Source organism: Staurois parvus, unplaced genomic scaffold (genome assembly GCF_062004578.1).
Source record: "Staurois parvus isolate SC_StPar_1 unplaced genomic scaffold, SC_StPar_1.0 ptg000261l, whole genome shotgun sequence".
Classification (NCBI taxonomy): Eukaryota; Metazoa; Chordata; class Amphibia; order Anura; family Ranidae; genus Staurois; species Staurois parvus.
Genome location: NW_028318057.1, coordinates 13,478 through 85,566, shown reverse-complemented (window position 1 = coordinate 85,566; position 72,089 = coordinate 13,478). Strand labels below are relative to the sequence as shown.

Genomic DNA, 72,089 nt, shown 5'->3' with positions numbered 1-72,089 from the left:
TCGAGAAAGGATATGACGGGAAGGTTTTGAATGATACTATGGAATCAATAACCAACATGGATAGGCATGATTTACTAAATACCCAGACGAAACCACCGAAAAAAAAAAAAAATTTGGTATGCCCATTTATTACAACATTCTCTGCCCAATATAGATCCATTAAACATATAGTTACTAAGAACTGGGGGATTTTGAGGGCTGATACCACCCTTGCTAAGATACTTCCGGAGAAACCCGAGGTTATCTTTCGTAAATCGTCCACTTTGCGGGATAAAATAGCCCCTAATGTTGTTACCATGCCTAAATCACCTCCCATTCTGTTTAACTATACGGGTTTCCACCCATGCAACAATTGCATCGCCTGTAAATGTAATGGTATGAGGAAAAGAAAGATAAACACCTATACCTCCAACCAAACCAAGAGATCGTATAACATCGATAAATTTATCTGCTGTAATAGCAGATTTGTGGTGTATTTACTGGAATGCCCCTGTCTCAAGCAATACATTGGCAGGACTACTAGGCGCCTTAGGGACCGCCTCCGAGAACATGTTAACAACATCAAGAAGGGATTTAAGGAACACTCATTGTCCCTCCACTATAGGAAACATCACCACAGAGACCCTACCAGCTTGAGATTTGTGGGCATTGACATTGTGACTCCACATTGGAGAGGTACTTGTAAAACTAGGGCCGTCTCACAATTAGAGACTAAACACATCTTTGAATTAGATACTTTGTATCCTGCAGGTTTGAATATCGAACTGGATGTCAATTGTTTCATTGACAACAGTTAATTTTACGGTGCTTGACCAACAGCTTGTGGATTTGTCCATCACCTTTGGTATTAGACATATTACTATCCATTTTCCATTACCAACTCACATATTCAGGTCAATTAAGTGGACCAGTTTATACCATGTTTTAGGCCCTTATTGCGTATTGATATAGGATCATTCATTAATTCTGTCATCCTTTACATGCGCTTGTACAATTTGCATTCTGACCCTTACCAGTTCTTTCTATTGTGCTGGTGCCAACTGCATTTTGTTTTTTATTTTATTTAATTCTTTCTATTTTTTATTTATCTTTATTCCATAATTTTGGAATTTTACCTTGCACGTTTTATATATGTTATGATGCCATGTATGGGTCTTGATCGAATCTCTGTTGACCAATTCCCATGCGTTATTCTACTACTATTTTGCCATTCCACCGTGGTGTCCCTAATTTTATCCATAGGTAATTCTCCCTACGGTGGGGGCATGACATTATGATTGATTTACAATCGGTTTTATATTTACCATTAACCCCGCTTCATTTGTTTGGGGCATATGGAGTTAATGGCCTTTTATTATAGCAGCACCGTTACCAGCTCTCTGTTTATTTTGATCTGGTTTTTATATTATTCTTCTTTTATATGCATCATTCTGTATGGGATGCCCCTGATAAAGGGCCTTCTCAAACTGACATTGGTTTCATGTAACTGTCAGTGGAAGAACACATTTATTATTGCTCTGTGTTCTGCTGCCATTTACCATCAGAGACTCATTTTTCTCTGCGCCAGGGGGACTGCACTGTGTATACACGGGATGTTGGCATTCGCGCATGCGCTGTGAGCCTATCTCGGACAGCCGAGCTCCGCTTATATGGAGCCGCTCTTCAGTGATTCCCGTTCTCTCCTGGCCCACGGTGAAATGGCACCCGCGCATGCGCACTTGAGTATCGCGGACGCACGGACTTCGGCAAGATGGCGCCGCATCAGTGCGCATGCGCGGAATACGGCATTACGGTATTTAAGTACGATCGAACGGTCACGGCAGCCCTATGTTCCACCTCTGAGGAAGTGCGTGCGCACGAAACGCGTCAGTGGGGACCCTAGGACGCCGTTGACATTAAGCCGCCGGTGCCACGAGGAGGCCCGGCGGCCATTTTGACATCTAATAGGGTCAGTGTGTTTGCCCATACTTGGCTATTCTCCTGTATTCTGCACCTGTGCTGCTTTCAAATAAAGTTTTAAATTACTACACTATGAGTGCTCCCCTGTGTCTCCTGTGAGGAGCTTTTCCATCCTTGTAGCCCTTGGGATTCCTGTGCCAGTTCCTGTGGAGGTTCATCTGGATCGTCATAGCTTTGACCTGCTGGATTATTTCCCACCACATGAGGGCGTAGGATCTCCATTCTTCCAAGCCATATACCTGACCAGCCTTAAGTGGAGAAAAGGATCTTCAGGATTTACACATATATGCGCATTACCCATGCGCGTTCTGGTTAGTGCAAAATTCTACCATTTACACTTGGAAACAAGGAGCACTGCTGTTTTACTGGACTGTGTCTACTAATTCCAATATTAATTTTAGAGCGCTGCATTCCTTTTGTATATGGGGAGTCAGCAGTGCCCTGCACCGGTGGAGCTCTGTCATGTGATGCAATAGGGTGGCTGCCCTTATGACTGCTCCTGGAGGACATCCTGCCTTGTTGGAGTTGTGCCTCCTCCTCACTTTCCTCCTCTGTTCTCTCAGGCACCCAAGTACAGTCAGTGACCTCATCATCCCCTCCCTCTTCATCACTGCAGCCAACTTGGCAGTATGCTGTGGCTGGGGGAACATGACTGCCAATTTCTTGTCTGTCATTGGGACTCCTCTCTCTAGGCTTATGTAATTCCCTTCCTCAACCTGGGAACCAACATCAGAGCGTTGAAATTTCTGCGCATCCTCCAGCAGCATGGGACTGACACTATGTTTGAATAATTCAGCTGACTCTTCCGTGCATGATGGTGGGGAAGGAGTAGCTGTGGACAAGGAGCCTGTGGAATAGGTCACTTTGGCAGCTGCAGTAAAGGCGAACTAATATGAGCCTGGGTGACAGAGAATGAGGATGACTTAGTTATTCGCTCCACCACCTCTTCTGCATATTGTGACTCAATAACATGACCAGCTCCGGAAAAATAGGACAAGCGTGACCTGCCTGCAGAGGATGCACCCCTTCTCACTGTGGACACAGAGGCTGCTTGCCTGTTTAGCTGCCTATGAGAGTCTGCCTCTCCTTGTTGGCCTTTTGGACATGATGGGGATTGTTTGGGGGGATTTTTATAAATTTTTATTTCAGAGTGTGGGATGGGAATTTGGTGCTTGGGTACAATACGTTTGTGCTTGGTACACAATAAACCGTTTTATTGTTGTTTTTTTTTTTTTTAAAGAAAATAGGGGGTACAACAATTATGGAGATTTTTTTTGTTACTGCTGCAAAAAAAACAAAAAGCAAAATAAAATAAATGTAAAAAAGTAAAGTAAAAAAAACTCCACTGCTGATGCAGAAGGAAGAACAGCAATTATGGAGAAAATTGTTTTGGTGCTGCTGGAAAAAAAAATTCAGAAAGCCAAAAAAAAGAAAAGAAAAGGGAACCACTTCTGAAGCAGAACAAAGAACAGCAATTATGCCCTAAACATTTTTATTGCTACGGCAAATAAATAAATAAAGGAAACCACTGCTGACACAGAAGGAGGAACACCTGTGACTCAGAAAGGGGAACACTAACGATGAAGCAACAGAACCTGATGGTGCAAAATAAATAAAAATATGTAACAAAGAAAAAAAAAAATGGGAACAGCGGTGACGCAGAAGTGCTGTAAAATACAGTTCATTGATACCACTACACTGCTCTTCACAACACCGCACTGCACTACACTCCAGCAACACACTACACAAGGCTGCTGTGTAAGCTTAGCCATGAACTATGATTGGCCAAAGTCACCGTGACTTTGGCCAATCATGGCTCTCACAGTGCATTGTGCTGTGATTGGCCAAAGCATTGCACCTGACCACAGGTCAGGTGCATTGATTTGGCCAATCATGGCTCTCAAAATGTACTGTGAGAGAGCAGTGCATTGTGGGGCTCTTGGTGAACACCCGAACAGCTGATGTTTTAGTTGAGCTTATGTTTGAATCGAACATCGAGCCCAACACTAACGAGAAGGAGTCACTCGGATTGCCCTAGGACTGTGAGGATTGTGTACTATCCTGTATGATTTGACTTCTATGGAACCACCTCTGCACTCGCCACATACACTACTGTGGAAAAGCTTTAGGGTCCTTTCACACAGGCGTTCCATTTTTTTTCTTCAGTTCAGTCACGTTTTTTCAAAGTAAAAATGAATGAGTTTACATCTGTTATTTCATCCATTTACATCCGTTTTCCATCTATTTACATCTGTTTTTCATCCGTTTACATCCATTTTTCACCTGTTTACATCAGTCTTCATCCCTTTACATCCGTTTTTGGTCCGTTTACATCCATTGACATCTGTTTTTCGTCTGTTCCGAGGTTTTTTGCGAAAGAAAAATAGGGTTTTCTTCCATCAAAAAAACAGATGTTAACAGATGTGGACATTAACGGATGTAAAAAGATGTTCATCCATTTACATCCGCAAGTACATAGAAATACATGGGGAGCTGTTTTTCATCCGTAAACAGACAGATGAAAAACGGACATACGGAATGCCTGTGTGAAAGGGGCCTTAGGTAGATGTGTAAAAATGCTGTAAAATAGGAATGCTTTCATAAACAGAAGTGTTAATATTTATCAATTAACAAAATGGAAAGTAAATGAACAAAAGATAAATCCAAATCAAATTGATATTTGGTGCGACCACCCTTTGCCTTCAAAACATCATCAGTTTTTCTAAGAAGACTTGCAGTTTTTGAAAGAACTTTGCAGGTAGGTTGTTTCAAACATCTTGAAGAACTAATCACAAATTGTCTGCGGTAGTAGATTTCCTCAGATCCTTCTATCTCTTCTTGTAATCCCAGACAGACTCGATGACGTTGAGATCAGGGCTCTGTGGGGGTCACACCATCACTTCCAGGACTTCTTGTTCTAATTTACGCTGAAGATAGTTCTTAATGACATTGGCTGTATGTTTGGGGTCATTATCCTGCTGATGCTGGATAAGTATCTGCCTGTATTGCTTAGCATTGAGAAAACCATTGATCTTGACTAAATCTCCAACTCCAGTTGCAGAAATAATGCCCCAAACTTGCAAGGAACTTCCACCATGCTTCGCTGTTGGCTGCAGACACTTATTATTGTATCGCTTTCCAGCCTTTTTAGTCAACAAAGCCTTTCTTCTGCTGTGCCTATGGCCCAAGGATCCATGCATGGAATAGGTATGCAATTAATTTACTAAACAGCTACTTAACTTGGGTTTTCCTGGTGATGGAGTCTTCTTACTGCTCCTTCCTTCTCAGATTCCCAGCACAACTGTTCTTTTGTCTTCATCACATGTCTTGTTAAAGTCCTCTTTCCTGTAGCACCATTTCCTGTCTTGAGCTCATCAACCAGTGCAACAGGTTCACTAGCATATGAATAGGGGAATCTTAGCTTCTAAACAATACATGGTCTTAAAAAGTTATTCCATATACAGTTAGGTCCATATATACAGTTGTGTTCAAAATAATAGCAGTGTGTTGAAAAAAGTGAATAAAGCTCAAAATCCTTCTAATAGCTTTTATTTCCATACACACAAATGCATTGGGAACATGACACATTCTATTCCAAATCAAAACATGAAGAAAAATATCAAAAATTTGTGTTGTTCCTCTAAAAACATTGAAGAAAAGTGAATATTAGACTGTTCAAAAAATAGCAGTGTTTGTATTCTTCTTTACAAACTCAAACATTCACTATATAAACTGAAAAATGTTTGAAGATTTTGCTTTCCTTTGAATCACTTAATTAATATTTAGTTGTATAAGCACTGTTTCTGAGAACTGCTGTACATCTGTGTTGCATGGAGTCAACCAACTTCTGGCACCTGTGAACAGGTATTCCAGCCCAGGATGATTGGACTGCATTCCACAGTTCTTCTCTATTTCTTGGTTTTGCCTCAGAAACTGCATTTTTGATGTCACCCCACAAGTTTTCTATTGGATTAAGATTCTTGGATTGGGCTGGCCCCTCCATAATGTCAATCTTGTTGGTCTGGAACCAAGATGTTGCAAGTTTACTGGTGTGTTTGGGGTCGTTGTCTTGTTGGAACACCCATTTCAAGGGCATTTCCTCGTCAGCATAAGGCAGCATGACCTCTTCAGGTATTCTGATGTATTCAAACTGATCCATGATCCCTGGTATGCGATAAATAGGCCCAACACCGTAGTATGAGAAACATCCCCATATCATGATGCTTGCACAACCATGTTTCACTGTCTTCACAGAGTACTGTGGCTTGAATTCAGTGTTTGGGGGTCGTCTGACAAACTGTCTCCGGCCACTAGACCCAAAAGGAACAATCTTACTTTCATCAGTCCACAAAATGTTGTGCCATTTCTCTTTAGGCCAGTCAATGTGCTCTTTGGCAAATTGTAACCTCTTCAGCACGTCTTTTTTTCAACAGTGGGACTTTGCGGGGGCTTCTTGCAGATAGCTTGGCTTCACATAGGTGTCTTCTAATTGTAACAGTACTCACAGGTAACTTTAGACCTTCTTTGATCTTCCTGGAGCTGATTGTTGGCTGAGTCCTTGCCATTTTGGCTATTCTTCTATCTATTTGAATGGTAGTTTTTCGCTTTCTTCCACGTCTTTCAGGTTTTGGTTGCCATTTTAAAGCATTTGCGATCATTTTAGCTGAGCAGCCTATCATTTTCTGCACTTCTTTATATGTTTTCCCCTCTCCAATCAACTTTTTAATCAAGGTACAGTGTTCTTCTGAACAATGTCTGGAACGACCCATTTTCCAAAGAATTTCAGAGAGAAATGCACTGTAACCAGCATGTACAACATTTGCTGCCTTCTTTTCTTAAATAAGGGCAATAATTGCCACCTGTTTTTCAAAGAATGAATGACCTCACTAATAGAACTCCACACTGCTATTATTTTGAACATGCCCCTTTCAATTAGTGATTCAATTACACAGAATCAGCAGCATGCATGTCATGACTGTTGGATTTCTATTACTCTACTACACCTGCTAGTGAATTATTTCCCATGTAGAAATATCATTTCTACCAAAAACAGTGATTGATCAGGTTAGTGATGTCTGACTGCTATTATTTTGAACACAACTGTATTTGGAAACAGGCACAATTTTCATACTTATAGCTCTGTATGCCACTAGAATAAATTAAAATTAAACTATCCAAATGAATTTGAAGTGCAAACGTTTAGCTTTCATTCAAGGGTTTGAATATAAATATCAAGTACAAACTTTAGGAACTGCAACCATTTTTAGACACAGTCCCTCCATTTGCAGGAGCTCAACTGTAATTAGACAAATGAATAAAATAAAAAATAAAATGCTAATTTTTTATATTTTGTTGAGAATCCTTTGTTGGCAATGGCTTCAGCAAGTGAAATGCATGCTCAATTGGGTTGAGATCAGATGATTGACAGATGATTGATCTCCTGGGTTGCTTTTGCAGTGTGTTTTGGATCATTGTCTATCTGTACTGTGAAGCGCCATCCAATCAACTTTGCTGCATTTGGCTGAATCTGGGCTGACAGTATATCTGTAAACACTGCAGAATTCATCCGGCGGCTTCTGTCTTCTGGCACATCATCAATAAACACCAATGACTCAGTGCCACTGAAAGCCATGTATGCTCTTTCCATCACACTGCCTCCACCATGTTTTACAGATGACGTTGTGTGCTTTGGATCATGAGCTGTTCTAAGGCTTCTCCACACTTTTTTCTTCCCGTCATTCTGGTACAGATTAATCTTAGTTTCAGTCGTCCAAAGAATGCTTTTCCAGAACTGGTCTGGCTTTTTTTTTTAGATGTTTTTGGCAAAATCTAATCTGGCTTTTCTATTCTTCAGGCTTATAAAACAGTTTTCACCTTGTGGTGAACCCTCTGTATTTGCTCTTGTGAAGTCTTCTCGATTGTAGACTTTGATAATGATACGCCCACCTCCTGGAGAGTGTGCTTCACTTGTCTGAATGTTGTGAATGGGTTTTTCTTTACCACAGAGAGGATCCTCTGATCATCCATCACTGTTGTTTTCCGTGGACGTCCATGCCTCTTTATGTTGCTGAGCTCACCAGTGCGTTCTTCTTTCCTCAGAATGTACCAAACTGTTGATTTGGCCACTTCTAATGTTGCTTCTATCTCTCTGATGGATTTATTTAATTTCTGAAGCCTTACACTGACCTGTTTTACTTGCATGGACAGCTCCTTTGAACGCATGATGTAGTTCACAGCAATAGATTCCAAATGCAAATACCACACTTAGAATCAACTCCAGACCTTTTACCTGCTTAATTGATGAAGAAATAATTTAGGAGTAGCCCACACATGGCCATGAAACAGCTATTGATTCAATTGTCCAATTACTTTTGGTCCCTTGCAAAAGGGGGATGGCAACTTTTAAGAGCTGTAATTCCTAAACCCTTCCTCCAATTTAGATGTACATACCCTCAAATTAACTTCTTCCCTACTACGCTATAGCCGAAAGATAGCTACAGCATGGTTGTCTAGTTCTGGGATGACGTCCATGGACGTCATTCCGGAACACGCCCTCAGCGCCGCTAGTGATCGCTGTGTCCTACAGACACAGCTGATCACGTAATACGGTAAATGGACAATCACAACGGCCTTTTACCACGTGATCAGCTGTGTCCAATGACACAGCAGATCACCGGGTAAATACAGTTGCTGGTTATCAGCTGCACTTTCCTCACGTTGTCACAGCGTGAGGAAAGTACTGCCGATAGCCGGCAATTGTCAGAGAACTGATCGGCACTGATCATCAGGGCACTGATGATCAGTGCCCATTAGTGCTACCCACCTGTGCCCATCAGCACCACCCACCTGTGCCCTGCAGTTCCACCCACTTGTGCCCATCAGTGATGCCTATCAGTGCAGCCTATCAATGCCTCTTATCAGTGCAGCCTCATTAACGCACATCAGTGATGGAGAAAAACTACCTGTTTGCATAACTTTCTAATAGAAACTAAGAAAAACTTTATTTTTTTCAAATTTTTTGCTTTTTTTGTTTATAGCACGAAAAATAAAACACCCAGTGGCAATTAAATACCACCAAAAGAAAGCTCTATTTGTGTGAAATTTTTTTTATAAAAATGTCATATGGGTACAGTGTTGCATGACCGCGCAATTGTCATTCAAAGTGTGATAGTGCTGAAAGCTGAAAATTGGCCATTGCAGGAAGGGGGTATAAGTGCCCTGTAGGCAAGTGGTTAAATCCGAGAGTGTGCACTTTCAGCCCATTTCCATTATATAACTAACTATAGCTTGAATACGTTTTGGTAAATACCTGAAAAAAAACTAAAATTGTGCCCGTGTCCAATATATATACGGGCTTAACTGTATATGCCATAAACATCACTAAAATAGCCATAGCAACACAGTTTGTCATAGTTGCAACAGAAGATCACATGGCAGCGCATGCAATGGAGCTTTAGAATAAGCTTTCAAATGTTTACCCATGAACACTGGTATATCTTCAACAGGGACAGTTAAAGTCTTGTTGAGGCAGGAAATGGCTTGGTCCACAGAAGGGACAGCCCACTTTATTCTGCAATTCTGCCACAACTGTTTTGCAGCAATCAAATAGTTAAAAATGGAGCTAAGCTTGGTAAGAGAAGATATTTACTGATAAATGCTGACAAGCAGCATGCTTAGTGATAAAAAGAATGCTTGCGGGGCTGCTGTGTGAAATCCGGCTTCAAGCACTGTGTGCATTCCAACGAGCCCCGCTGGTTCCAGGTTAGATGTATTCCAATGAGGTTATGTATGTGTACAAAGTGTAAATTAGGATTTGTAGCGTAGACCTGCAAAATGCCTGAACACGCTGTGGTCTAGAAAACCTTTTTAAGGCCAACACAGAAGAAATATAGAAAAAGGCTTTCTAGAGATAAGCTTTTCTCATTCCTATACAGCAAATCAGCTGAGAACCCTAAAGTAACTCCTATAGGACACTTTCCAAATTCTCAAACCTTTGACAGATTTAGGAGCGTGTGAATCAATTTGATTTTTACTCTCAAAACATTATACTCAAATGGATTAATGTGTTGTCAAAGTCATTACCTCCCATCTACGATAATTTTACTTGCGTCTTCACGAGACTCAAACTGTCACACCACCATTGCCTCATAAGCATTATCCATGTAATTCTTACTCAAAAACACAGACTCTTGTACCCCTATCTCCTCTCTTATTGCCAGTATGCTATAAAGTGCCTAGCAATATGCTTTCCCATGTGGATGGATATGCTTGCATATCTATGGAGGTTTATCATGACTGCTTTTACCACAGCTGCATACTTAAAATAATTGTAAGTTTTACCTTTTCAATTTCTAACCTCCTTTTATGTAAATTCAAAGTTTTCACAAGCTGCATCAAGGTGAGGCAAAATATGGCGTTCAAGTACGGAATGAGATGCTTCCATTCCAACATAGAAAAATGCTATGTACATTATGAATAGGGATGTGATGAGTGATCCATTTACCAAACTGCTACAAATACATTGCAGGGTAAGAGTTAAATGCTGCCTGTTATCCTCACTGAAGGTATCAGGGGGCCCAAAAGACATGTCCCAAGGGATCACTTGTGCAGGTGCGCATGGTTGGGAAAGCAGGCAGGAGATCTTGAGGCAGGTCTGAGTCTCCAAATAGCATGTGCATGCACAGTTAGACCAACTTAGAAAGAGGCTGCACAGGCTCAGTGCACAGCCTGGGCCAAAGTCCAGGAACAAATGAAAAAAAAAAAGGCATTCCTTTCCAGCAGCTCACCTGTGGCAAAAAAAATGCTGCAGATAATGCTCAGTTGACCAGTGCAGCATACTTGATCTCCCACCTAAAGAGTAACAGCCTTTACTCATTGCAGGCATATTCAAGTTTTCAAATCCCCGAAGGCAGATAAACATGGACTAAGGGACTATGCAGCATTCTTTGCCCATCTAGCAGGCATACCCATTAGGGGTTTTCAGGGATTTGGTTCTTCCAGTCAGCAGGTCCTTGGCCCTGGAAAGAGCACCATGTGGCTAACAATGTGTTATACCATGTGCCTAGGTGAGCACCAAATAGTATCAGAATGCCTGAAGGGTGACATTACAGGCCAGTCCAGTATCTACTTCCTTGACGAGTCTGGGTGTGATTGCCCAGGCCAAAGCTAAGAAGGAATTGATCCGGAAACTGCAAACAGGAGCCCCAGTGACTGCAGCATTGGAAGAATCTTGGTGAAAGAAAAAACTTAAAAAAATGTTTTGCTTCTCTCAGAGAGAAGATATCCATTCTCCTAAGGACACTAGAAAAATAGAAAAAGAAAATCATGGTTCTGGGAGCAAAAGGAGTTATACTATATTATCGTTACAGCTTTTCCTGATAGTGTCCAATTGGTAGTGTAAACCAAAAGTTCCAGAATACTTCATCTTCTGTTGTGTACGTATGAACAAGATAAGTATTTATCCCCTTGGAAGTTTGCATCTTTTGGAACATTTAGTCATAGGGGGTGATTTATTTAAACTGGTACACTCCTCAGTGTAATATATATATGTACAGTATATACTGTATTCAACCATTTCACGGAATTGCTTGGAGTGTTCATCTACATTCCTGCTGTAGGTTATGTCACGATACTGACTTACCAGAAGTTGAACCTTCCAGGTATATGTGTACATGTTATATTACAGGGGTGGATATGCATCTGTGATCTATGTTTCATCTGAATCACTTTGCAGATATCGGTTTTCACTTTTACAATAAAGGGTGTATTTCTGTTGATTAATATATAACAAAATAAATAAATTCACTGTGGTTTTTTTGTTGTATTACATTAAAATATGAAAACCTCTAAAAGGGTGAATTTATTTAAGATATAATAAGTCATCAGTAAATGACATTGCCAAAATGCAAATCATAAAGTCAGATGGACAAACTCAAAACTGTGCATACAAACTTGCAAAAACCACACAAACGTTTGAAAAAGAAACAACACGATATAAACAAATACAAGGCAGTTTTATTTCCCCACCTCAGAGGGACAGACAGAAATCCATGGGATCAAAAATCTAAAACCAAAAGTGCCAGAATCCTTTCTTTCTTTAATGAAGATTACAGAAGGCTGGTTTTTCACATCTGATTCTTCAATATCATACAATCTTGATTTCTTTTACTGGCTAAGTTCAAGAAAGGGAGTCATACGGATATTCCACTTGTATAAAAGGCAGGAAATGTCCAACATACTGTGAACTGGTGTCAAAGGAAAACTGAATGAATGTTTCATTCTGGAACATCAAGACGGGAGATATGGTTTCAATGTATCCAATATACCTTCTGAAAAATTCACACAACAGCTTCATATATTAAAATGTCTGTTAAAACACAAGGTTTCTATTGTTCCTTGCTCTAGCACATGACTCATTTACGAGAATATCCCGTTTATTGTCACTGGAATGGATCAGTCCAAGTTTAATGGAAACTTCAGGATGACAAATTATTGTAGATTTTTAAGAATCAGGATAAAACTCATAGGAGCTCAGAAATGGCACCACCTCCTGAAAAGAAACACAGATAAAAAGTTAAAAATAGAAAAAAAACACAAGAAAAAAAAGAAAAAAAAGCAGCAGCAAGAGGGATAAAGCAGCAAAGCAATACGGCAACCACTAGTTAGTTGCACACAACTAACGTGAAGAAGATAGGTGAATATGTGGTGAATGTAAAAATAAATCTTAGTTGCTTTACTATAAAAATGTTATGCTTCAGCTGAATTTGTTATAATACACCACTGAAGAGATTTTCATATTACATTCAATAAAAGCATTTGGAAAGCACATTCTTTGTAATGGACCCACAGAAGAAAAGTTGCCCTAGGATTTATTTTCTTGTTTTTAATAGCAACACGTGCATTTCAGCTGGGTAAGATCTAGTCAAACTGTTCAGAACCCAAACAAGAGACTTACACCATCAATTAATACTTGGCCTGCTTAATAAAGAACAAGCATGTCTGCAAATCCTACCTTATAAACTTCTACACTCTTATCTGTGCACTAAGATCTGAATAGTTTTCATTATACTATAGTCATGGCAATCAATTGGAAAATACTTGCTCAAAAGGTAACTGGGCTAGTTAGAAAAGCTACTAAGCTAAGTAAGCATGGCCATTTGCCTGTCAAGAATCAGAATGGGTATGGCGCTCAAATACACATAACTGTTAAAGAAATTACAAAAAAACAACAAAATGTTTTGTTTTCTGCACATTTCAGAATTCGGGATAAACTGCCAAAAACCCCTGATTTTGACACCCAGGTGGGCAACACGAGAAAACTGGCAGATAATGCCCCTAAGAGATTAAAAAAACTGCCTAATTTTTCATGGTTTTTTTTTTTTTTTTTTGTAGAAGCACATGTTCACTGGCACATTAAAACTCCTCAGACTGCTTTGCTCCTCAGTCCTACCTTAGTAAGCTATCCCTTGCACATTTGACTGTATATTTTGACTGCCAATCTCCTAAAGATCAGGCTACTTGAGTTCAACCTTAGTGGCCGGTGGCCCAACCATTCAGGACAGTCATAGCTTTGTTTGGCTATGCTATGGGCATTCAAATAATTTACATATATGTATAAAAACAAATTTGCCTGCAAACATAATACAAATGTGGAGGACCTTAACATTTTGCAATAGAGATGATACCACCCCATTTTTCAGACAGCGAAGGATTGTGCAGTCAGGAAACCTTTCAGATTTACACATTAGATACTCTGGCATCCAAAGACTTAAATGAAGATATATATATATATATATATATATATATATATATATATATATATATATATATCCTCACACCATCTTGTAAAACTAATATGCACCTTGCTATTATTCCTTAATTTCATGTTCAACAGCGTATCAAGAAATGTTTTTTTACATTTGAGTGGTCTAAAACTATAGTTTATGATTGTGGAAAAAATAACTGATGTAGTCTTTAGATATTTATGCTTAACCTGTTCCCACTGTCTGTATGCATATATATGGCTGCTGGGTGGGTGGTCTTAGCGCCTAGCGGCTGCATCTATGCATCCATGGGGAATGGCTTTTCTGTGCCGACATCGCTATCATTGCGCATTCCCAGCACAGCACCTAAGATGTCTTGATGCATACGATCTGAAAGCCCGCTCCCACCACCCAGCATTTAGAGCCTATTAAAGGACCAGGTTGTATTTCATATTATATTATTATTTGTGTCTATATTTTTATAATATATGCTTATATATTTATGTGCGTATATTATATCAATCAGTCTGTCAGGTTTTCTACTTGAAGTGCACAGAGGACTCTGAAAATGAAATATCCTTTGCTTATTTGTCTGCACTATGGGGGCTACATTTTCTAAAAAGGTGCGAGAACCTTTTCCCTGTGTTTTTAGTGGATACAGCAGCCCATTAAAATGAATGGGCTAATGTGCATGAGTAAATGCAACCACATGGAAACCGCATATATGTGAACCAAGCCTAAAGAGGTTTTTAGGAGTGCAGATTATATAGTGTATTTGACAATTCCAGTGGTGGAAAATAGTATTAGAAATCTCCTATTTTATTTTAATCAGTTGAAATGTGGCCCAAAATAGTAAAAAAAAATATATTTTTTAAATGCAACTGTATAATTTCTTGCCATTACCATAACCCACCACCAAAGAACAACCCAAAACAAATTCCTCTACTCCTGATTAATTGCGATAACACATCCTACCTAAAATACAACAACACTAAATTAACATTTTTTTAGTTGGCTTGTTTTTATCTTACCTACAACCCCAATTGCAAAAAAAAAAAAAAAAAACTTGGGATGCTGTGTAAAATCCACATAAAAACAGAATCCAATGATTTGCAAAACCTCATAAACCCATATTTTATTCACAATAGAAACAGAAAACATCATATGTTTAAACTCAGAAAATGTACCGTTAATTGTAACACATTTTTAAAGCTGGGACAGGTCAACTTTGCAAAGCTGCCAAAGTAAGTGGTATTAACAAGGAAGAGTTGGAAAAACATTTTGCTACCAATTACATTAATTGGCAATAGGAAAGTAACATGATTGGGTAAAAAAAAGTTTCTCAGAAGATGGGCAGTTCACTAATCTGGGAAATGTTGCATCTAAAAATTGTCGAACAATTTCAGAATAATTTTCCCCAAGGTAAAATTGCAACGTTTTTAAACATTACCATCTACAATACATAATATCAGAAGATTCAGAGAATCTTCAGAAATGTGAGTGCAAGGGACAAGGCTGACTGCAACATTGGATGTCTGTGAATTGTGAGCCCTCAGACAGCAGTGCATTGAAAATAGGCCTGATTCTGTGATGGACATCACTGCATGAGCTCAGGAATACAAAAATCACGGCCTGTGAACACAGTTCACCTTGTTATCTAAAAATGCAAGTTAAAGCTCTGTTATGCAATGAAGAAGCCATACCTGAACATCAAAAGAGGCCTGAACATACACCTGGTAATACTAAGAAAACATAGGGAACAGAAGACCAGATGGTAGCCTTGCAAATCTGGGAAACAGATACCTGATGCAGAAAAGCCCGACAATCATTCACAGGTCTAGCAGAGTGTTCCTTGAAAGGGAAGGGTAAATGGGTTATAAGGACAGAAAATCTGGTTGATTTGGAAGAGCCCACAGAGCATCAGCAAGGAGTCTGCTCAGGTTGGAGTACCATATGCCATATTCTATGGATTCTCTCTATATAAATTTTTTTTTTTTTTTTTACCAGCGATTCTTATGCCAGTTTAACAATTAAGCTCTCAATCTATTCCATCATTCATTTCCATCCATTTTTTCCATGTGTGTGTGTGTGTATCTATATATATATGTGTGTGTGTATGTATGTATGTATGTATGTATGTATGTATGTATGTATGTATATATATATATATATATATATGTGTGTGTAGATGTGTGTGTATATATGTATATATATATAGTTTGTTTTTTGTTTTTTTAACATTTTTTTATATATACCTTTTCTGTATGAGATTTTTGACATCATTATTATTATTACTATACGTATTGCCATTTCTATGAGTATTTTCATGTGTATTGCTATGCTCATCTACAGTATCACCACCTGTTATACCATCATGATTCATGTAAATAGTTTGAGGGGAATTTGTATTTGTATATGTATTTGTTTGTTTTTTTTGATCAGCTCTGATGAAGAAGGGAGCACCCTTCGAAACGCGTTAGCCTTCATCCCCCCCCACCCTTTTGGATTTACCTGTAACCCTGTTTGGATTATGGTTACTTATGCCTGTTATACCATCACTTTGTGAGTATATTTCCTTAATAATAAAATTAGTCACTATTTCTTGAGGTAATGCGCAATGTTTGTGCGCTCTTTCTTTCATCTTCTTCTGGAGTACCATATGCACCTGGACCATTCAGAAACTATGAAGATTGCCAGAATGCCCACCATTTCGATCACGTGAAGCAGGCAAGAAAGGTGTTTAGTGAAAGCCAAAGATTTGAGCTAACAGGGCATCTGCTGCTTCCACCTGCTGGTATTTGATCACCTCCGTGTTTTTTATTTTTTGCGCTTTAAACAAAAAGACTGAGAATTTTGAAAAAAAAAACACAATATTTTTGACTTTTTTCTATAAAACATATCCACCAAAAAATAAAAGTTCTTCATAAAGTTAGATAAAAATTTATTCTGCTACGTCTTTGCTAAAAAATCCCAATAACTGTATATTAATTGGTTTACGTGAAAGTTATACTGTCTACAAATTTTTTTTATTTTTTATTATTTTTTTTATACTAGTAATGGCGGTGATCAGCGACTTATTAGCGGGACTGTGGTGGGCATTTTGACACCGGGTGGGAACTGCCACTGACATCTCCAGTGACACTAATACAGTGATCAGTGCTAATAGAAAGAACTGACATTGTTCTAATGACACTGGGCAGGTAGGGGTTAACATCTGGGGTGATCAAAGAGCTAAATGTGTTAGGGAGTAATTAGTCTGTGTACTGTGTTGTGTTTACTAAGAAGGCCCCAATAGCTGAAAGTACCATGCTTCTTTGATCCCCAAAGTCAAACAGAGAAAAAAAATAGTTTATATATATATATATATATATATATATATATATATAAATGAGAGAGAGAAAGAGAGAGAGAGATAAATAGATTGATAAATAGATTGAAAAATAGAGATATAAACGATTTGTAATTATAAATAAGTAATATACTGCATAAACATGTAAATAAAATAAAAAAAAAACATTGTAAGCATCAATTCACCTTCTGCTTACTGACACTATAATGCATGTAAGCATGTGTTCAAAGAACGAACATCTGTGCTCTTGCTTAAATAGCATTAATTCACCAAATTTTTTTGTCAAAAAAAAAAAATTAACAAGAGGGGTCTTGCAATTTACACAGAGAAATGATCACTGCGGTAAGGAAAACAAAGATGGTACTAGTCTTAAACCAAACATTGTGGGCAATAAGTCACCATCTGCTTACTGACACTAAAATGCATGTAAGCATGTTTGAAAAGAACAGACATTGCTGCTCTTGCTTAAATGACATTAATATTTATTCTACAGCATTTATGTGGTATTTACATGAAGGAAATATGCATCCTTCCATTTAATTAAACTAGTACGTTTCCCAAAATAATACTGGAATAATTGTCTTTTTCTTGTGATCTTCTAACTTGGTACACAGGTGCCCACCTGCGTTGAATGGTTTAAGAGCAGTTTGCGAGGGTAGGACATCTGCGTGAAGCCAGGGGCACAGGAAGCAGAAGTGATATCTGCACCAATTAGTACTGCCCTTACCTGTCAGTACTTGTGGCAGCTCATTCTGAGCTTTGCCTTTCATTGCAGCATCCAGAGACATGCCCCTGTCACCCTTGCAGGTTTTCGGATTAAATTGAGAGTCTTTCTCTTTACCTTTAGCTCCTTTAGGCCGTCCTGACTGCTTCTTCTTGGATTTACTGTCCCCCTTCACGCCCAGTAGAGGATGAACTTCTGCCAGTGAGCAAAGTAAACAAAATAGAAAGATCATTTAAATAGAAAAAAAGATTGGATAAATTAACATTTTATATTATGATACAATAATATTAGTTAATAAATATTAACATGTAATAATACTGGATAAAGTAACATGCTCATGTCAGCATTCATGTGGACTATAACAGGATGTAATAGCACTTGTAGACATGTATAAACTGTTCTCAATAATTTTGTTTTTATACATTTCAATACACCAAAGATGCGCTTCGGTTACAAAATAAAACCGAGTAAAGAACCAACCTTAAACAGCAAGATCAGGCTCATAAAAGCTTTTACACTTCACTTTGATCTTTAAATCTGAACTAACAAAGTCAAGCCCATTTGCTGAATAGCAGGAACATAATTTTTCACTTTGTTTTGACATAGCACTGTGGGAATACAGTAATATGTCAGAAAATGGCACAGTCAGAACACAACTTGGTCATTCAGTGGTGTGGAGCATCAATTTTTTTTTTTAGAGTTGGGGCAATTGAGCCCCCAATTGTTACCCTACATGGAAGGAATCATGAGGTCTTTATTCTGTTGTAGGAAATTTGGTTACAATTAAGTTGTATTAAATATTTATTTCATATGAAGCAAAAAGGAAAAATGACAAATTCCTTTTTCTTTGGGTTAATGAAAGGATTTACTGTGTGTAAAACTGTGTCATGCATCTGTAAAGATACACATCAGGGCTACATAAGAAAAGGGGTTTTGTTGTTGAACATAAAACTTTGTTTGTTAAAAAAAACTGGCTCCTAGATTCAAAGGAAAAATTTGTCAAGCCCTGACACAGGGCCAATAAACACAAGCAGAGTTCCACCCAAAAGTGAAAGCTTGGCTTGTTTGCCTCCTCCCCAACTCCACTGCCATATTTTGCATTTTTTGGGGGGGTGGGGGCAGATACCTGGTTTTGACAGGTACCCGCTCCCCCTACCGGCTCAGTTCGCCTCGGCAAAGTGAGACGGAAGTTTGGCCCCTCCTCCCGCAGTCTTCTGGGACACTTCACAGGTCCCAGAAGATTGCCGAACCAATCAGCCGCAAGCTGTCACAGCCTGGTGCCCACAGTTGAGATGCTGAGGAGAGAAGAGGGAGAGAAAAGGTTGCACAGGTGGGTACATCGCTGGACCCTGGGACAGGTGAATGTGTTTAATAAAAGTCAGCAGCTACAGTTTTTCTGGCTGCTGACTTTTAATAAACACAAAAGTAACTGGAACTCTGCTTTAATGTTTTCATGTTAAGTACAAAAATCCTATCCTACCAGTGTTAGATGTCTAACAATTCACATCTAGACGGGGTTTGAAGAAGCACCACTAAGGGTGCAAACCCATGCAAGGAAAAAAGTCTCCCATGCGGTGAGGAGTGTGGAACCATTACTGAGAAAAGGCTCCCACCAGAGTAGGAAGAGGAGTTCCAGGGTACAGGGAATGCAAACAAAACAGGGAAGATGCAGAAGGAAGTTCATTACTACTAGAAGGGTGAAGAGCTGAAACTCTAGAACTGAAAGAGGTGACTGACTCAAGGGTCTAAGCTGGCAGCTACGGGGGAGACAAGGGTACATCCAGCAGGATGAACAAACAACTACCCACTTTTAGAAGTGGGGGAACACCTTCATGCAGAAAGGATGCTCGTCACAGGCTATCACAGCTTAAAACACAGAGCTCCATAAATTTGCTGAAACGAGGCTTAACCCTAGCGATGGAAAGGTCCTTGTCAAAGAAGAAAAGCTCTGTCAGTTTCTCTGGAGGAGACCAGGATCCCACAGGGTGATTCCGGTCCTGTCCTTATAAGAGAAATGACTTAAACAATAGGTATAATGGAAAGGTCTTTGCAGCAATGGGAGCTCTAAAAGACTCAATGTCTGAAACAGCATGCTGATTCTGTGACTGTAGTATAGTATGTATCGCATCAATCCGGTTAGAAACAACCCCTCAAGTCATCTGCAGGTGACTCAAAAACAGCCTCTCCAGGAGTAGACTCTAAGGACTCTGCATCTGAATCAGAGATGTTAACAGGATCCTCACAAGCATATGCCTTCAGCTGGAAGCCCAGAAGGGTCAGATCTAAGGCTCTGCCAGGGATGGCACCAAAGCTTAGTAAATGGGCACAAACAAAAAGCCCAAAGTGGACACCAATCAACCAACCTCTGTGGACATGGGGGGAAGCTTTGGCCTCACCTGTCAAAGGTAAAGGATCCTCCGAGTAAGATAACTCTATAATAAAAGGAGTTCCGTGTTCTGAAATACAGGACTGAAAGTTCAAGTCGCATGGTGGCAAAGAGGAACACAAAGGGGACATCACATGGTGGACCCCTTGGATGAAGGTGTGCATGGCCAAGGGTCATTGAAAGAAGATCGCCAGGGCAGAAACCTGGCCTTTAATGGTACTCAAGGCAAGCTTTTGTTCAGTGCCCTGTTGGAGAAAAGCCAAAACTCGAATCACTAAGAAGGAGCGTGGATGGGCACCAAGAGACTTGCACCTGGAAGGTGCTATAAGCCTTCCAGGTGCAATGATAAATCTTCCAAAAGGTAGACTTGCATGCCTTCAATACTGTAGGAATTACCGAGCCCAACAACTCTTTATCTCTCAGATCCTGGCTTTCAATAGCCACGCCATCAAAGCAGGGTGGCAAACCCGGTTATTGAGGCAGGAGGTCCTTCGGAAGGGGCAGCTGCCAGGGAGCGTCCATGATCAGTCCTACCTCTTTGGTGCACCAAGGACGACAAGGCCAGTCCAGAGACACCAGGACAAAACAACTCAAGGACCGCTTACAGTGCTTCCAATGGAATAGAAGACCCTAAGGAGCCAGTCACCTTCATGAGGGTATCGGGAAGGGGGATTAGAGGCGCAAGCCGAAGACTTTATAGAAGAGAGCTTAGCAAAAGTAAATACACCCCAGAAGGACCCACCTTCACCCAAACATCATGATGAGATCTGTCCACACTGTCCAGAAGAGGCCGTATGTAAAAGCACACTTGCAGGTCTTGAGGCCAAGAGATGACCCCCAAAACACAGGAGAGAAACATCAGGCATGAAGTAAAATAGATGCTGTCATGTGATCCCCTGTTTAGCTCCCAGGCCGCCCATGTGCTCATTCAGGTCCACAGAATAGAACCAATCAAAAATGTCCACCCCACCAGTCCTTCAGAAAAAATGGTGACTGTGACACAGGGAAGATGGCTGATGGCCAATCTTACCGAAATGGCCATTGCAGCTCTGGGAAAATAGCTGAGCCAGAGCCACATGGTGGCTGTAGTGGCCACAGTACAGAACCACCAACTTCCACAGGAACAAACCCTCACTAGAGCCCAGGAAGACCCCCATCCGCACACACAGGGCCGCACACACTACAGGGCATAGACAGCAGACTGGATCACTGTAAAGGGAAGGTCTGGAGAAGAAAAAAGGAGAGAGGGAGGTGGGAAGAAAACTCTGTCCAGGAGGAATTGGCAGGGTAGACCCAAATCCTGAATGTGGGATGAAGGGACCCCTGCAGGGCTGACCACCTGCAACCCACACCACTTGTGGGAAGGGGAGGGGGTGTCATCTACCTACCAATCCAGTAGAGCTTGCAGGTGATGCTCTTGAAACAGATTCTCCTCTCCACAAAAGTAGGGGGCTGTTGGCCAGGGTAATACTGTGACACGGACAGCAGGCACCTGGTCTCGTGTTCCCACAAGATGTTTAATTCGCTAGACTTCCCAATCCTGATGTGGCTGTTGCCGCCGATGCAGCACGTAGATAAAAATCTGCGTGCACTTGGTGGCCAGACCTGGGTAGCTACTAGATCTAAATTATCCAGCCTGTCGCCCAGCCCAGATGTTGATTGAAGATCTCCGCTGGAAAAATTTCCAGAGAAAGAAATAGCAAGAAATTCCCAGAAAAGGAAAAAGGAAAAAAGGCTTTGGAACCACTGATCAGGAAACTTAGTGCTTTCTCCTTAACAGTAGACAGAAATAACTGGCTAGCCTATAGCACAGAAAGTTTTATACTAGCTAGGACTGCCCGTAGGCGGTGTTGTGTTCTTTTCTGCCTAGTATCCTACTCCTGTAGGTGGTGCTATAAAAACCTATGGTCAAGGATAGAAGAACTGTGTCCGTCAAAGAACACAAGAGAAAAATCTTTTTGGGAGAAAACTTTATTATGTAGCCCGTAGTCACTAGTCAGGGATGTCACCACACCCTGTGAAATAAAAATTCAGCAACCCATTGATTGCAGCCAGGTTATGGGTAGATCGCATCCCTGCCTTGACAACCCTTCACTGCTTCTGTACTTGAAGAGCAGCACAGGGAAGCAACATGCTTAGTGTACTACACTGATCTCCGCTAAACCCCTCTCCTGTTCATCCCAGGCACTTTGTGTGACACATGGAATGGACGATCAGCGTGCCAGAAAAAGCAAACAGCAGTGATGCTTCTCTGCTATGCATATGAGGAAAATCTCTTCCCCACTGACCTAAATACTGCCCTGCTTTCTTCATGCTGTCCTTATTTTTTCATTCAGGTAGAACTCTACCTCTAAAAGGTTGCCTACCTCTGCTGTATATAAACAAGCTTCTAACAGCTGCAGTGTGGAGAAAGCCACACTTCAAGGCAGGATTTTTGTTTTCCCCGTAGGAAAAAAAAGGGAAAAGGTAGCTTGTCATCACATTCACAAACAGCAAGACTCAAACTTACCATCATTAGGCACTCCTTGCAATTCAACAACTGTAGTTTTTGGCTTCTTTTTTGGTGGCTGACCTCCATCTGAGGAAGCCTGACGCTTCTTTTCTGTTCCTGCTCCATCTTCACTCAGTGACATTTGAACAGTGTCTGGGGGAGGCCCATAAGGGTTTTCCTCAGGGTCCTCTACCTCGGGTGCAATAGGAAGATACAGCAGTGCCTTAGCATCTTCCAGTTCCTCGTCACTGCAAGGATGAAAATACACATTTTTTTGCAGTATTTCAACTCATGGATCAGAAATTGTAAAAAACAGATAGTTATATGTATCAATTTGGTGAAACTACATAATGAAAAAGAAAATAACTATATATGCATACGAAACAACTGCAGCAAAAATACAAGTTACTATATCAAAACGATTGTTGTACTCACCGTAAAATCTTTTTCTAAGAGTGCAAGGAGAGATACAGGATTGTAGAACAGTCTGATATATGGGGTATATTACTGCCTTCAGGAGGTTTGGACACTAGCAAAACTAAAACCATTAAGTCAGCCCATGTATAATCCCACCTCCAACCATCAATCCTCAATTTAGGTAAGTAACAGGTTTGTAGTTTAAAAACATCCAATGTTTACAATCACTGTAAGGGCTCTGTGCATGGAATATCTCATGTTGTCCATTCACGTATTGATTTTCAGTCAAGAATATTCGTACGAAAAGTCTTTGTACATTCGATGAGTGGTTGAATGTCGTTTGAAAATTTAATTTTCTTTTAACATTCAATTTTAAAATGAATGTAGTTTCTGAATGAAAACCACATACAATGTCCGAAATGTTATTTGATCGAGAAAAGTTTTCTATTCTGCCCCTTCGAATTTTCCCATCACTGTGGTTGAAAAATGTGTTTGTGTATGGCCAGCATAAGTGAGCAGCAGCAGCAGGACAAGGGAGTCTGTCATGCATAATAATATATCATAGTCCTGTCTGAAAATCTGCAAAACAGCCTTTTAGGTCTTTTAACCACTTGCCCTCCTGAAGATTTACCCCCCCCCCCCTTCTGACCAAGCCATTTTTTGCATTAAGGCGCTGCGTTACTTTAACTGACAATTGCATGGTCATGCAACGCTGCACCCAAAGGAAATTTTTTTTTCCTGCGAATTGAGCTTTCTTTCGGTGGTATTTGATCGCCTGTGCAGTTTTTATTTTTTTGCACTATAAAAATGTTGATAGAAAAAAAAAACAATATTTTTGACTTTGTTATTAAACATGTCCAGTAAAAAAAAAAAAAATGTAAAAATCTAATTTCGTCATAAATTTAGGCCAAAATGTATTCTGCTACGTCTTTGCGAAAATAAAAAAAAAAATCCCAATACATGTAAATTAATTGGTTTACGTGAAATTTACAGAAATTATGGCGATCAGCGACTTATAGCGGGACTGCAGGGCTGCGGCGGGCATCTGACTTGGTGTCACTGACATCCCCAGTGACACCAATACAGTGATCACTGCTAACGAAAAGCATTGACACTGTACTAATGGCACTGGGCAGGAAGGGGGTAACATGAGGGGCGGTGAAAGGGTTAACTGTGTGTTGGGAGTGTTTTACTCGGGGGCGGTGTGTTGGTGCTTCATTGGAAGCACACTGCTCTGGATGGCTGTGCTGTGCACAGCCATCCCGAGCAGTCTTCCCTAGCCAACAGGGAGGAGGACTGTTAGTAAACAAAGCAGCCCTGCTCCCCATCGGAGATCTTCGGTAATGACCGGCGCGGGTAGGGCACTGACGTGCGTCCCCTGCCAGGGAATACAAAATTATATATATTATATGCAATTTTGCGCACCCCTGCTGCCCTATAGCAGTATATCTGCTATAGGACGGTCGGGAAGTGGTTAAAATGCTTTTTTTCTTTAACCCCTTCAGCTTTGGAGGGTTCTCTCCCCTTCCTGACTAGGCCATTTTATGCATTCTGGCATGGCTGTATTTCAGCTGGTAATTGCGTGGTCATTCAATGCTGTACCCAAAAGAAATGTACAGTGCTCAGCATAAATGAGAACACCCCTTTTGGAACAGGAAGATTTTAATTAATATCTCAATGAACACAAGAACAATTTCCAAATTTTTTACAAAACTGTAGGACAGTACCAAGTCTTCTAGGCATGGAATGAACAAGTTGGCGACATGTTGCTACCTCTATCTTTTTTCATTCTTCCGGAACGACCTCTTTTAGAGCCTGGATGCAGGATGGAGAGTGATGCTCAACTTGTCTCTTCAGAATTCCCCATAGGTGTTCGATTGGGTTCAGATCAGAAGACATACTTGGACACTGAATCACTTTCACCCTGTTCTTCCTCAGAAATGCAACAGTGGCCTTAGATGTGTATTTTGGATCATTGTCATTTTGAAAAACTGCACGACGACCAAGGGCAATGAGTAATGGTAGCATCTTCTCTTTCAATATAGAACAGTACATCTGTAAATTCATAATATCATCAATGAAATGCAGCTCTACGACACGAGCAGCACTTCTGCAGTCCCACAGAAGTACATTGCCACCACCATGTTTCACTATAGGCATCATGCATTTTTTTTGTACTCATCTTTGTGATGCCACACAGTTTTGAAGCAATAAGTTCCAAAACATTTATCTTGGTATCATCACTCCAGAGTACAAAGTCCCAGTAGTCATCATCTTTTCAGCATGAGTCCTGGCAGATTCTAGGTGGGCTTTTTTGTGCATGGGCTTTAGGAGAGGCTTCCTTCATGGAGGATACCCATGCATGCCATTCCTCTGCAGTGTACGCCGTATTGTGTCACAGGAAACAATTACCCCAATTTGGTTTTCTACTTCTTTAGCTAACTGCAGTGAACTGGTATGGCGATTCAACGCTTCTCATCAGAAAACGCTCCTGTCAAGGTGTTAACTTCTGTGGACAGCCTGGATGTCTCTGAGATGATTGCAGTTCCATCTTTGTTAAATTTTTTGTATCACTTTTGCTACAGTATTCTGACTGATGAGTAAAGTTTTGCTGATTTTCTTGTAGCCTTCACCTTTCTTGTGTAAAGAAATTATTTTCTCTCAGGCTTTGTGACATTTCTCTTGCATGTGGTGCCATTGCTGAAAGTATGAAATGAGAAGGGGTTTTCTTTGTTAAGTAACTCCCTTTTATAATCAACTGTCTGCTGGACACCTGTTTAATGAATAATTAGACTCACTTGTAATCAAATCTTGTTTGCTATCAATGGCCCGCATTTTTGGGAGTATTTTGTAGTATAGTGCCCCATAGAAAATGTTGATTCTGGAAGGAAAGTAAAGGTTTTTGGACAAATTTGTTGGGATGTACTCATTTATGTTGAGAACTGTATGTTCTTTTTTCCTCACATAAATAGAGCTTTTTTTTGGTGGTATTTGATCACCACTAGGTTTTTCATTTTTTGTGATATAAACGAAAAAAGACCAAAAATTGGGGAAAAAAACAGATATGTTCTACTTTCTACTATAAAAATCCAATAAACTCAAATGTAGTCATAAATTTAGTCTTTGGTTAAAAAAAAATCCAATACATGTATAATAATTGGTTTGTGTGGAAGTTATAGTGTCTACAAACTATGGTATATATATTAGAGTTTATGCAGCTTATATTTTCTGACGGCCTATCACATTTCTTAAGGTGGTAAAATGCCAGGGCAGTACAAAAAAAAAAAAAAAAAAACCCAAATGACCCCTTTGTAGACTCCCCAAGGAATTTGCGGAGAGGCATGCTGAGTCCATGGAAGATTTTATTTTTTGCCACAAATTTTTGAAAGAAAGACAAAAAAAAAAAAGTTCACTTGATGATATATTGCTCACACATGCCATGGGAATATGTGGAATAACACCCCAAAACACATTCTGCTACTTCTCTCGAGTATGGGGGTACCCATGTGATAGACTTTTTGGCAGCCTAACCACATATGAACACCTTTAGGCTTTCAAAGGGCACATTCCCTTATGTCACTTCTTCACTCTCTATCACGGTTTTGGAGGCCCTGAAATGCTAGGATAGTACAAACACCCCCCACCCCTTTTTGGAAAGCAGACACCCCAAGGAATTAGCTAAGAAGCATGGTATTTTGCAGATATCATTTAAGTCACAGGGTTTTGAAAAGAAAAAATTTAAAAGACAAAATGCGTTTTTCGGGTTCTTTCTTAATGTTCCAAAAACGTGTAGCAACAAATGAGATCTGAAAAATACTCATGCCCATTAGCAAATACCTTGGAGTGTCTACTTTCTAAAAAAAGGGTCATTTGGTCAAAATGTACATAGCTTGTAACCATTGTGTGGGTGTGCACAATGCTAAAGCATGTCATGACTGGTATCTATTTACTCGGTACAACATCATCTTTTATATCGTATCAAACAATTGGGCAATATATTGTGTTTCAGTGCATTAAAGTTAAAAAAAGTGTATTTTTTCCAAAATATTTGCTTTTGAAAAATCGCTGCACAAATACTGTGTGATATATCAATTTTGAGCAGCCACGGTTTTATTCTTTAGGGCCTTTGCTTTAAACAAATTTCAATGGGCTGCTCTATACACTAGAAATTCAGAAATAAAGTCCCTTTTGCAGAGCTGCCTATTCGGTTATATAGATGATGATAGTTTCCTAAAATTCACTAAACTTGCATTTAGTACTTTTCTAAGCCAAGAAATTGATAGCAATGCATTGGAAATCGCATATCCCTCGTACATTAACTGGTTGACTTTATCTAGTCAATCAGGCAATCCCCTTGTATAAGAAAATGGTACAAAATATAGTAAGCGCTCTCAGTAATTTAGCAGCTGAACATTCAAGGAAAACGCATAAAAAGTCCCAAAATTATAATGTATACAAAATGCAGCGCTGTTAGTAAATCATGAATGATATTAATAAAACACAGTCCAATAAAAGGTGCTCCTTGATTCCCAGTGCAAATGATAGGAACGCGCACTAACCAGAAAGCGTATAAGTAATACGCATGTGAATATATATCCTGAAGATTCCCCTCTCCTTTCTGGTCATGGAAATAGCTGGGAAAGATGGAGATCAGGCGCCCTCATGTGGTAAATGAGTGGTCCAGCAGGTCAAAGAAGAATCAATCAAGATAAACCTCCCCCTCTCAGGAGCTGACACAGGGATCACTCGGGGCTGTGGAGGTTGAAGAAGCTCCTTGTGTTTTGCCTAAGATGATAGGCAAAAACCACTTGTTGTCCTCATAGGACTGATGTAACCATATTCCTCCTTTTGTAAAATTCCTCCAGATATAAAATGGACCATTGTAATAATGTATTATTCCACCTGGGGTCTCTCCAATCTATCAGTATACTGTATAGAGGAAATAGATGGATGGATCTCTCCCTTTTTCCTCCAGGGGTCTCCATCCATCCATCTATTTCCTCTATACAGTATAACCCAGTTCAAGCAAAAAAAAGAAAAGTTATAATCCTATACCCACAATTGATCCAGAGGAAGGCAAAAAAACTCAGGAAAGCATGATCCAATTTGCTCCTGCAGGGATAAAATTCCTCCCTGATCCCTCAAGAGGATATTCCCCTTAACCAACTTTACCTATAAATGTTAGTATCCAGTTATATTCTGTGCATCTAGGAGAGATAAAGCAATCCACTGAGCTGTCCAGAACAAACTCTTGAGGGAGTCTATTCCACATTTTCACAGCTCTTACTGTGAAGAAACCTTTCAGTATTTGGAGATTAAATCTCTTTTTCTTCAGATGTAAAGAGTGCCCCCTTGTCCTCTGTGATGACCTGAGGGTGAATAACTCTACACCAAGTTCACTATATGAACCACTGATGTATTTATACATGTTGATCATATCCCCCCTTAATCTCTTCTCCTCAAGAGAGAATAAATTCAGTTCCTCTAATCTTTCCTCATAGCTAAGCTCCTCCATGTCTCTTATCAGTTTGGTTGCCCTTCTCTGCACTTTCTCCAGTTCCCCAATGTTCTTTTTATGAATTGGTGCCCAAAACTGAACTGCATATTCCAGATGAGGTGTTACTAACTTTACTTTTAAGGGCCCTAGGAGGATTCTGAGGTAAAGTGTGTGACCTGTGGTGTGATGTAACACCTGGTCATCTACCTGAGATTAAGCTCTGAGGGGTTGAATTTTAGTTCCAAGTTTGAAAAGTTTACACTGCGAGGTGCATATATTTAACTGCTTCCCAACCGCGCTATAGCCGAAAGACGGCTACAGCACAGTTGTCCAGTTCTCGGAGGGCGTTCATGGACGTCTTCCCAGCACGAGCCCCCAGCACGCCCCCTAGCAGCGCGCACCTGGCGCTTACAGTGATCGCTGTGTCCTACGGACACAGCTGATAATGTGATGAGGTAAAAGGTCAATCACAGTGGCCTTTTACCACGTGATCAGCTGTGTCCAATGACACAGCAGATCACAAAGTAGATACAGTTGCCGGTTATTGGCAGCTATCACAGCGTGAGGAAAGTACTGCCGATAACCGGAAAATGTGACAAGGGAGATCTGCACTGATAATCGAAGCACTGATTATCAGTGCCCCGATTACACTGTTCAACAGGTAAAAGGTTTTGGGCATAAAATTAGCTAATCTTACATAATTTTGGGGTGCGGAAAACGAAAATGACCCTAAAAAATGTTGATTGGCTCTAGTTTCCATGATATATTCACCCATCTAATGACGTAAGCCATTCAAAATTATGATGCAACTTCAGCTGCATATTGCGCAATTGATACTGGTGACCAATAGAAAATTGCATGTATACTGAGATGATGCAATATTAGCCTTTAATTGCATCACTTCACTGCATAAAAGCTGCAGTATCTGTAGCTGATTGTAGTTCGACAGCGTCTTTACATTTCCTTTTATGCTTATATAGGCTACTCAGTAATGCCTCGAACTTGTGTGAATAAAGCAGATAATTTCTGCTATATCTGCGGTGAAATAACTTTTATCTCACAAAAAAGGAGGATAACAGGAATGATTAAGAAAGCCTACAACTTGTATTTTGGCTACAAGATAGGAGACCAGGACAAGAGCTGGGCACCACATATATGCTGCAATTCTTCTGGGACGGCACTGGAGCAATGGTTGAATGGAAAAAAGGCATCTATGCCTTTCGCTGTGCCAATGATTTGGAGAGAGCCAACAGATCATGTTAGTAATTGTTACTTTTGTATGGTGCCTCCAATTGTAAAAGGGCTAAATAAGAAGAAAAAGTTATCTGTGCACTATCCAAATATTCCATCGGCAATACGTCCAGTTCCTCATGGAGAGGGGCTACCAATTCCTAAAGCACCAGAGATAGCCCTTTCCTCGAATACAAGAGAAAAGCCAAGAGAAGCAAAACCGACACAAACTGAAGACAAAACTAGTGAGAATCCTAAGTATTAAAATGATTCAACTTAGCTTATGGCTATAATTTTTCTTGGTAATCCTATGCAATATATTATGCCATTTAGGCTTTGTTATGTTGTCAATATCACTTGCTTTATATTTGTGGAAAGACATCTATCTATATAATTATTGTGCATTATGTAGTCATTACGCCTATAGTAGAAAACTTTCCGTTTACAGAAAAACTAGAACCAATTGACAAATTTCATTGTTATATTTGAACTCAGAATGTGAAATTCATTAAGAAATGGATCCTTTTGTTTCCAAAACTGGCAAAAAATAAAAATTTGTTGAACAGTGTTATCAGTGTCACCCAGCAGTGCCCAGCAGTGTCGCCGGTCAGTGCTTGCAGTCAGTGCCGCCTATCAGTGCCCATCAGTACCCATCATTGCTGCATATCAGTGCAGCATCATCAGTGCCTCATCAGTGCTGCCTCATCAGTGCCCATCAGTCCTCCCTATCAGTGCTGCCTCTCAGTACAGCTTCATCAATGCACATCAGTGAAGGAGAAAAATTACCTATTTGCAAAATTTTATAATAGAAACCTTTTTTTTTTTTTTTTGCTCTTTTATTGTTTATAGTGCAAAAAATAAAAATCCCAGTGACGATTAAATACCACCAAAAGAAAACGCTATTTGTGTGAAAAAAATTATAAAAATTTCATATGGGTAGAGTGTTGCATGACCGCTCAATTGTCATTCAAAGTGCAAAATTGGCCTGGGCAGGAAGGGGGTGGAAGTGCCCAGTAGGTAAGTGGTTAAACATAGCTCCGTTTTTGCAGTAACGGTCAAAGCTACAGGGTAGCCCTGTGTTACCTGTCCACGATGCTTGACTGTATAAAAAGTCAAGGCTTCTCCTGTCAAGGTCGGCATACCCCTGAAGGAGTCTTCAGGGACTGGGTTCCACAGTGAGTCAGCTACCTGTGGCTGACTCAACATGTTGTACCAAGTGCCAAGGTCTGCACCTATTCAGGAATCCTGAAGCAATATTACAGGCTGTCCCCCATGGTGTGGGTTCCAGATATGGTTCCCAGGTTTTACTGAGGTTGCGCCCATCCGGATACATTACTTCTATGTTGGCATTAGAAGACAGTGAGGGCTTGGTGGAGAAATTCAAATATAAAATAATGAAGAAAAATAATAAACTAGGTGTAAGCCAAGGATGATTTTCTCTGTGAATTAGAAAAGGTCCATCACCTTCAGACACTAGCACAAAACTGAGGACCCATGGGAGTGGGGTAGGGTTATTGAGGAGGCGCCCATGGGGCATGTCCTTTAAAACTTTGCCGGTGTCTAATCACCTGAAGGTATGCGTCTATAACCCATGGTGTATGAATACTCTGCCCGTCCTGTACTTTATGCTTAAGATATAGGGAAGCGTGTAGGCGCCCTTAGTATTTCTTAAATCAAGTTACTGTAGAAAGGTATTTGCTTTGCAATAGATAAAAGAATGTGTGGAATATTACCAATGACATACCTGCTGCAAAAAGCAGCAATTCGGTCAACGCTGGTCACATCTACCTCCTCATCCTCAGCAGCATCTCCTCCTAAGCATTAGGAAAATGACTGTTACAACAACTTACAATGCACAAGAAAGTTTTCTAAACATACTGTACATTAAATGAATTAAAATATGTAATGATAAAAAGTACAACCAAAACACATAAAAGAGACACATATTCTGGAGGATTTTGTATTCCACCCTGTCTTTCTGCGATAAGCCACTTACATAACCATTCCAAATGAAACTGGACACCGGGCATTACACAGGGCCAATGCAACAAATTAACAAAAGGATTGCACACCGCTCTAAAGAGCAGTAATTTTATTATGAACACTCTGGTACAGACTTAGACCTGAAGACACAGAAATGGTTTCAAAAGTGAGCTGAATTCAACTCAAAGAATATGTGTCCATATTGGAAGATTTCCCTGCAATTCTTGCTCTAGTGGCCACTCAAAATTTTACAGTTTCCTTCACTGTAACATGGGTCACCAGGGTGAAAAAGAAAAAGAGCAAACCTCCCTAACACGGACACAGACAGACAGACCAATAAAAACCTATAGAACGGAGAACAATGGGAAGCTTAACTCAAAATGAAAACATTGTGCAGAAAAATCTATAAAGAACTATGACCTTTTATTAAATATCAAAAAATGATATAGCTTACAAGACATAAGTAAACTTTCTAAATAACCCCCTTACTTACCTCAGGTCTTTTAAAGTTGTTGTAAAGGCTCAAGGTTTTTTACCTTCATGCATTCTAACCATGAAGGTAAAAAAAAATTCTGTGTGCACCAGCTCCCCCCCAGTACTCACCTGAACCAAATCTTGTTCCAGTGATGTGCACGAGACCCAAGGCTCACAGGGGACTCTTCCTCCTCATTGGTTGAGACAGCAGTGGGAACCTGTGGCTCCCGCTGCTGTCAAACACAGCCAGTGAGCCAATGAGGAAAGGAAGAGGGCACGGCCGAGCTGCAATTGTGTGTGTGAATCGACATGCAGAGCAGTGACTCGGGAGCGAGCCTGCTTGGGTGCCCCCACAGAAAGCTGCTTGCTCTGGGGGCACACGGCAGAAAGGAGAGTATCAGGAGCACTGACAGGGGACTCGAGAAGAGAAGGAAAGGGGCTGCTCTGTGCAAAAGCATTGCACAGGGCAGGTAAGTATAACATGTTTGTTATTTTTTTTTTTTAATTGCCTGTATTATTACTTGAACTTATGATGGATTTTTTTTTTAAATATTGAATACTATACATAAAATTATCTATATATAGGGATACATTACACATTTATAGCTATTATTCATGACATTCATCTATTATCTATTTGTTGTAACCATGTTATATGGTGGAAAGCAGTAGTATATTCTAGCCACTTGAAGTATTGGCATAGTCACTAATACTTTTGGATAATGAAAGTTCTTTGAATCTTTATTTAACAATTTAGCTGCTATACATTTCAATTGATTTGTTGATAATATTTTTCTTTTCAGGCAGGTCCCTGCTGTAGCAGATTTTCATTTTTCAACTTTTTTTTTTGGTGCTGGTGGTGGGGAGAGGATGTTTGCAGGTTATGTATTTTTTACATGCTAGAACATGTTTTGATATTAAAAGTCATAGTTCTTTATATATTTAGGTATAATTTTTTTATAACCAGTTTGATCAAATTACTTTTCCAATTGTTCCCTGTTCTATTTACTGTATACAGGCTAGATTATACAGTGTATAAATATTTAGTGCAATGGAATGATATTTAATCTATTTTGGGGAGGTGCAAAAGAATATTCTACCTTGTATGAAGCAATAAAAACATTGCAGAGATACTAATACTTCTAAACTACATTCAAAGCTAAAAAAAGAAAAAAAAGGGATAATTGCCTTAAGCTACACTTTACAGTTACAGTTTATTGTCTGAGCAGGTCTCAGTTTCTGCTACAGTCAACTGTTGGTATGAAGTGCGTTTTAGCGCATCACACAGTTCCCTCTTCAATAAGTTACTTTATCTGAAATGCACAAAGTGACACTTCATTTAGGTCATTGAACAGCAGCATGGTGTGTTGCAATGCTGTGCAGTGCCATGCAATTCCTTCCTGTGCACTGCAATAAAATGGAGCATGCCTGCAATTTATCGCTGTTCACTGCATGAACCTCCGGGACGTACTACAGTGTGAACAGGACACCTAGAAAACAAATGTTTTCTGTGTGTCCTATCGGTGACCTGTGTTCACCCAGTGTGATAAAACGAAGGTCACCATAGTGCGAACAAGATCTAAGTTTTATTTAAGGAATATTAATTTCCTGTAACTCTGTGTAAACCATGTTACCATACTGCTTCTAATCTTTCAATTGCAGCAGTATTATACTAATTTTCTTGGTTTAATGTATAACAATCACCATTTATGCACATGTCACAAGATGTGTAGCATTACTAACAGCAAGTCCACTTGAAGTTTAGAGGTTAATATATCTTTTTTTTTTTTTTTACCTGTTTGCTCAGGTTCACTCTTATCTTCATCTTCTATATCAAACTCTGATTCACGTTCCTCATACTCCACATTCTCATCTAGCTCTTTGAAGTCAGGAGCAAATGCACTCCAGTTTTCCTATAGAAAGAAACAACCGAAGAGTAAATGTTACATACCAGGAAAAACGTTATCTGTTTTCTTCTCAAAAAGGGTAACTACAAAACTTACATGTGAAACTATTTGTCATAGCAATCAGAAAATATATTTCTTGCTATCAACGGTTTCCAAAGATAAACCAAAAATAAACTATACATTGTAGCTGTACTTGGGTGACACAGCTGTATTTGTAATTACTACAGTGTAAAATTCCCATGATTGGTGTCCTAGTGACCTGACTGATTTGAAAGATTTCCACACGTTTTGTAAGGACACACTTCTACCACCTTATCAGGCAAATCACAGGTACTTCCCAAATAGAAGGGCATCCAAGGATAGGTGCATCCAACAAGGATGGTGAGAAAATCTAACAATTTCTCACAAAAAAACTGAACGAAAGCAAGGTAAATTTATATATGTGCAATAGCAAATTTAACTTACAGTTTTTAGAAATGAATTCACGTTTCAGAAAACTCTAACACACGTAGTACTGTATGTTTCCCTCCATTACAAGTAAGGGGAGTACACAAACAATAGACAATAGTTTGGGCTTCATATCTTCATTGCTTTGAAAATATTTTTATAAATGGAAAATCCTATTAAAACTTGTATGCATGCAGAGTACATCAGAAGCTCTAAATGCTAATTACTTACCTCAACTGGCCCTGCACACCTGGAAAAAAAAAAAAAAAAGAAATCGAGCCAACAGAGCGGATCTCAGGCTGGTAGATCTAGAGAGTGTCAAAGCCACCTCTGCCGGTGAGACATACAACACCACAACAAACTTACTAAATCTCCTACAAAGAGACTACCAGAGCACTCAAACGTAGTTCGTCAGTTTCCTTCTCTGTAGAAGAAGGATTTGGAAAAAAGACATGCCACTATGACCTAAGCCCTCAAACACCCAACAACTCCTTGTACAGCCAACGCTGCAAAAGGATATATAAAATACAATAGCTCCTTATGCCTGGGACGCTCCAGCTGAAAAACTGCCTTTTCAAGATAACAGAAAAACTATTTCTTGAACAGATTATAAAAAACCTATACCCCCTAAATAGGGCTTTTCCTCCGAACTCCCTAAAGTCTACAACCTTACTACAACACTGGCCAATTTATCAAACATATATAGTCATGGACAAAAATATTGGCAACCCTGCATTTCTGTCAGATAATGCACCAATTGTTGCAATTACAAATGTTTAGGCATGGTTATGTCTTTTGTTTGTATTGGTATGACACAAAAAAGTGGAGAAACAAAAAGCCAAATCTGACACACTCAAAGCAAAACCCCAAAAATGGACTGGACAAAATTACACTATCACAACAATCTGGAAAAAAATAACTGAAATCAATCACTTCCTGTAACCACCAGTGAATTTCTTACACCTCTCTAGCGGAATTTTGGAGCACTCTTCTTTCGCCAACTGCTCCAGGTCTCTCAGATTGGAAGGGTTCCTTTTCCCAACTGCTGTTTTGAAATCTCTCCACAGGTTCTCTACGGGATTGAGATCTGGACTCATTGCTAGCCAGTTCAGTGCTCTCCAGTGCTTTGTCTGAAACCATTTCTAGCTGCTTTTTGATGTGTGCTTTGGGTCATTGTCCTGCTGTAAGACCCATGACCTCTGACATAGACCCAACTTTGACACTGGGCCCTACACTGCACCCCTGAATTCTTTGGTAGTCTTTCAGATTGTATAATGCCATGTACACGGTCAAGACATCCAGTGCCTTAAGCAACCCCAAAACATCAGTGAACCTCCACCATGTTTGACTGTAGGGACTGTATTCTTTTCATTAAAGGCCTCATTGCTTTTCTGAAAACAGTAGAATGATGGGCTTTACCAGAAAAGCTATAGATTTTGTTTCATCTGTCCACAGCACATTCTCCCAAAAGGATTTTGCTTCCGCAGATAAGTTTTGGCAAACTCCAACGTGGCTTTTTTAGGTTTTTGTGTCAGCAGTGGGTTCCTCCTGGGCCTCCTACCAGAGTGTTTTTGCAAGGGAGAGTGGGCAAATTATGCCAAGTCAAGATGTGCCATGCTGATGGACTCATACCCAAAAAAACTGAGCGCTGTAAAAAATTCAAAAGGTGCTTCAACAAAGTACTAGTTTAAGGATGTGCACACTTATGCAACCATATTATTTTAGTTTTGTATTTTTACTTCCCTCCACCTAAAAGATTTCAGTTTGTTGTTCAACTGAGTTGTACAGTTTATACCTTACATTAAAGGTAGAATAAGCTCTGAAATTATTTATCTTTGTCTCGTTTTATTACAATCACTGAAACCTGACATTTTAACAGGGATGTGTAAACTTTTTACAACCACTGTACATTATGGACTGTTCAGTGTGAGCAGTAACTGGACCACCAATATCATATGGAATCTCCACAGCAGAGAGCTTTACAAAATGACCTAGATGTTCCTATCTCGCTGAGAGAAGCAGTGATAAGTTCCTGTCCAATTTTTAGTGAGAAAGCACAAATTTGGTTGGAGCTGCAACTAATCAAGTTACAAGTAGATTTTTAGAAAATTATGTTGGAGTTGTGTGGAATGACAACACATTTTTATTATGTCAAAACCTTTTTTTTTGAAGGGACACTTATTTTTTAACAATGGAATGGCTTGATGACTAGCTCCTGAAACTCCTCCTCTCAGCAACCCTGTCATTCAGACAGCAGGCTCTGTTATATATGATGTGCCACATCACTGCATATTCACAGGGCATAGCCAATGCTTCTCACCACATTCAAGGAACTAAATGTGTGGGTCTCTTCACAAAGTAAATTTTCAAACTTAAAGATTGTTTAGACAAACAGTAGGCAAGAAATAATTGAAATTCAATGTTTAAATTAAAGTGGTTCTAAAGCCTTAAGGTTTTTTTTTACTTTAATGCACTCTATGCGGGAGCAGCTGTCAATCAAATTCTGTGACGAGGGAATAGGGGACAGGGCCGATCCGTGCTGTCTCTGTTTTTAGACTGATATCTAGATTTAGAACACAAAAATGTCCCCAGAGAAGGTGGCTTTCTATAGGGGCACTTGCCAAAGAGGAGAAGCTAAGAGCAGGACCCCAAAAAGTAGAGGATCAGGGCTGCTCTATGCAAAACCACTGCATGAAACAGCATGTCATGTTTAGTATTTTAATTGTAAAAAAATATATAAGATTTTAAATTTGACCTTAGATACTTAAAAAAATGAACCTACAATTAAGTAAATAGCAGCTTTCTGCACATAAGCAAACTTACACAATAACAGGAATATAAGCAATAAACCTACATAATACCTTCTGTAAAAGGTAAACTAAAGAGAATTTGAAGATTCACAAAACAACACTTACTACTTGATTTTGAGCCCATATAGAAACCACTCCACTGGAGATGGATGCAATTATTGGTCGAACAGGATGCCACTTATAATAGAAAAAAAAAAGAAAAAATGTTTAGAAATAGTAGCTGCCAGATGTAATATAGAATGGTGGATTCTGCATCCCCATGTTCGCAGCGGTCAAAAGGCTTTTGCCTATTCACAGCCACATAACCAGTTAGCACTAACACACTGTATACCCAACCACCACTATGAGAATAACCAGACTTCTCTATTCTAGTGATTCGGTGACTCATCACCTCTCAAAAATGTAGAAGGCATTACTTAAAGTGCCTTCCTCTCTTTCCTACACAATACCTATAGTTACACCTTTCACTAATATTTATGCTCCAAATTATTATTGTACAGGATTTATATCGCGCCAACAATTTGCGCAGCGCTTTACAATGTGAGGGCAAACAGTACAGTTACAATACAACTGAATACAGGAGGAATCAGAGGGCAGTGATCGTTAGAGCTTACAATTTAAAAGGCGAGGGCCAAGTGATACAAAAGGTAATAACTGTGGGGGATGAGCAGATGGAGAAAATACATGTACACTTGTTAGGTGGAGGCAGGATAGGCTTCTCTGAAGAGAAAAGTTTTCAGGTATCGCCTAAAAGTGGACAGAGTAGGAGATGTTGGACATATTGGGGTAGGGAATTCCATAGGATGAGAGAGGCTCAGGAGAAGTCATGCAGGCGAGCATGGGAGGAGGTGACAAGGGAATTAGAGAGAAGGAAGTCTTGGGAGGAATGAGGAGTGTGATTTATTTATTTCAGGTACTTAAATAGTGCCGTCAATTTACGCGGCGCTTTACATATATATTGTACATTCACATCAGTCCCTAACCCTCAAGATTTGGTTGGTATTTTGAGACTAGGTTAGTGATGTAGCTGGGGGCTGGTTTGTGGATTACTTTGTAAGTTGTTGTTAGTATTTTGAATTTAATTTGTTGGGCGAGTAGCAGCCAATGGAGGGAATGGCAGAGAGGGGTAGCAGACACTGATTGGTTGGTAAGGTGAGTGAATCTGGCAACAGCATTCATGATGGACTGGAGGGGGGATAGCCTATGTAAAAGGTAAGCCATTGATGAGGGAGTTTCAGTAGCCGAGGCGAGAAATAACCTGGGAGTGAATTAGGAGCTTTGTGGTGTCAGTGGTTAGGAAGGGGCATATTTTGGAGATGCTGTGGAGGCTGAGACGGCAAACTTTGGAAAGTGATTAGATGTGGGGCCGAAAGGAGAGTTCAGAGTCCAAGATTACACCTAGCACCCTGGCATGTGGGGACAGGTTGATGGTTGTGCCATTGATCTTGATGGAGGCACGTGGGGGAGGAAATATTAGGAGTTCTGTTTTGGATAGATTGAGTTTGAGGAAGTGGTGTGACATCCAGGATGATATGTTGGTCAGTAAGTTAATCACACATGAGGAGACTGTTGTTGTGCGCTGAGGGGTAGATTTGGGCGTCGTAGAAATTATATTGAAAGTCATGGGAGACTATTAGCTGCCTTAGGGAGGAGGTGTATATTGAGAATAGGAGAGGTCCAAGAAAAGACTCTTGGGGGACCCCAACGAAAAAAGGAAGAGGAGAGGAGGAAGAATTGTAAGTGACACTAAAAGGGTGGTGGGATAGGTAGGATGAGAACCAACGAACAGCACAGTCACGGATACCATAGGAGTAAAGTTTTTTTTTTTTTTTTTTTGAGTAGGGGGTGATCAACTGCATCAAAGGAAGCTGAGGGGTCCAGAAGTAGGAGTACAGAATAGTGTCCATTGGTTTTTGCTGTTAGTAAGCTGTTTGTGAGTTTTAGGATAGCAGTTTCTGTGGAGTGTTGAGGGTGAAATCCAGACTGAAGGGGATCAAGAAGGTTATTCTTGATGAGGTGGTCGCTGTATTGGTTATAGACCAGGCATTCTTGTTTGGAGGAAAAGGGGAGCAAGGAAATGGGGAATAGGTTAAGATTGGTGGGGTCCAAGGAAGGCTTTTTAAGTATGGGGGTGACTAGGTGCATGTTTTAGAGTGTTGGGAAAGGTGCCAGAAGAGTAGGAGAGCCTCAAGATGTGAGTTAGAGTGTAGGATAGAGCCAGAGGGTGACCGTAGTATTTGAGAGGGAATAGGGTCAAGTGGACAGGTGGTTAGGTAGGCGTTAGAAAGATATATAATATAGTAATAAATGTGAGCGCTCTAAGATAAGCAGCTGGACACTCAAGGAAACCAAATAAAAACCTTGTCATAAACATAAACTAAAAAAGTGCAGCGCCAAACAAAAATTAATATTGATAAATAATGTCACCGATAATCAAGGCATATATCAGTGACAGTCTATATCGTAAGGCAATGTGATATAATGATCCAATCCAGTGGCGGTGCTCCCAGTGATAAGGTAAGAATTTATCTGTGAAGGAAATCCGTGTTGATTTACACATTGTGTATTTGAATTACGCTTCTGGTGACTGCGTGATTCTTACCTTATCACTGGGAGCACCGTCACTGGATTGGATCATTAGATCACATTGCCTTACTATATAGACTGTCACTGATATATGCCTTGATTATCGGGGACATTATTTATCAATATTAATTTTTATTGTTTAGAGTTGGGCGTTAGAAAGAAGTTTAGCAAACTCATCTATAGTAGCAGGGTAGAATAATGGTAGTGTTGAGTGTACCTGTGGACATGGGGTGATACTAATGCATGAACCTGCAAGTGAATTACCCTTGAAAAGATAGTAGAAACTATCCTAAACGCCACAGTCCCAAAATAACCTGAATAACTCAAATTTATGATCTTACTGCTCAAATACTGTCTCTCTTCCAGCCCCATTCCAGCTCTCTCCCCCCTCCAAACTCTGTCTCCAACTCCCCCTCAGCTTTCACACACACACACACACACAGAAATGTTTTTTACAATAGTTCCATTTCCAGAAACTTGTATAGGTGTACTACATACAGCAACATCTAGAAGTAGTTCACCACGAGTTCCATGCAGGATTTTCACCAGATTTCCAATGCTCTTTTCCCAAATGTAGAGAGCATGCTGCCGAGCAGAGCCTGCTACGATATACTCTCCATCTCCAGAGAAGCAGCACTTCTTCCAAGGAGTTCTGTGAATGGAGAAAGTTTTACTTATTTTTGCTGATAACTACTTTGGCTTAAAAGCAAACTGTTCAACTGGCCCTAAAGCTATATTTGGCAAAAAAAAAAAGTTCAGTGACCATAAATATGAACCTAAAAAGGAGAACTGCCACAAAAATTCAATTATATGATGGCAATTGGAACTTTTTTGAAAAATGTTGGTGGACACCCTCCTTGCATTTAAAATGGAATTCTGGGCAAAACCAAATGACATATGACATAGCCTGTTACTAGCATTAATGCAGCCATTTTTGAGTTTCCCTGTAGCAGTTTTATCACCCGTTTTCTTACCAGACAATCTATTTTTCCACCTTCAACAGGGTAATAACGCAGTAATGCTACAATAAAATCATGCGTTGTCACCCTGGAACAGAAATTTTTAGATCAACAGGTTTAAATGGGCTTTAAAAGCATTGTACACTTTCAAATGTTTTGTTTTTTAACTAGACATTAGTGTAGTTATATTCCATATGTAGTCTGTTTACGTTACCACCTGTTGTGGTTGCAGTTTCTAGTGTTATGGCCAATCAATTCCCCATGTCCATGCATTAACACACCAAATTTGTCCCTATTCTGTAAATCGACAAGCAACTTCTTGTTGCAGGTCAGAATCCATGCCTCACTATTTCCACTGTGTTGCAAATATGGGAGTACTAATGTGATGAAATGAACGATGAGCTCAAGTACTGATGTGATGAAATGAACGATGAGCTCACCATTGTTTTGCTTTCCTTGCTTTGTGTGAACTAATAATTAGCTCTCACCTGAAGAGCACTAGACCTAGAGACCCAGAAATTGGTGGATATGTAGTTTCTTCACAGGAAGTGTCAGTTTTTACACTACAGACATAGGTCATGCATTAACCTTTGTAGTGCCATGCCACATACCTCATGTATTAGCACAAACAGAGACCTCTGAAAGTAGAATGTGTCGATCTACTCTACTATAATCTGTATAGGCCAACAAATAGCACCAGGAAATAACTTTATCAACACACATCTTACACTGGTGAAAAACACAAAGTGCAGGTAGAAAGGTTTATAATGCCTTTAAACAAAAATCTATGAAAAATTAAGTCCAACATCAGCTAACACTTTTTAACCACTTGTCCAACAGCACTATTTATAAATGGTTTAAACACACATTACAGCCAACTGCTGACTTTGTAGTGAAAGCGATTAGGGTGGTTGTTCCTTTTGGAAAGAATTCTAAATTATATGAATAAAATTCCTCCTGTAAGCGGCTGTTAAAGGCCAATTGTCTCTGATTTACTTTTGATTATGTGCCCCTTAATCATTTACAGAGAAAGCAAACTGTTGAAATCACTACTATCAGTGTTACAGTTGCAAGAAAATGTATGCGAACCCCTTTTGATTACGTAGAGTTTTGCATGAATTGGGCATAAAATGTGCTCTGAACGTCATCTAAGTCACAACAATAGAAGAACACAGTCTGCTGAACATAATACTACACAAACATTAGATGTTGCCATGGTTTAACCACATGCCGCCCAGCCACCGCATATAAACGGTGGCAGGGCGGCGCTCGTAGGCAAAAGCACGTTTTAAAACGTGTGCCTACAAAACAGGCAGGGGGCGCGCGCGAGGCACGCGCCTGCCCTACCTGTCCCGCGGGTGTCAGCAGCGGGTCCCCGCCGCCGGGTCACGGCCGGTTTTTACCGGCCGTTTTCCCGCGATGAGCGGTGAACACTGAAACAGAGCAGGGCTGCATTGTTTACACACAGCCTGCTCTGTGACAGTTCGCCGCCAAGCTGCAGAGGGAGAATACAGTTTCTCTCCCTCGATCAGCTCCCCCCTCCCTCCCCCCGTTCAGTACACACCCCCGCCCCTTAGTAAAACACTCCCCTCACACAGTGAACACTAAAAATGTTAACCCCTTCCTCCCCAGTGACATTAGTACAGTTTCAGTGGTTTTTTTTTCACTGATCACTGTATTGGTGTCACTGGGGATGTCAGTGACCCCAAGTCAGCTCCCCCCCAGTGTCAAAATGTCCGCCTCAGTCCCGCCATAAGTCGCTGGTCGCCGTCATATGTCGCTGATTGCCGCTATATGTCGCTGATCGGCGCCATTATTAGTATAAATAAAAATTAAAAATCCCAGTATCTTTCCCGCCATTTGTAAACGCTATAACTTGCACGTAAACCAATTAATTTACACGTATTGGGTTTTTTTTTACCAAAGACATGTCGCAGAATGCATTTTGGCAGAAATTTATGACTAAATTTGATTTTTGCATTTTTTTTTACAGGACATGTTTTATAGCAAAAAGTCCAAAATATTGTTTTTTTTTCCCTCAAAATTGTCAGCCTTTTTTTTTTATAGCGCAAAAAATAAAAACCGCACAGGCGATCAAATACCACCGAAAGAAAGCTCAATTTGTGGGGAAAAAAAGGATTTAAATTTCATTTATGTACCGTATTGCATGACCGCGCAATTGTCCGTTAAACTAGCGCAGCGCTGTATAGCAGAAAAATGGCGTAAATTGCAGTATTTATACCATAGTTTGTAGACGCTATAACTTCCACACAAAGCAATCAATATACACTTATTGGGATTTTTTTTTACCAAAAACATGTAGCAGAATACATTTTGGCCTAAATTTATAACCAACTTTGAGTTTACTAAATATTTTTTATAGCTGAAAGTAAAAAATATTGTTTTTCTTCAAAATTTTTGGCCTTTTTTTGTTTATAGCGTGAAAAATAAAAAGCGCACAGGTGATCAAATACCACCGAAAGAAAGCTCTATTTGTGTGAAAAAAAGGACGTAAATTTCGTTTGGGTGCAGCATTGCATGACTGCGCAATTATCAGTTCAATTAGTGCAGCGCCGAGTAGCAAAAAGAGGCCTGGTCATTAAGGGGGGTAAATCCTCTGGAGCTCAAGTGGTTAATTGCACATAACATGTAAACATTCACAGTGCAGGGAGGAAAAAGTATGTGAGGCCTTAGCTTAATGACTTCTCCCAGAGCTAATTGGAGCTAGGAGTAAGCCAACCATGACTCCAATCAGTGTGATGATATTGGATGTGTTGCTGAGAGCTGTTCTGCCCTTAAAAAACACACACCTGTTTTGGGTTTACTGGTTTCAAGAAGCACTGTCTGATGTGAACCATGCCTCGCAGAAAAGAGCTCTCAGAAGACCTACGATCAAGAATTGCTGACTTGCATGAAGCTGGAAAGGGTTACAAAAGTATCTCCAAAAGCCTTGATGTTCATGTGTCCACGGTAAGACAGACTGTCTACAAATGGAGAAAGTTTAGCACTGTTGCTACTCTCCCTAGGCGTGGTCGTCCTGTAAAAATGACTGCAAGAGCACAGCGCAGAATGCTGCATGAGGTAAAGAAGAATCCCAGAGTGTCAGCTAAAGACCTACAGAAATCTCTGGCACATGCTAACATTTTTGTTGACACATCTACAATACGGAAAACATGAAACAAGAATGGAGTACATGGGAGGACAGCATGGAGGAAGCCATTGCTGTCCAAAAAGAATATTGCAGCACGTTTGAAGTTTGCAAAAGAGCACCTGGATGTTCCACAGCACTACTGGCAAAATATACTGTGGACAGATGAAACCAAGATTGAGTTGTTTGGGAAGAACACACAACACTATGTGTGGAGAAAAAAAGGCACAGCACACCAACATCAAAACCTCATCCCCACTGTAAAACATGGCGGAGGGAGCATCATGATTTGGGGCTGCTTTGCTGCCTCAGGGCCTGGACGGATTGTTGTCATTGATGGGAAAATTAATTCCAGAGTTTATCAAGACATTTTGCAGGAAAATGTACGACCATCTGTCCGCCAACTGAAGCTCCGCAGAGGATGGGTGATGCAACAGGACAATGACCCAAAGCATACAAGTAATTCAACAAAACAATGGCTGCAACAGCACAGAATACGCCTTCTGGAGTGGCCCAGTCAGAGTCCTGACCTCAACCCCATTGAAATGCTGTGGCATGACCTTAAAAGAGCGATTCACACCAGACATCCCAAGAATATTGCTACACTGAAACAGTTTTGTGAAGAGGAGCGTTCCAAAATTACTCCAGATCGTTGTGCAAGTCTAATCTGCAACTACAGGAAACGTTTGGTTGAGGTTATTGCTGCCAAAGGAGGGTCAACCAGTTATTAAGTCCAAAGGTTCACATACTTTTTCCTCCCTGCACTGTGAATATTTACATGTTATGTGCAATTAAACCATGGCAACATCTAATGTTTGTGTAGTATTATGTTCAGCAGACTGTGTTCTTCTATTGTTGTGACTTAGATGACGTTCAGAGCACATTTTATGCCCAATTCATGCAAAACTCCATGTAACCCCAAGGGGTTCACATACTTTTTCTTGCAACTGTATATGGTTGTCCCAACCCCCTTCTAACTTTTACAGGACAGCTTGACCTGATTAGAGAACAGAAAAAAAAGTTCCACTTGTCTACCAGGACAAATTTTTAATTTGTTGTACACCTATTAAAATCTGCATTTTGTGCTACAAATTACTTTAAATTCCCAAACAATTATATTTTTTTTTTTCAAAAGCAGAGACCCTAGAGAGTAAAATAGCAGCAGTTGCAATTTTCTACTTCACAGTGAAACAGCTATTTATCAAACGCATATTTTCAGGAAAAATACACTAAAATGCAAGTACAAACTAAAATGTTATACCCATTATTTTGGTAATATATAAAAGATGGGGATGTGCTGAGTAAACAGATACCAAACATGTAAAGCCTTAAAACTGTGTGCACCAGTGAAATTGAGAAACAATATAGTACCCAAAATTTTCCATAGGCAACACTTTAAAAACTTTTACACATTAGTTTAGAATTAGCTGTGATTTCTAGCCCTACAATTATATCTCATGCTCTGATTCATGGTGATACCATGCACATTTATATCTACTTACATGTGCATGCTCTGCACTGCAAGTTGTGTACACTACTGGGATGTGTACAGATGTGCTTTTAAATATTTGTTACTCTTTAAAACTTTTTTTTTTAATTTAACTTTACTGCTATCACAAAGACGAGAGTCTCACACATCAAGGCTAAATGCCCAGTGTGCATGAGGCCTAAAACATCAATAAAAAAACATTAAAAACTTACAAAAAGACATCAACAAACAGTTTGGAAAATGTGGATTTTGTTTTTAAACCCCAAAAGGCTTGTCTTATAGAGCTTGACAAGAGAGCTTTAAATTAATTAGTCAGTCAATCTGTACCTGTTCACTAAATCTTGAAGTTTTTGCATAGGCTCTGGCTCCCCATCTCTTCCACAGGTAAGTATTTCCCTTCCGTCATACACTCGAATTATTCTGTCTGCTGTATTTATCAAAAAACAGCTACACAAAAGATAAACAATATTTACTGAACTAAGTAGTAGACATACTTCATCAGAAATGTGAACTTTCAAAGCTCACTGTTAACGCTTGAACAGTAATATATGAACTTTAACTGCTCCATTTTATTCCAAACAGTTCAGCTAATGAGCAGGCAGTAGAATGGAAAAAGTTGCCAAGAACTCAGTACACAAAAAAAAAATGCTGAAAAGGAAGGCCTTTATTTCTATACTGCTTTAACCAATGTTTTTTCACATAGGAGAGAAATATATGAAACACTGATTCTTATATAATGAAGAAATTACAAAACAATATCTGACTTCCATAATACACCAATGATAATCTGAATATAGTCAGTATGTGATACCATGATATCAACAATGCAAACCCCATCAGGAAGATTTCTACCAGGTTTTCAAACGTTTTAAAGAGACTGCAGAGCATCATATTCAGGAGTAGAGATTAGATGGCAACTGCTTTAACAACAGCATAATTCACGCTAAGTATACAGTGGAGTTGATTTACTAAAACTGGAGAGTGCAAAATCTGGTGCAGCTGTTCATGGTAGCCAATCAGTTTTGAACTTCAGTTTGTTCAATTAAGCTTTGACAAAAAAACAAGAAGCTGATTGGTTTCTATGCAGAGCTGCACCAGATTTTAAACTCTCCAGTTTTAGTAAATCAACCCCATTCTGTCTTCCTGGAAGACTAAAATATGAAAACGAAATTCTTTCGACCAGGAGCGGACACTCATAATCGAAATTGGAATGGTCGCCACTGAATCGTTCAAATTTCGATCCATCTATGACAAGCTTGAAGTTACGCCTGGATGGCACAATTAAGCCCCGAGAGGTTGGCTGTGTCCTCTATATGAATTTTAAAGTTCATGTTCAACCTTGTCTTCGATGTGCCTTTTATGCTGGGGTATCCATAAGATTATTTCAGCGACAAGACAACTTTAGACATACCTGTTTCTAGTGGTTGGAATACATTTGCTCTATGGCATGCAGGGCGAACCTTGAGCAAGAAGTTTAGCTTGTTATACACCCTTCTGTTGGACTTTTAATCTTTCCACTTTCCTAAATAGACAGATTCCTCGCCTAGCCAATCCTCTTATCACCCCCTCTATTTTTTCGCTCTCCTTTCCTTGCCCCTTCCTTCTTCTATTATACATCCCTCTCCTATTTTCTTCTCCCACGACTCTTGAATACCGTTATAGTCTCGGCTTGAATTTCTGTTGTATTTCAGTGGGCTGGAAAGCCAGTTGATCTTTCGTTCAACAGCTGGATTCAGAATGTATGCATACTGTACTGAAGATCTAATTATTTGCTGTACTTCATACTTTGGGCCTTTTCCAGTGTCTTGTTGTGGAAAAAATTAAAATACATAAAGAAAAAAAGATGTTTGCAGCAGGTGAAAAAACAAAAAAACATACATAATGTCTCTGGCTCCCAGTCAAGCCCTGAAAGATGGAGCCACCTATCAACCAACCAGCCAGCCACTGGATGCCAACAATTTTGTCTGGCACCTTCCTTAACTTGGAGCAGCTCTGCACAGTCAGTGCAGAGTATGCAAAAGCCAGCTATCAGCTGACTCTGCGTCACAGGAGAACATTAATACATTTTTTTTTTAATTTAAATATTTATTGATTTTTCATAGCAATAACAAAACACTTTCATCTCATTCATAATAAATATACATTATTATTTCTTATTACTTTTATTTTTCCTTCTTAAAACATTACCCCCTCCCCACCCAGGCCCCCCACTCTGAATTCTTCACAAACTCTTATCTAAAGCAAGAATATCCTACCCATCCACCCACTCTATGTCATCCTACATTTCACTTTTTCACGTTTACTGCAGAGTTTTCCCTTTTTTCCCATTTCGCGTAATATACCTCCATCTTATCTTCCTGCATATAATATAGCTTCTCCATCTTACTAATCCAGTTCACTCTTTCTATCCATTCCTCCTCTTTCGGTACGTCTGTTTTCCTCCAATACTTAGGGATCAGACTTTTTGCAGCGTTCATATAATACCCTAAACCTAATTTCTTGTATTTACTAACTGATAGCTCTGAACTATGCAGCAAACACATCCCTGGGTCTAACCCAATATTCATCTCAGTTATGATCTCAATTAAATGTACTATTGTTTTCCTGAATATTTGAATTTTTGGACATTCCCACCAAATATGATACACTGTCCCCACTTCCCCACACACTCGCCAACACCACAGTGATTTCTCCCCACTTATCTTATATTCTATACTCGGTGTAATGTGCCATCTTATCAGACATTTATAATTTATTTCTACATCCCTCAAACTTACATTTTCGTAAACTAATCTATTTATTTTTTTCTGTTTTTCTTCATCTAATACCACCCCCATATCTCTTTCCCATTTCACTATGTGCATTGGTTTAGTGTTTGTGTCTAATTCTGTGAGAATTCTATATATTTTAGCTGTTCCGTGTTTCCCATCCCCCCGTGTATCCAACAACCTTTCAAACAAATTCCAGTCCTTTTTCATTCTCAGAGGTTTTGGGAGGTTTCCCCAAAAACAATTTAATTGGTGAGAACGCCACTCATCTAACCTAGTGAAAATCTTTCCCTTTGCCAAATCTTTAAAGGACTTCAGTTTCCCCTCCCCCATTATATCTCTTAGTTGAACATCTTTCTTTTTAAACCATCTACCTGTTATCTCCTCTCTACCTGGGGGAAAAAATTCTGTATTTCTTAGTGGCATTAATATAGAGTTAAATTCCCACTTCATATATTTGTGTATTTTATCCCATTCCCTTAAAACATTTACAGTGTACAAACTTAAATCCTCCTTCAATCCTCTATATTGTGCCGGTAACCATATAATTCTATTCAAATTAGTTCCACTGAGTGTATTTTCAATTTTTCCCAACTTTTCCCCTCAAAATTGAACGTCCAATCGAAAATTCTCCCTAATATTACTGCTTTGTAATATCTCTTAATATCTGGAACTCCCAGACCAGCCTTCCCTTTGTCTCTACTTAATATTTCATAGGACACTCTCGGTTTTTATTACTTTGAAAAAGGCTTCTGGGAGTTTAATTGGGATCATTTGAAATCTATATAAGATTTTCGGTACAATTATCATTTTTACCAGGTTTGTACGTCCTATCCATGATGGAATTCCTCTAAGGTTTTTAATTCCCCCTTCACTTCATTTAATAATGAAATATAGTTTAGTTTATACAGATTCTTATACGCCGCAGTAAGCCTTACTCCTAAATATTTTATATCTCTTTACTCCAAATGAAGGGGAATTCCCTTTGTATTTTCTCTTTTTCACTTTTTGGGATATTTATATTTAGGATCTCAGTTTTTGTTGGATTCATTTTTAAATTTGATAATTCCCCATATTCCTTCAACGATTTCATTAAGTTTGGGAGTGTTATCCTGGGATTCCCCACATAAAAAAGCAGATCGTCCGCAAAGGCCACCACTCTATGCTCTACATCTCCTATCTGAATTCCCCTTATATCTCCATTCTTCCTTATTGTGGACAACAAGGGCTCCAATGACATAACATATAATAAGGGGGACAAAGGACAACCCTGTCTTGTTCCATTTGACATCCCAATGGGCTCTGTTTTTTTCTCATTTACTATTACCACTGCGGAGGGCTCCCTGTACAACTTTTTAATCCATTCCCTCATTCTAACTCCGATTCCCAGAGCCTCCAAGGTATCCATCATGAAGCCCCAGTCTACTCTATCAAAGGCCTTTTCGGCGTCAATCGAAAAAACCACCGCCGGTACCTCCCCTTTTCTACTTTTTTGAATAAGCATCAGGGATCTCAACCCATTGTCCCTGCCCTCCCTTCCTGGGACAAAGCCCACCTGGTCTCCATGTATCCATTCAGGCATAAGCTCTTTCAGCCTATTCGCTAAGACCTTTGCATATAGCTTGGTGTCTGAGTTCAACAATGAAATTGGCCTATAGCTAGAACACTGTGAAGCGTCTTTTCCTTCCTTATGTAACAGTACCACGTGAGCCTGTATAGATTCTCTCCTCATGTCCATCTCTCCTCCCAGGGCATTCATATATTTCTCCAGTTTGGGAATCAATAGTTCACTAAATTTTTTATAATACCTCGCCGTGTAGCCATCCGGTCCTGGGCTTTTCCCCGTCTCCGTGCTTTTTAGTGCCACTTTTATTTCTTCTTGTGTAATTTCTGCTTCTAGGTGGTTTAATTGATCTTCTTTTAGTTTCGGTAGACCCGCATTTTTTAAATATATCTTTCTTTTTTTCCTATTTTCAATTTCCATATTATTTACTGCGTCATAGGGGTTGATGTTATACAACTTTCTATAATAATCCATAAACACCTTTGCAATCTCCTTATTTGAATGAACCAGTTCTTCCTTAGGGATTTTTATTTTATCAATATAATTCCTATTTTTCTTTTTCCTTATGGCTCTCATTAGGTATTTTCCTGGCCTATCTCCCCTTTTATACCTCTCACTTAACACTTTGTTATAGACTCTCCTTCTCTCCTCCTCCATCAAAGTCTCTAACTCCTCTTTCTTTTTTATTATCTTCTGCTTGATTTCTTTTGCTATACTATTTTTGTGTGTCTGTTCCAGGTCAGATATATCTTTTAAGAGCCCACTAATTTTCTCTCTCCTTTCTCTTTTCTTTCTTGCCCCAATAGCAATCAGGATACCTCTTATATATGCCTTATGAGACTTGCATACTGTAGCTATCGACACATCCTCTGTCTCATTCTCTCTAAAAAAACTCTCAATTTCTTTCCCAATCTTCTGGACGGTATCCTTATCCAGGAGAAGTGCTTCATTCAACCTCCATCCTACCCCATCTGTTTTCCTCCTTCCCCATCCCATCCTCAATACAACAGGGGCGTGATCTGAAAGAGTCATTGCTCCTATGTCTACTTTAACCATTGACTCAATAAATCGATGTTCTATCAATATATAATCCAACCTTGAATAAGTCTCATGTGCATTTGAGTAAAATGTATAGTCTCTATCCTTCATATGCATAATTCTCCATGTGTCTACCAATTGAAACTCATAGATCACCTTCTTTAGTAATCTCAGAGATCTACTCCCTTCACGCTGCACAGAAGAGGTTGTATCTTTTTGTGGGTCCATACAGAAATTAAAATCCCTGGCCAATATCAAACAACCCTTTTTAAAATCCATCAGTTTTTTTAACACACCTTTCAAATACATCTCCGGCTTCTTATTTGGACAATATATATTAGCTACTGTACACTCCACCTCTTGTATTTTACCCTTCAAAAACAAATATCTCCCCTCTGGGTCCACTTTTCTATCCTCCAATTCAAATCTTATATTTTTTCTGAATCCTATTGCCACCCCTTTAGCTCTCCTAATCAGGAAATCTGCATAATACCATGTTGGATAATCTCTAGATTTTAACTTAACCTTGGATTCTATCTCAAGATGTGTCTCTTGCAAAAAAACCACTGAAGCTACTCGATGATGTAGTTCTTTAAATAGCCTAAATATCTTCCCAGGACAATTCAACCCCTTTACGTTATAAGTGATAACTTGTAGTTCTTCTATCTTGGTTATATCCCTCCTTTACCCTTCCAACCCTCCTCCTCTTTTCCCTTGCTTTAGTACCCCCCTCAATCCTGCAGAGTGTTAACCCTAGTACCAATACCCCTCCCCCCTTCCCATTTTTAGGCAACTATTATACCTACTAATCATTTGTGGGTCAAACTCCCCACCTTTGAGGTAATACTAAGGGTCAAACTCCGCCCATGGACGGCTCCTCCTCCCTCCCACCTCCCCAGTTCCCTCCATCTTTTTATTAACTCCTTAAAATTCCAGGTACCCCTTGAAAACAGAACTAAATATCATACTATGTGAAAGACTAAAGGGCAAGGAAGAAGAGAGAAAGAGAGGCATGAGAACAACCCAAAAAAAAAAAAAAGCTTAGCTGAGAGCTCCTACATCAAGCCCTCCGCCAAGCTCAGGCTCCTCCGCCCAGATCGTAAATGTACTCCTTTGATCCAAAAGAAAAGTAAACCAAAAAAGGTCTGGCCCTACTTCTCTTTGAAACATGAGAAAATTGTACTTGTTGTGTTTGGATACTACTATACAAACAGCAACTACAGAACAGCAAGAAGCAACAAAATTATACAAAGCGAATTAGAGCATTTTGCCATCTGGATGAGCTGTTACCTGCCCTTTCGCGCAAACTCTATGGATTTAATAGCAGTTGTGTTGCTGGTTCCAGTTGTAACACGGAAAGATGCCACCAGATCCTGGGTGTTTGTTTTTAATACTAAAATCTGTAAAAAAAAATAATATTATAAAAGATACAATCAGTGTCCCCTAATTCAGTTTGTTTTTGTAAAGAATATACTAACTTCTAATGCATCATACCTTCCCTTTGGCATTTCCAGTATAGATATACTCTCCTCTACGATCAAAAGATGCTACTACATTAAGATCAGAATCATCATCCACAGGTAGGACAACATGGCTGGAGTCTGAGAGTGTTAGCATAACAGGGGCAGATTTCATGGGACACACTAGAACTTTATCCCTGATTCAGAAAAAAAAAAAAAAAAGTATATGCAGTTAAAAAAACAAAAACGTGTTTTAGAGTTGTAATGCAATAATCAAAACAAAAGTTCTGCTTCAACACAGACTTAAGTGTGGCACACAGTATAGAAGCAGTAAACAATAAATTACAGTACACATCTACTATTACTTACTGATCACGGGGATGAAACTGAACTTTAAGTATGGGGGAAGGAAATCTAAACCGCTGGTCACAATCTCCAGACAAGACATCCCACAAAGATACTATGTTATCGGTAGAGGCACTCACAAGCTTATGACCATCCCTGCTCCAGCTGTAAAGACATTTTTAGGATGCATGAATTCAGAAGGCCTTAAAGAGTACAGCATCACAAACATGAAATATCACAATTACAACTGAAAACACTGACCAGGTTCTAAAAATACACATAAGAAGTAATTGGTCATTATCCCTAATAAGCCAAGTAAAATGTGTGGGACATTTTGTTTTAAAAATTACAGATTACTCACCATAGAGAGCACACAGGATGTATGTGAGCACTTAAGATCTTGGCAATGCCCCGTGTTAGGAAGTCCCATATAACAATACGGCCATCATTACAACCCACGGCAAGAAGAGTGCCCCACCTATTGAAGGTGCAGGTGAGGGCCATGCTAATGCAATCCAATGTTCCATCTGCTTCCTATGCAAAAAAAAAAAAAAATATAACTAATTTCCATAGATATAAAATTATGATACATAAACGAGCGCTGGAATTGTGTACAGGGAGCAGCTAGCATGAAAGGTAGAACCCCTAAACCGTCTAGAGCACATATATAAACAGCATGCAGCGCTTAAAAATATAAATATAAAAAACCCCTAATATCAGGGTTATTCTCAAGATATGTTATACCAATATCATAGTCTCTGGGGTGGAAAGCCCCGTATAATGTATTACGGTAGGTATACCGTATAGTAAATGGCTCAGAAATAGAAATCACGTAAATGTATTAAGTGGGATGACAGTTTATAATATAAACTATGTTGGCAACGGTGACTTCAGTGGTGTAGTAAATAGGTGTGGGTTGCACTAACCAGATGAGACGTGCGAAAGCACGTTCTCAAAGGACTTTGAGTACGTGCTTTCGCACAAAACATGTCAGGAAGCGGCCCCCAGTGACTCATCCACGTGGTTTACTTGGCCAGAGGCCATCCTTGTTATCGGATCACTATATATGTGAGTGTATTTCCTTTGCATCCTGTTATACTTCATTACCTATTGCACTACGGAAATTTTTGTGCTTCGGCTCATTTCGTTATGAGCCCTGCCTTTCAAGGATACCATTGATGTCAGCTCTGTACGTTGGCTCCCCCTGGTGTTTATTCATGGTACTGCGGTGACCTGGAAGTGCTATGGAGCACTGTAATTCCAGTTTGATGCCCACCAGCTGTTCCTGAGCTCCAGACACCCAGACGCAGATGACCAGGAGTTGGTCCAAACACTCAAATGTGCTATCTGGTTAGTGCAACCCACATCTATTTACTACACCACTGAAGTCACCGTTGCCAACATAGTTTATATTATAAACAGTCATCCCACTTAATACACTTATGTGATTTCTATTTCTGAACCATTTACTATATGGTATACCTAATACATTATACGGGGCTTTCCACCCCAGAGACTATGATATTGGTATAACATGTCTTGAGAATAACCCTGATATTAGGGTTTTTTTTATATTTATAATTTCCATAGATAGATAATGGGAAAATCCACACACAGAGCTCCAACTTCTAATTAGAACACTGCTGTCACATTTAAAATGCCAGTTTGACAATGGGTTTAAATAGCTGTAAACCTCTGGGAAAAGTTTGGGACCGCCAGCATCCTAGCAACCAACAAGAGTGAGCAGATGCACAGCCGTAAGTGGAAAGCTGTCACATTTGTTGGCTGTAATAATACTGCCAGTAAATGTATGGCTTTCTACAGCAACCGGAGGTTCATATCAGCAGCGGGCAATCAGTATTTCAGCTTAATTAGCCAGTTCAGCAAACAGCCAGAGTTCCTGGTGAACCCTGTGTCACTGTGTACTCTTTAGTACTCTTTAAACCCAATTCCCACTCATGGGTTTGCTTTAATGTAAACATTTAACAATCCTGGGAAAATAAATTTGAGCAAATAATGGAGGAAAATAATGCATAAAGCAGGGGTTAATTTAAAGCAGAAGTATGCTTCATCTGAGCACCAAAACGCTATTTAATCCATTTTTAATACTCAAAGCAAATTCACCCTTCTATCGAAATCTCCATTCTTTAATTTGTGGGAAATCACATTGAAACTACCACTCCAGTATTTCTGGTCGTGGCCATCTCGAGTAAGGGCAGATGATACATGTAGCATTTACTTTCTGCAATCCATCTGCTCCCTAATGCATGAAGGTAAAAAAACTTCTGTTTCCAGGCCCCCTCAATACTTACCTGAGCCCAATCTCAATCCAGCGCTGTGAACAAGAGCAGCAGCTTTCTCCCCTCTCTCTCTCCTCACAGGGCAGATTAATAGCAGTGAGAGCCATTGGCTCCTGCGGCTGTCAATCAAATCCGATGATGAGGATGCAGGGGCGAGCCAGGCCCAGCTGTCTGCACCTATGAATGCAGGCAGCGAGGTTCAGGAGCGACCCCACATGAGTACTCCCCTAGGCAAGTGGCATCAGGGGGAAGGATTAATGGTGGAGGACCCCAGAAGAGGAGGATCGGGGCTGCTCTGTGCAAAACCATTGCACAGAGTAGGTAAGTATAGCATGTTTGTTATTTAATCACTTGGCAACTGCACTATAGCCAAATGACTGCTACAGCTCGGTTGTACAGTTCTGGGAGTTCTGGGAGGGTGTCATATGACGTCCTCCCAGAACGCGCCCCCAGTGAACACAGCTGATTATGTGATGCGGTAAAAGGCCAATCACAGCGGCCTTTTACCACGTGATCAGCTGTGTCCAATGACACAGATCACCGGGTAAATACAGTTGCCAGTTATCGGCTGCACTTTCCTCACGCTGTTACAGCCTGAGGAAAGTACTCCCAATAACCAGCAATTGTCAGAGAACTGATCGGCACTGATGATCAGTGCCACCCACCTGTGCCCAGCAGTGCCACCCACCAGTGCTGCCCAGAAGTGCCATGCACAAGTGCTGCCCAGAAGTGCCATCAGTACCCATCATTGCTGCATATCAGAGCAGCAGCATCAGTGCCGCCTCGTCAGTGCCGCCTATCAGTGCCCATCAGTGCTGCCTTTCCGTGCCACCTTAGCAGTGCCCATCAGTGCAGCCTTATCATCGCACATAAGTGAAGGAGAAAAATTACCTGTTTGCAAAATTTTATAATAGAAACAAAGAAAAACTTTTTTTTTGCTGTTTTTTTTTGTTTATAGTGCAAAAAATAAAACACCCAGTGGCGATTAAATACCACCAAAATAAAGCTCTATTGGTGAGAAAAAAAAAAGGTAAACATTTTATATGGGTACAATGTTACAGTGCTGCATGACCGCACAATTGTCATTCAAAGTGCGACAGCGTTGAAAGCTGACAATTGGCCTGGGCAGGAAGGGGGTATAATTGCCTGGTAGGCAAGTGGTTAAAGAAAAAAAATGTAAAGGTTTAGAATCACTTTAATCATTTGCCTACTGGGCACTTTCATTCCCTTCCTGCCCGGGCCAATTTTCAGCTTTCACCGCTGTTGCACTTTGAAGGACAATTGCGTGGTCATGCAACGCTGTAGACAAATTAAATTTTTACAATTTGTTTGAGACTGATAGAACTTTCTTTTGGTGGTATTTTATCACCATCTGGGTTTTTTTATTTTTTGCTAAACAAACTAAAAAAAAAAAAGACAGAAAATTTTGGAAAAAAAAAAAGTTTCTTCTGCACTGATGCTTAGCTTGCATCAGTGCAACCTATCAGTGCACTGATAGGTTGCACTGATGGGCAATGATAGGTCATTCTGAAAGTGGCACAGATGGGCACTGATGAGGAGCTAGTGATAGGACACTGACTGGCTGCACTTATAATCAGGGCACTGATCATCAGTGCCTTGAATCAGTGTAGATGTCCCCATGAGAATCACCGGTTACTGGCTCTCTGTCACAGCACATAAGGAGAAGACTGCTGATAACTGGAAAGTCTATTTACACTGCGATCAGTTGTGACTAGACAGAGCTGATCACGTGGTAAACAGCTGCTGTTGGCCCTTTACCCCTCTCTGTGATCAGCTGTGTCCGAAGGACACAGCGATCACAGAGCAGTACCGATGCACACCCCAGGGGCAGGGTTCTGGGAGGACATCAATAGACAACCTCCCAGAACCAGCTAACCTCGCTGTAGCTGTCTTTCAGCCACATCTCGGTCAGAAAGTGGTTAATGTTTAATGGTTGAACTGGACAGACTTTTGTCTTTTTTCAGCCAGACTAACTATGTAATTATGTGGGTAGCACAGTGGTTAGCACTGTGGTGGTGGTGGTGGTTGTTAGCACTCCTACCTTCTAAGGGTGCCCAGTTTGAATCCAAACCAGGATATCTGTGTTGAATTCTCCGTGTGTTTGTGTGGTTTTCCCCTGGGTACTCTGGTTTCCTCCCAGACTCCAAAAACATGCTGCTAGGTTAACTGCTCCTGTCTAAATTGGCCATAGTATGCATGTGTGCATGCTTGTGTGATAGAAAGACCTTGGAGGTTCATCCTCTCAGCAAGTTGCAGAGAGCCTGAGCCAGCCGTTTCCTCCCCCTACACAGCCCAGCGCTCCAGTGAGCATGGGAAGGAGGGCAGAGCAGACAGCGGTAACGGACAGTCTCTCTCTGCTCACAGCACCTGTGAGAACATATGATCGCTGAGTTCTCACCCTTAGAGCCAGAAGGGGACCGATGCTATATCCACCTTGGTAAGTATAATCTGGGGAAAAAGAAGACACACTTCTCTTTTAAGTACAGCAGCATAATTAACTAATATTATAAAGTCTATAATATACAATGAGGGAAATTTACCAAAACTGGAGCAGCTGTGGTTACCATGCATAGCTGCTTCACTTTTGATACATTTCCCTCAAAGTATTCATATCTCCTGTTCTGTCTCTCTCTCTGAAAGATTCAAATTATTCCCAACTGTACAAAATTATAGATAACAAAACAGAATTCTGTTTTTAAAATGTAAAAAGGCATCATCTAATTGTTTTATTATGAATTTTATTAGAATTTTATATCACTTGAATCACCAGTTAATTGGAATTTAAAATCCATATAAGTTACAAATGATGTGGAACATGCATGGAAAATAATATATGCTCACCTCTGGGTAGTTCTGTCCAAAAGATTCTGGGGGATCAAAAAAAAAAAAAAAAAAAAAAAAGCAATTAACACAAAATTGTACACAAACAGGGATTTTTTTTTGAGTTTTGCAGAGATTTTAATAGATTGCCTTATTTTTTTTTGTTCAGCTTTCAATCAGTGGCATGCCTGCTGTATTTGAGACACGGGGGTCAATCCACTAAGAGTTAAAATAACTCATGCGGTATATAACTTGTACTTGTGCAATTCACAGAAAAATGCACATTAAATACAGCACGAGTTACATTTTTTTATTTTGAGGTAATTAATGTGTTTTTGCACGTTATGTTATCACAGTCCGGACCGTCAGCTGCAGCGTAAAGTGAAACGTTTTGCAGTGGTATTCCTGCTAGTGGATCCGCTGCAGTGATTCGACCGGAAGTGGGAGCAGGTACCTGGTTTTGACCCTCACCAAAATATATTACAAACATGGCAGAGAAGGGGGGTGGGGAGGGGAGGAGGAAGAGTGGAACCATGACTTCCCTGCTAACAGCAGAATGTAAAAAAAAAGAAGAGGTTCCCCTCCCAAACTATACTTCAGGATGTATCTTTTTTTTTGGGGGGGGGGGCCTTCATCAAAATAAAGAAAAAAAAATGGCGTGAGCCCCCCAAAATCCATACCAGACCATTAGAGCATGCAGCCCAGGATGGCCAGGAAAAAGGAGGGACGAGTGTGTGTCCCCAAATAGTATTCATTCTAGTGAAGAAATGTGCAACTTTCAAACTTGCAATGTCTGCTGTTAACCCTAGCAGTACCGGAAAGTCATCACTGTTAAAAGATTTCTACACTATGCAGCAGCTAGCAGGACATAGGATACACTTCATTAGAGGCAAGAATGTCCCTAGTGATGCACAGCAAAAAAAATAAAAAAAATAAAGAGGAACTCCAGTATCCGCCCAAAATTTGAAAGTCAGCAGATACAAATACTGTAGCTGCTGACTTTTTAATATTATGGACACTTACCCGTCCAGGGATCCAGCGATGTCCTCATCGGAGCCAAATCTTCAGTCCACTTTAGGTGCAGCGGAGTTCCACCCTAAAGTGGAGGCTCCGATTGTTTGCCTCCTCCCCCCTCCACTGCCATATTTGGCACCACTTGGGGGGGAGGGGAACTGGTTTTGACAGGTACCCGCTTCCCCTTTCCGGCTCAGTTCACCACGGCAAAGTGAGCCAGACGTTAGGCCCCCTCCTTCCCTTTCACAGGTACTAGAAGACTGCCGAACCAGTCAGGGTGCGCAGCGTGATTCGCACATGTGCAGTGGGCACCCGGCTGTGAAGCTGCAAGCTGTCACAGCCTGGTGCTCACAGTTGAGATGCCGGCGCCGTGGAGAGAATAAGGAAAGCACGGGTGAGTACATCGCTGAACCCTGGGACAGGTATGTGTGTGTTTATTAAAAGTCAGCAGCTACAGTTTTTGTAGCTGCTGACTTCTAGTAAACAAAAAAAGTCTGGAACTCCACTTTAAGCTTCAAGCTACTGTGAACTGAAAAAGAAACATTTTCAAACATTTCATTGTTTCTCCAAGGTGGAGTACATCTCATCCTCCACCAAGGGCTCCACCTTTTTCTTTTCTTTATTCATAGTTAAATATATTTCTACCAATTCATCTGTTCTCCACCAAGAAACAACTTTTTCTCTTTTGTTTCTCTGCCAAATGTTCTCATCCTTCACTCAATCTAGAACTTTAACCAATACACGCCCAGCCAATAGAAAATGATAAAATTTTAGTTTGGGTACAATGTTGTATGACCGCGCAATTGTCATTCAAAGTGTGAGAGCGCTGAAACCTGCAAAAAATGGCCTGGGCAGGAAGGTGTAAAATTGCACGGTATTCAAATGGTTAATGGATACAAATAATTTGTCAACATCTATCTGTGAGGAAAGAGGATGTAACCTGAGAGTAAGGTTCATACTGAAAGCTAGGGATTGATAAAATGTTCTTTTTTTTTTTTTGCACTAACAAAATACAAAAATCTATTATCAGTTGTAACAAAAAATATATTTCCTAACCAAGGTGTATGGCTAAAACACATGATTTACCCCAGCTGCTGGAACACTCTATGCCCCCGGATAAATACAAAAAAATTACCAATTCTATATAAATTATTTAAACCCCTTAATAATAACCAAAGTTATAAAGTCCATACAGTGCAAAATGTCAAATATCCTCAAAAAAGAATCTTCTTCACATAATCTCCTCATACAGTTAGGTCCACATACAGTGGGGATCGAACGTTTGGGCACCCCAGCTATAAATTTGTATTAATGTGCATAAAGAAGCCAAGGAAAGATGGAAAAATCTCCAAAAGGCATCAAATTACAGATTAGACATTCTTATAATATGTCAACAAAAGTTAGATTTTATTTCTATCATTTACACTTTCAAAATAACAGAAAACAAAAAATGGCGTCTGCAAAAGTTTGGGCACCCTGCAGAGTTAATATCTTGTACTGCCCCCTTTGGCAAGTATCACAGCTTGTAAACCCTTTTTGTAGCCAGCCAAGAGTCTTTCAATTCTTGTTTGAGGTATCTTTGCCCATTCTTCCTTACAAAAGTCTTCCAGTTCTTTGAGATTTCTGGGCTGTCTGTCACACACTGCTCTTTTAAGGTCTATCCATAGATTTTCAATTATGTTGAGGTCAGGAGATTGTGAAGGCCATGGCAAAACCTTCAGTTTACGCCTCTTGATGTAATCCCCAGTGAATTTCGAGGTGTGTTTAGGATCATTATCCATTTGTAGAAGCCATCCTCTCTTTAACTTCAGCTTTTTCACAGATGGCATCAAGTTACCATCCAAAATTTGCTGAAATTTTCTTGAATCCATTTTTCCTTCTGCTCGTGAGATGTTCCCTGTGCCACTGGCTGCAACACAACCCCAAAGCATGATTGATCCAACCCCATGCTTAACAGTTGGACAGAGGTTCTTTTCATTAAATTCTGCGCCCCTTCTTCTCCAAACGTACCTTTGCTCATTCCAGCCAAAAAGTTCAATTTTAACCTCATCAGTCCACAGAACTTGTTTTCAAAATGCATCAGTCTTGTCTATATGTTCATTTGCAAAGTTCAAACGATGATTTTTGTGGTGAGGACGTAGAAGAGGTTTTCTTCTGATTACTCTACCATGAAGACCATATTTGTACAAGTATCTCTTTATAGTGGAATAGTGTACCACAACTCCAGTGTCTGCCAGATCTTTCTGGAGGGATTGTGCAGTCAAACGTGGGTTTTGAATTGTTTTTCTCACAATCCTGCGAGCTGTTCTGTCTGATATTTTTCTTGGTCTTCCAGATCTTGCTTTAACTTCCACTGTTCCTGATGACTGCCATTTCTTAATTACATTCCGAACAGAGGATATTGACATCTGAAAACGCTTTGCTATCTTCTTATAGCCTTCTCCAGCTTTGTGAGCGTCAACTATTTTCAGTTTCAGTTTTCTAGACAACTGCTTAGAAGAACCCATGGTGCTGATTGTTGGGGCAAGGTCAGATGAGTCTGGGCATTTAAAACCTTTGAGATTGACATAACCTGGTCTTCCCATATGATGATTGAGAACAATCCATGACACTGGCAGGTCTCAGCTTGGCAAAAGGGGCAGTGCATGCTATAAATTCTGCAGGATGCCCAAACTTTTGCAGACGCCATTTTTTTGTTTTCGGTTATTTTGAAAGTGTAAATGATGGAAATAAAATCTAACTTTTGTTGACATATTATAAGAATGTCTAATCTGTAATTTGATGCCTTTTGGAGATTTTTCCATCTTTCCTTGGCTTCTTTATGCACATTAATACAAATTTTTAGCTGGGGTGCCCAAACGTTCGATCCCCACTGTATATTTGGACACAGGCACAATTTTCATACTTTTGGCTCTGTATGCCACCAGAATAAATTAAAACTAAATAATCCAAATGAATTTGAAGTGCAGAATTTCAGCTTTAATTTAAGGGGTTGAACATAAATATCAAGAACAAATTTTAGGAACTGCAACCATTTTTATACACAGTCCCTCCATTTTCAAGGGTGCAAATGTAATTGGATAAATTAATAGAACCATAAATAAAATGTTCATTTGTAATATTTTGTTGAGAATCCTTTACTGGCAACGACTGCCTGAAGTCTGGAACCCATGGACATTACCAAAGACTGGGTTTCCTCCTTTCTGATTCTTTGCCAGGCTCTAACTGCAGCGGTCTTCAGTTGTTCTTTGTTTGTGGGTCTTTCTGCCTTTAGTTTTGCCTTCAGCAAGTGAAATGCATGCTCAATTGGGTTGAGATCAGGTGATTGACTCGGCCATTGCAGAATATTCAACCTCTCTTACTTCAAAAGCTCCTGGGTTGCTTTTGCAGTGTGTTTTGGATCATTGTCCATCTGTACTGTGAAGCGCCGTCCAATCAACTTTGCTGCATTTGATTGAATCTGGGCTGACAGTATATCTCTAAACACTGCAGAATTCATCCGGCTGATTCTGTCTTCTGTCACATCATCAATAAACACCAATGACCCAGTACCACTGGAAGCCATGCATGCCCATGCCATCACACTGCCTGTTTTACAGATGACATTGTGTGCTTTGGATCATGAGTTGTTCCAAGCCTTCTCCACACTTTATTCTTCCCATCATTCTGGTACAGATTAAAACGGAGCTCCACACAAAAGGGGAAGTTCCGCTTTAAGCCTTTTTCCCCCGTTCCCCATTAAGGATTGGCACTTTTGGAGAGCATGTACCCGAAATTGACTGGTAGCCGGTCCCACTTCTGCTGTGATCGCCTAGGCGAGAAGTTGTCCTCTCCCCTCTCCCCCCCCCCATAGTCTTCTGGGACATGTGACAGGTCCCAGAAGACTACGGGGCCATTCACAAAGCACAGCGCTTCTCCTGCATGCGCAGTGGGCACCCGGCTGTGAAGCTGCAAGCTGTCACAGCAAAGTGCCCACACTGAATATGCCAGCGCCAGGGAGAGAAGACAGCCGGTGAAACCAGCATTAGTGAGGACACCGCTGGACCAAGGGACAGGTAAGTGTCTGTATTTTAAAAGTCAGCAGCTACAGTTTTTGTAGCTGCTGACTTTTTTTTTTCCCTTCAGGCGGAACTTCACTTTAAGCTTAGTTTCCTCCGTACAAAGAATGCTTTTCCAGAACTGGTCTGGCTTTTTTATGTTTTTTTGGCAAAGTCTAATCTGGATTTTCTATTCTTTGGGCTTATGAATGGTTTTCACCTTGTGGTGAACCCTCTGTATTTGCTCTCGTGAAGTCTTCTCCTGATTGTAGACTTTGACAACGATATGCCCACCTCCTGGAGTGTCTCCTTCACTTGTCTAGATGTTGTAAATGGGTTTTTCCTTACCATAGATAGTAGTGGTGCACCAAAATGAAAATTCTATAATATAATATATATATTTTTTTTAGCTTATGATTTTATTGCTATCACATAGGGGACCAATAGTCCCCTATGTGAGAATATATGAGTGACAGGTCCTTTTTGTTGGGGGCAGGGGGCAGTGTGTGCAAGGAGGGAGAAAGAGAAGACCAGTGTATACAGTGAGGGAACAGTGTACACAGAGAGGCTCCCTCACTGGCTGTCACCATGGGGTTTATTTACTAAAGCTGGAGAGTCCAAAATCAGACTCCCTTCTGCATAGAAACCAATCAGCTTCTAACCTCAGCTTGTTCAGTGAAGCTTTGGCAATGAAACCTGGAAGCTGATTGGTTTCTATGCAGAAGGGAGTCTGATTTTGGACTCTCCAGCTTTAGTAAATAAACCCCTATATGTCAGTGCCGGTTTTTAAATGCAATTGCCGACTTTTTTTTTTTTTTTTCTTCACTATAGCTCAGATAATGAGCTGTCACTTTCCCTGGAGCTAAAGAAAACTCTGTTTCCTTTAGCTCGGGAGAGAAACTATAAAGAAACCTTGTTTCTTTTAGCTCGAGGAGAGTGACAGCTCATTCTTTGAGCTATAGTGAAGAAAAAAAAAAAGCCAGTAATTACATTTAAAAACGGCACTGGCATATAGTGACAGTCATTCACTGTATACACTGCTCCTCTCCTGCCTTTCTCTGCTGCCCCCCCCCCCCCCCCCCCACATCTGCAGTACACACAGTCCCCTGTATTGGCTACATTTTCCTATCTGCAAAATGCCAATAAGGATATTTTTGGCCGATGTGTTTCAGTGGCCAAAATTTCAGTGCATCCCTAATAGATAGGATCCTGCGATCATCCACCACTGTTGTCTTCCGTGGACGTCCATGCCTTTTTACGTTGCAGAGCTCACCAGTGTGTTTTTCTTTCCTCAGAATGTACCAAACTGTTGATTTGGCCACTCCTAATGTTGCTGCTGTCTCTCTGATGGATTTGTTTTGTTTTTGAATGCATGGTGTAGGTTCACAGCAATAGATCTCAAATGCAAATACTGTACCACACTTAGAATCAACTCCAGGCCATTTACCTGCTTAACTGATGAAGAAATAAGGAAGGAGTAGCCCACACCTGGCCATGAAACAGCTTTTGATTCAATTGTCCAATTACTTTTGGTCCCTTGTAAAAGTGGGATGGCTACTCTTAAGAGCTGTAATTCCTAAACCCTTCCTCCAATATGGATGTACATACCCTCAAATTAAACCTGAGAGTGTGCACTTTCAACCCATATCCATTATATAACTATAGGCTAAATATGTTTTGCTAAATACCTGATAAAACTAAAATTGTGCCTGTGTCCAAATATATATGGACCTACAGTGAGGAACAGAAGTATTTGAACACCCTGCGATTTTGCAAGTTCTCCCACTTAGAAATCATGGAGGGGTCTGAAATTCACATTGTAGGTGCATTCCCACTCTGAGAGACAGAATAAAAAAAACAAATCAGGAAATCACATTGTATGATTTTTAAAGAATTTATTTGTCTTGCACTGCTGAACATAAGTATTTGAACACCTAAGAAACAGCAAGAATTCTGGCTCTCAAAGACCTGTCACTGTGCCTTTAAAAAGTCCACCTCTCCTCCACTCATTAATCTAACTTAGTAGCACCTGTCTGAGCTCTTTAAAGACACCTGTCCACCCCACAGTCAGACGCCAACTACTACCATGGGCAAGACCAAAGAGCTGTCAAAAGACACCAGAGACAAAATTGTGGACCTCCACAAGGCTGGAAAGGGTTACAGGGCAATTGCCAAGCAGCTTGGTGAAAATAGATCAACTTTTGGAGCAATTGTTAAAAAATGGAAGAGGCTAAAGACAAATGTCAGTCTCCCTCGGACTGGGGCTCTATGCAAGATTTTACCTCGTGGGGTATCACTGATAAGAAAGGTGAGGAATCAGCCCAGAACTACAAGGGAGGAGCTGGTCAATGACATGCAGAGAGCTGGGACCACAGTTTCAAAGGTCACTGTCGGTAGAACACTATGCCGTCATGGTTTCAAATCATGCATTGCACGGAAGGTTCCCCTGCTCAAGTCATCACATGTCCAGGCCCGTCTGAAGTTTGCCAATGACCATCTGGATGATCCAGAGGAGGCATGGGAGAAAGTCATGTGGTCAGATGAGACCAAAGTAGAACTTTTTGGTCTAAACTTCACTCGTCGTGTTTGGAGGAAAAAGAAGGATGAATTGCATCCCAAGAACACCATCCCTACTGTGAAGCATGATGGTGGTAACATCATGCTTTCGGGGTGCTTTTCTGTGAAGGGGACAGGACGACTGCACTGTATTAACCACTTGCCCTCCTGAGGATTTACCCCCCTTAATGACCAGGCCTCTTTTTGCTACTCGGCGCTGCACTAATTCAACTGATAATTGCGTGGTCATGCAATGCTGGACCCAAACAAAATTTACGTCCTTTTTTTCACACAAATAGAGCTTTCTAATCGGTGGCATTTGATCACCTGTGCGCTTTTTATTTTTCACGCTATAAACAAAAAAGACCAAAAATTTTGAAGAAAAACGATATTTTTCTTCTCGTGCGCCCCCTACCTGTTTTCCAAACACACGTTTTAAAACGTGGTTTTGCCCAGCTGTGCCGCCCTGCCAACGTATTTCTACAGTGGCTGGGCGGCATGTGGTTAAGGAGAGGATGAATGGGGCCATTTATTGTGAGATTTTGAGCAACAACCTCCTTACCTCAGTCAGAGCATTGAAGATGGGTCGTGGCTGGGTCTTCCAACATCACAACGACCCGAAGCACACAGCCGGGATAACCAAGGAGTGGCTCCGTAAGAAGCATATCAAGGTTCTGGAGTGGCCTAGCCAGTCTCCAGACCTAAATCCAATAGAACATCTTTGGAGGGAGCTGAAACTCCGTGCTGCTCAGCGACAGCCCAGAAACCTGACAGATCTAGAGGAGATCTGTGTGGAGGAGTGGGCCAAAATCCCTGTTGCAGTGTGTGCAAACCTGGTCAAGAACTACAGGAAACGTTTGACCTCTGTAATTGCAAACAAAGGCTTCTGTACCAAATATTAACACTGATTTTCTCAGGTGTTCAAATACTTATGTTCAGCAGTGCAAGACAAATAAATTCTTTAAAAATCATACAATGTGCTTTCCTGAATTTTATTTTTTAAATTCTGTCTCTCAGAGTGGGAATGCACCTACAATGTGAATTTCAGACCCCTCCATGATTTCTAAGTAGGAGAACTTGCAAAATCGCAGGGTGTTCAAATACTTCTGTTCCTCACTAACTGTGCGTCTTGTGATCCCAAAAATTCTAAACTCTTAGCAGATATTTTGACCTATGTAAATAAATGGGTGAGAGTAAGCTTGGTATAGAGGAAATGTAAGGACTTATCCCAAACATGGTGCCCCTTAAGTGACTTTGTCTTAAGGGAATTTAGGGGGCTGCCATGGCAGGCCTCCTTCTAAACATGCTTGGCTGTGTGACCAGCATATTTCTGATCCAGACCTGGAACGTGCACACTATAAATGAGTTTTAAAAAATTGTCAGAACTACTTATTTTTATGCTTGTGGTTCACATAGGAAGAAAGTAAAAGAAAAAAAAAATCAGAATGACAGCCAGAGAACTAGCATTATCAAAAGAAGAGTTCAGCAATGGCTGCCTCCCTTTGTCTCTCATGGTCTCTTATGGCAGAGTTGCTGGTCAGAAAAAAAAAAAAATCTAGATTTTCCCCTCTCCCCCTCTGCCATTCTGGCCTAGGCCAAAATGATATGCCTGGTCCCACAGCCTCCTGGGATGCACACATCACATGTCACAGGTGGCTGCAGGACCAACACACAGTGCAGCCAGTGTGCGGAGTCTGGTGTGTCACTGAACTTGGAAGAGGCAGCCAGCTGAAGATGGTGGAGCAAGACCCACTGTATTGCACCTGGGCAGCAGATCTGCAACAGGTAAAACATTGGATTCACTGTGCGGGTGAGAATGTGTTTTGAAGAGAACACAGCACAACAGGAAGAGGGGGAAAAATTATGAGTGTGGGGAATTGTGTACTTCTTTAACTCAAACAATGTTAGCAAAAGTTTGTAATGTCTACCTGGACACTTCACTCTGCCTTTTGAAGGAAGGGGAGGTGTTCTGTAGTTCTCTTATGTACTCATGTTACAATGCTGATCCTTCATACTGTAACTAAGAATGAGTAGCATTGTAACAAAAGCAAAGAAAAGACTACACAACACCTCCCCGCCTACATAAGATAGAGTGAGGTGTCCTGCAGAATGGCACCCTAAGGCTACATTCACACCAGCAGTTAGGGTTGATGTGAATAGTAGCAGCAGGAAACAGAGATTCTGCTGCAACTCTTAGTGGCTAGGTGTGTCACACCCAGCGACCACTGCAGGTAATAGCTGGCTGTGCAGACAGCAGGGAATAGCTGGTGACCTGCCATTATAGTGAACAGGGCCAGCGGATGCACCCAGCCACTGACAGCCACAGAAGAATTCGCTCCAGTCCTAATTGGGGGAAGTTCCACTTTATGCTGTCCTCCCCTTCTTTTGGAACTTTTTTTGGGGGGGGGGGGGGACAGATAGCTGGTTTTGACAGGTACCCACTCCAACTTCTAGTTGGATTGCGTTGGCAAAATTCTACAAAACCACTACCCTCTTCAACCTTCTGGGAAACATCACAGGTCCTAGGAGGCTGCAGGACCATTCACAGAGCACAGCCGGGCTCGTGCATGAGAAGTGTGAAGCCATAAGGAGTCAAAGCTCGGTTCCCACAGTAAACAGGCTGGTGCCGCGGACCTGAAAACCAGCAAAGAACTGTCCTAGGTGAGGACAGTGCTGGATCATTGGACAGGTAAGTGTCCTTTTATTAAAATTCAGCAGCTACAGTATTTGTAGCTGCTGACTTAAAGGGGTTTATTTACTAAAGCTGGAGAGTGCAAAATCAGACTCACTTCTGCATAGAAACCAATCAGCTTCCAGGTTTCATTGCCAAAGCTTCATTGAACAAGCTGAGGTTAGAAGCTGATTGGTTTCTATGCAGAAGGGAGTCTGATTTTGGACTCTCCAGCTTTAGTAAATAAACCCCAAAGTGTTCCTAAACCCACAACTGTAAAATCAGTCTGTATATGCAGTAAAGCATGCTTGTTATACTCATTGTGGAGCCTAAGGGGTTAATCCTCTGAATTGTGTAAAAAGGCAATTTGAGCTAGACTTCTCTGATCCTCCCCTTCTTCCAGTGTCAGTCTCTTATCTCCTGATTAGACATACCATGTGGAGACACTCTGCACATGCTCAGTTTGGTGTGTATTGCTAGAGGTTTTTTTTTTTCTTGGGAAAGTGCATGTGATCAGCACAGGGCCAATCAGCACTGCCCAGACAGAGGTCAGGGGTTCTGCATCCTCCTAGAGCAGAATGAAAACTGCTCCTACAAGCTTTATCATGTGCTCTACTGGACACAGATAGAAGTCACAAGACTGCTCTAACTGCTGATGAGAAAAGGTATTTAGCAGTTTATAGTTACTAAAATAATTGCATTTCCATGTGTACTGTGGGAGACCAGATATAGTGAATGCAGGGTCCTGGGTTTAGTAACACTTAAATTTTTTCAGACAGCCTGAAGACCCTCTTTAAGGCTAGGTTCACACCTATGCAGTTTGCGGTGTGTTTTTTTTTTTTTTTTTTTTTTTTACACATTTTGCATTTATTTTGCCAGACAAATTTAAAAACGCAACGTAAAACGCATCAAAAATGCCGCAAAAGCGCAATACATGCTTTTCTGCATCATTTCCATTGAAGTCTATAGAACCAAAAAAGCAACTTTGTGTGTTCAAAAAAGTCCCTGACCCTTTCCAAAAAACGCACCGGGTGAAAACGCGGAGATGTGAACCTGTCCCATAGGAATTCATGTTAAATGGACTGTACTGCGTTTCTACAAAACACTGCAGAAAACACTTCGGTGTGCACCTGGGGTAAGGGCCAGTTCACACTATATAAAAACGCAGTCCAGGTGCGTTTCTGATGCATTTTTTATGCTTTCCGGTTAATTTTTTCCCCTCTTTTTCTTCAACTTAAGTAGAGACGTGAGCATTCCAGTGCATTTTGGTGTGTTTTATTGCGTTCCAGTACAGTTCTATGTAGGAAAAAAATGCAGCCTGTTCTACTTTTTTTTCTGCAACCACTGATGTGAACTATGACATTGACAACCATATAATCTACTTTCTGTGTGTTTTTGAGGCAGAAAAAAAGCAAGTGAAACGCATGTACTGTGAACCGGCCCTAAGAACAAAAAGCGTGTTTCCAACAGAACCACCACATGATGATAAAGGAAAAAATGTAGCCACCACATCAAACACCGGCCATATACTAAGTGAAATTTTGCTGGCTCTGAAGGGACAGGGCGGCTGAATTGCGATCAGTGTGTGGCTAGGGTTGTCACCTCATCTCTTTAATACCAAACACATTAATTCCACTGGTTCTGGGGCTAATTTAATGCACATAAGGCACAAAGTGAGTTTAATTACTGCCTTAATCAGCCTCAGAATCTGTGGAATTAATATGTTCGGTTTTTAAGGGATGAGATGGTAACCCTATGTGCAGCTGTCCCTGCTTGACAGAAGTCGATCGTTTGATCAACTTTTGTCAAAGAGACGTGTTGGGAAATATTCCTCGCTCAGCAGCTGCAGACACTGTCAGAGTATTGTGACAGCAGAGATTCAGCTGCTAAAATTCCAGCCAGCGACCTGTTTATACAGAACCCCCCGGCAGCAGAGCACAGAACGAATTGTACTTTGTGCAGCAACCAACACTAATACACAGAACGATTGTCTCCAGCGGAGCTTCTGTGAGGAGAAATGCTTGTGAACACTCCACTACATAAACAGCACAGGGCCCCTCACATCCATTCTTCCTTTCATACATCCCGCTCCTTTCCTCCCACCTCTCCTTACCGAGTAACTCCAAATTCATGGCTCCGGTCTTGGTTTACTCAGCTCTATCCTTTAGCCGTGCCCCTAAACTGGGGCGGCAGGGAAGGTAAAACACAATAATGCGATTATGAACGGATTGTAAACGAAAGCTCATACGAATCCGGCAACAACGCGGACACCAAAAATATTTTACGACAGGCACCTCGAAAGGCAGCCGCGGCCTTCTAGTGTGTGCAAGAGAAATTACTGTCCGTGCGGTACTAGAGTCCCACTACTAAGGTTCCAGAGATACAAATGCTAGAGAACTCTGTTTAAAAAAGAAACAAACTGCCACAGTACTTTTCTTTTTAGTAGTTCAGTTTTTATTTGCACGTAGTAGATTTATGTAGAACTGGGCAAGCAAGACTTTCCATAGTGATGGCTTATTTAGGTTTCCATTCAAATGCAAATAGTGAGACACAGTTTGCATGCATTTAGAACAGCAAGCAAGACAGTAAATTAACCACTTCAAGTCTGGACACTTTCCTCCCTTCCAGTCCAGGACAATTTTCAGCTTTCAGTGCTATCATACTTTGAATGACAATTGCGCGGTCATGCAACACTGTACCCATATGAATTTTTTAGCATTTTCTTTTGAGACAGATAAAACTTTATTTTGGTGGTATTTATTCACCACTGGGATTTTTATTAGTTTTTATTAGTATTTATTTGTATTAAAAAGTCCAAAGATTTTGAAAAAAAAGTGTTTTCTTGTACAATTTTGCAAATAAATAATCTTTCTTCATAAATCTTGGCCAAAATGTATTCATCTAACTTTTTAGTCAAAAAATAACCCAAATTATAATAAGGAAAAATTATAATTTTCAAAAAAAATTAATATTTTTATTTAATTTTTTATATTATTTGTTTTTTTTTTTACATACTGTCACCCTAGCAGTACAGTGTCACCATCATGACACTGTACTACTTGTGGAGGGTGATGAAGATTTTCTTTTTTTTACACTGATTGCTTTTACACCCATAAAGGCTGTAAAAGCAATAATTTCTCCTTCTCTCTGGCTGCATTCTTGCAGCCATTGAGAAATACTGTGAGAGCTGTGATTGGTCACAGCTTGTCACATGTTACAAGGCTGTTGTGAATAGCCTTGTACCATGTGACCTCTGTGATCATTCACAGATTTCACTAGTAGTAAGCAATGATGTCAGGAAGTGACATCTTGCTTACTACTATTCATGTGATCACCGATTGGCCAATCAGGAATCACATGAATCGGGACCTCACACAGAAGTCCCGTATAGCAATTGGTGTTCACGGTGTCGTGCGCTCCCAGAGAGCACGCACAGGCAGTTAATGTGGCGCTGTTTATAAACGGCAACCCAATCCGGCACTGCTCCCATGTACATGGGCTGGACAGGAAATGGTTAAGTGAAATGATGGGGTTAATTTACTTTAATTTAGAGATGGTTCATACCATGTTCGCATCTGAATTGCACAGGAACATGCTGTGCGTTCCTTCGTGATTCACATACAGTTTTGTGTGGTGCGATTTCAGCCCCTTAATTTGGAATTAGCTGAAATAGCACCGCACTATTGCCAAAAGTTGTGCATGGACTACTTTTAAAACACACTACAACTGGATTGCATGGTACAAAAGTACCATGCAATCAGGTGCGGGCAAATGCACTGCTTTTGTAGCCTGCATTTGGGGTGTGTTTTATTTATTTATATTTTATTTATTTCAGATACCTATATAGCACCGTCAATTTACACAGCGCTTTGCATCA

General features: G+C 40.3%; 1 protein-coding gene across 2 annotated transcripts; it reads right to left on the bottom strand.

Moving 5' to 3' along the window:
- Positions 1–11,953: 11,953 nt before the first annotated feature.
- On the bottom strand, positions 11,954–70,517 carry RBBP5 (RB binding protein 5, histone lysine methyltransferase complex subunit). Of its 2 annotated transcripts, none has more exons than XM_089681116.1 (14): positions 70,326–70,517; positions 57,956–57,981; positions 53,155–53,327; positions 52,818–52,958; positions 52,483–52,645; positions 52,279–52,388; positions 45,946–46,065; positions 40,521–40,674; positions 37,542–37,613; positions 34,068–34,185; positions 31,560–31,629; positions 22,690–22,919; positions 17,798–17,989; positions 11,954–12,508 (listed from the first exon to the last, which is right to left on the bottom strand). In XM_089681116.1, the coding sequence occupies exons 1-14, from the start codon at positions 70,342–70,344 to the stop codon at positions 12,480–12,482; spliced, it is 1,617 nt and encodes a 538-aa protein (XP_089537242.1). In that variant the 5' UTR covers positions 70,345–70,517; the 3' UTR covers positions 11,954–12,479. The 2 variants fall into 2 exon arrangements, with proteins under 2 accessions (XP_089537242.1, XP_089537243.1); XM_089681117.1 differs by having other exon boundaries at positions 17,912–17,989.
- Positions 70,518–72,089: the final 1,572 nt, after the last annotated feature.

What these genes read in the sequence shown, in the direction of transcription:
- RBBP5 (XM_089681116.1), bottom strand. An exon ending in CTGGAAATGCCAAAGGGAAG is followed by an intron (nt 52,389 to 52,482) that starts GTATGATGCATT and finishes TTTTTTTTACAG; the next exon opens with ATTTTAGTATTAAAAACAAA. An exon ending in ATTGCTGCTTTTTGCAGCAG is followed by an intron (nt 22,920 to 31,559) that starts GTATGTCATTGG and finishes TCATCCTTGCAG; the next exon opens with TGACGAGGAACTGGAAGATG.